Consider the following 71,239-nt stretch of genomic DNA (forward strand, 5'->3'; position numbering starts at 1 on the left):
TTTTGTGCATATTTAAAAAAGACAGAAATATTTCACATTTTATTTTTTACATAGCTGCTCAGAATCTGCTGAAAAAAATTAAATATATTGTCAAAAGCAGTCACATTTTGTGTAAATCTAGTTTAACAGAATATCAGATCAGCCTCAAACAACACGTGCAGTCATATAATGTTAACTTCTTGTTGTGTCATTAAATCCTACAGATTTCCAGAAGCATGTCAGAGGACATGACCTCAGAGTCCTCTGTGGCAGCGAGCTACAGCCCCACTGAAGAGTCAGTTACCTTAAACCTTTAGCTGAGGGGACTCTGGAGGTTGGGCCAGTGGGTTTAAAAGGTCACTGCTGGAGGTCAAAGTTTATACAACATTTTCCTAAAGGAGGAGTGAATCAAAAACACAGTGGAGGAAAGACAGGCTGACCCTTGTCTCATTGTGCAGGCCAGAGGAGGAGGGAGAGGGGCTTTCCATGGCACTGCAGGCTGAATACAATACCATCTTTGAGTACAAGACAGATTGCTTCTGGTGGACGACAGAACAGCGTCGCAGTCTACCTCTGTGGCTGCTTTGTGGGCTCACTGAACAACAAATGTTGAGCCATTTACCTGTCCGTGCTGAGCTGCAGTAAGTCTATCACGTCCTTTAACTCCAACACGGAAGAATTAGGCCGTATCCTTAAATATGCCAATACTCCTCGGCATCATCAGCTGTACTACAAATTGTTTATTTTCATATCAGCCCCTGGTGATTTGAGAGCTTAGAGTTGAAGGCTGGCTGGAGTTAAAAGGGGACGGTAAGTGCTGCCTGAAATGAATACGAAAAGCAGCTGGGTTTATCTTCACTCACTCTGTGACATGTGCTGCTAAGAGAAAACAGGTGACCGAGGAATGCGTGCTGAAACCCAAACGTAATACTGGAGCTCAAATGATTTGTCGCCACTTAGGCAGATCTGCATTTTTAAAGGCATATTTAATGCACTTCTATCTTTCTGTGTGATAAATGTCTCTGTCGGTCTCTCTTGTCTTGTCTGTCCACTTGTTGGTGGTTCATTTACTGTCACTCTGCATGAGACTGACATTATAATGCTTAAATTGTAGATGTTAAAAGAAGAAAACAGACCGGCACAGGGACACAAAGACACACACAGTGAAGCGTATTTGAATGCCACTCTAGATAAAAATATGGCCCACATGATATGACAGAGAGGCAGAAACACACACACACAATAGACAAGAAAGTAATAGAGTTAGGTGTAGATTTCCAGGGTAAGTATATGATCTTCATGCCTGAGCTCTTCAGACACACCAGTTGGATATATTTAGAGTCCCTAGCTGGTGTATCCATGCTACAAGGCAGACCACAATCATCCAAAAACACTAGAAGGGCCAGCGCTGGTCTGAGATCAGTCAAGAGGAGAGTGTGTCGACATGTACGGGACACCACGGGACTCCAGAGGTCAGGGCCACTCATATCACAAGTATCTAATTCAGAGGTTTTAAATGCAAAATCACCTCCTTTTTCAAGAGACTGTTAAGTTTTAACACAGCAGCTTTAATGGCTGATGATTAAGAGAAATACTTTTAATGCATATTTCTGAAGGTGTAAGGTCTTAAAGAGGCAGATTCAGATGAATACAAAATCCAACTAATCAGCTAATGAATAATGATGTGTTAGTATAAATTAAGCTACGCTGCAGTAAAGTGGTTAAACTTAGCTCCACCTTTACCGGCTGCAACATTAATGTACATATTAATGCGTCAGTAATTATACTACAAATAACAAAATGTTTATTAATCTGAAATGGGCCATTCTGCATAATGAGTACTCCTATTTTTAACAGTTCAAGTATGTTACGATGCCAATACTTCTATACTTTTACTGAAGTAAAAGTAACTTATGACAGAGTATCTTTACATTGTGGTAATGCTACTTTAACTTTAAGGTCTTAGTATTTCTTCTGCCACTGTTTGCATAGTCTGTCTGGCTTCTCCTCTCTGAAGCATCCTCTCCCACTTTCCTTGTTGAGTAAATGCAGTGGCATGATGACATATTTTTATACTTAAAGGTGATTATTAGCCAACGTTTTTTCCTAAACCAATAATGGTGCTGTGTCTTAACTCTGCTCAGGTTTTCCCATCGTGTGTTGCAGTGAAATATTGCAGTTTGACTTACACCAGTGTGGCAAAGCAGCACCATCTAGTGGTAAAATGCCGAACATGTCATCCGAATGGGCGATGAACCATTGCTTCCGCGCGCTCACGGCTGTATCCTGCGCGTGCACAGAAGCTACAAGTGTCCCTACTTCATTTATAACGTCTGTGCTTCTGTAGCATGTCTTTAAATTGAGGGATTATATTTGTGAGACTGGGTCGGAGGGGACATTGGTTGGTTTTTCACTGGAAGTCCCGCCTCACATTTAAAGCAAATCAATGAATTGCGCCCCCTGGCGGGTGGCTGCAGCTTTATCTTTACAGCCGCTTACAGTACTCTGCACAATGCTGTGGGACCGCTGTCAGTGTGATGTTATTGACCTCCAGTCCAGTGCCATCCAAGTGTTTTTAAAATAGCCTACCTGACTTGCACTATAAAATCAACATGATGAATTCTGCTGAAACACAACTGTACACAGAATATGGCTGCAGGTTACAACAGGAAGAAGCTATGTTTAGTAACTAACGTGTATAAAAAAAATCTGTTAATATGACAAAGGGACAAAGAGGCAAAGATTAATGCAATATACTCAGATGGTTTGGCTTGAATAAATTAAAAGTGGTGTACATTATCTAAACAAACAAAATACAAAATACATCTGAATGAATCTGTGAATCTGAGCAAAAGTCCTCAGTTCATATAAATATGTATTGTTATTTTGTCTGTCTTTCCAAAGACTGGACAAACATACAAATTTTAAGTTATGGAGTGAAATCACAACATAACAACAGTAACAAACTTCCAAAACAGTTAAAAAATAAGTGGAAAGTTGTCACCACCGTGGTATCAGTGCATTAATGCAATAAAGATAATAAAGTTAGGTCCAGGTCAACGGTAGGAGGGACACAGTGGTGCCTTTGAGCAGCATATCACCTCTCTGGCCAGCTCACATGTCCAAACGTAAAGTGACCAGTTAATTAGTCAATTAACCAGCAACTGTTTTGATCATTTAAGCCATTTTTCATGTAAAAAGATTTCATGGTTCCAGTTTCACAATTGTGAGGATTTGCTTATTTTTAATAATATTGAGGTTTGGACTGTTTGTTGGGAAACACAAACACTGTAAATGTGTTGTTGTTTTTTGTATTGGGTACTTTTACTTTTTCCATTTTCTTGATTATACTGACATATTTTAACTTAGCTGGCATTTTAATTGCAGTACTATTACTTGAGTGCTTTTGTAGCGTTAGTCATTTTACTTACGTAAAGGATCTCTCTTATCAGCTTTGTGGCTTTAGCTGTAAAGTCATAACCATGCCTGAATTATAACCAAAGCCCCCTGTCTGCCGGGCGGGCGAAGTACTCGTGCTCCAATCAACTCTCCCCGGCGCAGTCATGTGCCTCCTGATGGCCAATAGGAAGCCGCAGATTAAACAGTTTGCCGCACCCAAGTGGGGATGATGGTGGATGGGCGGGGCGACGCAGGGACGAACGCAGAGAGATAAACCCGCTCTGAAAGCACCAGGGTCGGGGACAAAATAAGTGAAACCCGCCGTCCCGCTTTCACCGACAGCTGTTTTTATTGCACCACTCCATCAAAGAGGGTAAGAGCTGAAATAATCGACATATTTTGCAGTTGAGGGCAGCGTGTGTCCGGCGAGCCATGTGTTTTTTGTAATGTTTGCTCCATGTTTCGCTGTGTTTTGCTAATATGTTGCTCGGCGGAGTCTGCGGAGAGGTGGCGGTGCGCGTTTCCACACCGTAAAAAAACGACTATTGTTGTGTTTCATTGTGATGAAATCCGCTCGCTTCCGCTCAGAAGGTGTCCTGTGTTGAACCGCAGCCCAGGGCCACACACTCCGTGTCCGCTGGGGTTTGCCTGGAGTGTCGCTAGCCTGGTTCGTCAGCAGGCCTGAGGTTGTGTTATTTTGCGCCTCACACGCGCGCAGTTCCTGTTAGTGTTTAATATGGACTCCTGTGCTGCTCAGGACCACCGTGTTTCCTCATGTATCGCAGTGTTTCTGCACCGGGTCGCTTTGTTTATTGTCTGGGCGTGTTTTGAAGCAGAGGAAATGGAACTGTGTGCAGTTGTGTGGTGATGGAGCAGCTTCCTGTCGGTCAGATGGCACAATGTCCTGCATGATAAGAACCGAGCACATCACCTTTCATCCTACCTTTTAACAGTGTGAGAGGAAACACCTTTCCACACTGGATCAGATTGAGTACTTGATTAATCCCGACAGGAAACTGTTGTTGAAGCACAAATAAACCAAAAACTGCAATGGATTTAAGATCTGAACCACACTCTTAACTCCAAATCTACAGTACAAAATCACAGCGAGTGCATGGTAGTACTCATTAGTAGTGCAAAAATGAAAAATGCAATAAAGCTGTATCATGGTGTTTAGTTGTGCCAATTTAATTGATCAGCAATTTGGCACAAAAGCAATCTTTATATGTGCAATTCATCATCATGCATCAAGGAAAAAGATCCAACTAGTTGCTGCTTCAGGCTTCTCAGATGTGAGGAATTATAAATTTATTATCCTTTCCTCCTGTTAACAGTTTGACAAAGTAGCCTTCCACTCTAGGAACTTGTAATGGTCCTTATCCTCTATTTTCTGACACTTTATAGACTTAAACTTCAGTAAAATGCTGAAATAATTGACAGATTTATTAATAATGAATGTTAGCTGCAGCCATAGCAGCTTTAGTAAGAGAGTCTGGAGGATTTAGAGTTTGATTTTCAGGCCCAAACTGTATTTGCTGTGTCTGTCTTCTTTTTAAAGTCCTCTGTAAAGTCCCTTCCCCCTCGTCCTGGATGAGGATTAGCAAAGCCAACCTGCCAAGATAAATTGTCTGTGAGTGTGTGAGTGTGTGTTAAGGGATGGTAACTCCCTGGATTTGGTCATTCTGTTAGAATGAGTGAAATTCCCAAAGGAGGGAGTTTAGCTCTGTCAGTCTGGCTCTGTGTTGCCACCCTCCACACACACACACACACACACACACACATGCTACACTACTACGCACACACTCTGGAGATACTGAGTGTTTGTCTTACTCCCACTCCCCACGCCCACACCCTTCACTGCACTGCAGCTGAAAATGTGTTCCTCATTTCAAGTCCACTCTCTCTATTTCACTCCTTCCTTCCTTCCTCCCCATGTGTGATCACTTAGCAGGGTTTCAAGAGACCTTTTTTTTTCATTTAGACACGTGAAAAACGGCCACTCTTGAACTTAAATTCACACCACAGAGGTCACACCGGATCGTGTCAGTGTATGCGTGGGTCGAATACTTACCCAGCAGAATGCCACACAGATGCACACATGATAGCGACGCCAGAGGCGCAGGGGGTGTGTGTGTGCTGTTTCAGAGAGCGATCTTCCTCTGTCCCATATGACATGCGACATCCAGATAAAGCCGGAGCCACTGTGCTCACATGCTAACACAACACAGTGTCAGGTCTGGCCTTGGTAGCCAGCTGCAGATGATACCCCTCCCATGCCTGTCGTTCCACCGAAGGCTTCGCCTGATGAGGTGTTTTTGTTCTCCCTTAAATAAAACTTGGACATGTCTCCTGGCTCTTATTGACCCAACAATCATTTAATTTTAGGGTGGGAAATGTTTGAACATTTTGGAAAAAGTGACATTACTTGTCAATGCAGTGACCCCACTTAGAGGCTGCAGAAACAAGCTGTCAACACAACATTGACGTAGCATCACCTTTTTACATGTTGTCTTTTATTTGGAGTCATGTTTCTGGTCACCTGGTAAATTTAAATCCAATGTTGGCTCTCTTTTAGCGCTGTTTTTGCTCTCTATCATTTCCTGATCGACATTCGTGGCCCTTCAGCTGCTAAATGCTCCGCTGTGTTTACCAGCTAACTTCTAGCCTTGTATCTGCTGATTTGTCCCGAGCAGCCAAAGTACAGCAGGGTTTTTTTGGAGAGCAGCTGCAAATTCAGCAAACAATTCTCACGAGATTCGTCATTACGATCGACCCCTCACATTTTTTTTACATGGTAGTTTGATGAATGGTTATTGCAGGAATATAAGTTACATTTCCTGTAACTTTCTCTTTTGCTTTGTGCTTCTAACTCAGGGTGGTGTAATTACATAGTGGAAAATGGATAAAGACTTACTGTAATGTAAGATAATGTAGAGAGTGAGTGGGTGATAAAGCGATGTCCTCCCAGCATCCTAACATGGGCACAGTGACTCATTAACCTATGAAATTACCCGATTCTAAACTGGATATCTTTGGGTTTTGGGATTGTTAGTTTGACAAGACGAGCACTTTAAGATATGTTTTGTCCTTCAAACGATTTATCATTTACCTTTGTCACATCCTTACCATGCTTGCTAAGTAAGTCTTTCTTGTTGGATTTAGTATGTGCCAAAATGTGTGTTTAAGTACTCCTACTTTTTTTGGATGCAGCATGGTTCGATGTTCATACTCAGAACAACGTTGAGGGGGACGCAGAAGACCACACATGAGGCCGGGGCTGACACCCTCTGGTCAGCTGGTCGATTGGTTGGTCGATACGCTCTTGTCCCACCTAATTCACATTGGTTGAACAATTGCTGGAATTACTGTCATAAGGAGAAAAGTGCTGCTCTTGCTCATCCGAGCAGCTCCGGTCTGCACATGTGTTCAGCGTTGATATGCTACGGGCCGAATACTGAGTGAGACTGCAGGCATATATCTTTTTCTAATATGAGCTCCAGACAATGGAAATGCTGTATTTGTTGATGTCTGGTTCAGCTGATTTGTGCATTTGCATACTCAGACAAAGCTCCTCCAGGTAGTGTCTAAATAAGTGTAGGATTGCTGTGCATGTCAGAGCCAAAGTAGCACGTTTTTAGTCAATCTGCTGATGACATGCACTTTTTTCTCCATCGAGCAGTCGATTTGTTGACGAGTAGGTTGAGCTTCAGTCAGCCTAGATCCTCTTTGGTTGGCTACAGGCCCACTTGGGGCACTGCTAAAATGACACCCAGTGCATTCCTACAGGTCATAGTAGTTAGGGTCTGTAACACACACACACACACACACACACACACACACTAAAGAGCAGTTGCTAGTGGATTCTTTGTCACCAGTAATGACAGGCATCCAGCTCAGAGATATAAAGAGCCATGTCTGAGTGCTTCTGTCAAATGTCTGAAAACTGCTTGAAATGCAAACTGTACACACACACACGCTCACACATTGAAACTGTTACAGAAAGAGATTTTGATGCCATCTTTTTTTTTTTTTTATTATTAACACCATAATGATTTTTTTCACTGCCGGTTGCTTGATTGGCATCTTTTTGGAACAAACTAAATGGATCTTTTTTCCAGATGGCTTTCCTTTCTCAGAGAGCTTAGTCATGCTGAAAAGATGTTTTCAGTGCCAGCTTCCGTCTCTCTAAAGAGAGTTATGATAAAGATTGAAATATGTACAATGTACGTCCAGCGCTCTAAAGCTAACAAAGAGCCAGCCGCCGTGGGAGAGCAGAGAGCCTGGTGCTCCTCTTCGTGTCCTATCTGTATGTTTTTTCCCTTCCCATCACCGGCTCATAGCATCCTCTGTGGAGAATGGAAACATCTGCAGATTGGTGTCATAGCAAGTTCAAAACATCAGTTTGAGTCCGTCATCTCGAGAAAATTCGATAGGTTGTTAAACGCAACAGCGTCCTGTTCATTTTCCTTTCCAAGAACAGATGTACATCGTCCAAGCACAGAAGGTTTTGGGTTCAGCCTAAGAGGAGCTTTTCTACCATCTGAGCAGTATGATGGTACAAACTGTAAAATGATCTGCTGTCAGATATTTTGCCATGCTATTAGTGCTGAGGTAACCGTCCCTTCATGTCTCTTGGTGCATTGGGCCATGGTGGGCAATGCTGCTAATCAGATAGCAGGACGGCTCGATGGCAATATTAGATTTTTATGAGCACTTTTGACGATGTATACCAGCCAGTTTAGTCTTGTTTTTATACATAAATGGCGTCTTAATTGATTTACCAGAAAATGCTCTGTTGCTGCTGTCTGGCCAAAACCTCTTATCTCTGTATTTCATCTTTTTATTCCTCTAAATTAATGACATTGGTGAGCCTTCGTGTCTGTGTGGGTTTTACAAATATTTAAACCATGAAAATATTAAAAATAGCTCATAACTACATCTCATAACTCCACTGGAGCCTCAAACTGTCAGCAAAACCGCACAGCTCCACCCTGCCTCCATCTCGAATGAGGACCTGAAGTGAAACAGCGACAAAGTGATTTAATAGGCGGCAGTATTGAGCCAGAATTATTGGAGGCGTGAGTGCATCGCATTACATTATCATCAGTGTATAGGTTACAATTGATGGTTAAAACATGTATCTAAATCGCTGGTTTGCAGATAAACATGATTAATAAACAATACAAGTGTACGAAATGGGGATGCACATAATCAGCTGATTGAAATTGACATGAAGGATGTTCTCTGTCAGGCTGCTCCAGGCCTTTTCAGTTAAGACAGAAGTTTCTTGTAAATGCAGCCTTTGGTCCAAATAAAGAGATTTAACTTTCTGTCTGAAGCCACCGAGTTTACAATAATGAGCATATTTAGTATAGCTGTGATTTGTAGTATCCTCTGGGAGGTATTAGAGCGGCTCCAGTCTTTCTATCCTTAGGCTGCTGTTTCCTTCGCTGACTTCAGTAACGTTAGCAAGTCTGAAACGCCTGATTGTTGCAGCGACAAATCAAAATGTCTCATTTCTCCTCAGAAGCAGGTGGGATATACTTTACTGTATGAGTGTGATGCTTGATTCATCATCACAACATTTCCCTGTTGCTTGGAGACCAGAAAACCCTTGAATGCATACAGTCAAAGGGTTTTCCACATCCACTGTGAAATGGAGGCAGAAACAGCAGCTTTTGGTGCTCATAAGCTGCTGAAGGTTCTGTGTATCGGTGGCTCTCAGCACATAAGAGAAGATAACTCATGACGCTTGCAGGCTGCGTTCACTCAGTCGTTGTGTCTCCTGTATGCAAATTTAGGAAGTTAGGTAATCTGTGATTGCAATATGCAACTCTTTTTGCACGTTCACCCCACAGCCAGCCTGTTTAAATAGGAGATTTTTAAACGTATTTTATTCTTTGGCTAATTTGGAGAGGCTTAACCCTCTTATGCCCTCTTTTCTCTGCACCTGCAGGGCTGTGAGTGGCAGGCAGACCAGATAATACGGCTCCAGTCAGAGGACAGGGTACTTTCCAATACAGATTATTGGATGGGTGCGGTTGAGGAAGTGAGGGCGAACCTGCCTTTAGGGAGACAGGCCATCACAAGATGTTTCTCTTGTACCAGTACTGCATGTTTGAATGTTCAGTCTCATTCTGTCACTCCTAACGAAGGTTCAGGTGGAAGTGATGTGCGCTTTCTAGTTGTCATGACTTGTCCCGACTCCACCCTTCACTGATGCTCAGTGACGGGTGTTTCTGGTGCACGGTGACATTTCCAAACAGAGTGGCGTCTCTTAAAAACAAGTTTCCCTGCACATCATCCCATGTGTTACGATCATAACCAGCTCGTGTAATCCTGTCCGACTGTTTTCAGCTTGGGGAACTGCACGTACGCTTCTGAATGTGAAACGCGTAACACGAGTTTGAAGGTGTGCGCCTTGTGACACACACCGGCCTGCAGCGTGATGTTGGCCTACAGCTGTTCTTACATAACAGCAATCTTTAAAGGCTGTCCCGTGTTTCCATGGTAATGTATTTGGTTTCCATAGCGATTGCACTCATAGCAGGAGCGGAGGCTAGCTGAGCCCCTGCACCTCCATATCTGAGGAGAGAAGAGAGGCAGGGGGCCGGCGAGGCGGGGGCGCCTGTGGTTGTGAGATGACAACATTGTGTATAGACAGAGAAAGCTTCCTGTATCTACCGCCATTGTTATTGCTGCACTGTCCAGCAGAAATAAACAACTTCAGCATGTGGACGTTTGTTGTGGAATTAAAAAAGATGCTCTTGAGACGTTCATGCTGGAATGGCATCTAATTGCACAGCTGGAGTGATTCAGTTAACATTCATGGCAGGGCGACAGGATGTGAGTTTAGTCAAACAAATCCTCCTTGAGATGGAAGTGGAAGTGGCCTGATTTAACTCCATTACTAATATTTGTTAATGTATTCCATTTTGTTTACCCTGACATTAAGGTGATGAAGCTGGCACTGAGCAGAAATCGCTGCACCACTCTCTGCATATCATTTAACATCCTCCTCCTTGCTTTTGCTCTTATCTTTCTCCGTGCTGCAGCTTTCACAGATACTTATGGTTCTTTCACCCGGTATTTGCAGGTGTTAGATTTCGTGGTAGCCGCGCTGCAGTGCTGGACTCCATCTGGACTGATGGCAGCCTCGAGACGCTCAAAAGGGTCATATTACAGCAGTGCTTTGGGTCATTGGGAGCAAGTTTAGCATTAATATAGAGCCTGTATATAAAATACCAGTTTTATCAAACATTGGATGACTGTTTTTTCTCTGTAAAATGTCCACAGCTAAAGGGCCATGCGGCCTTTTGGTGTTTATTATAACAGCATTGGATACGTTAGTGAAAATGCTGACCACTCATCCGCATCAAAACGCCAAGTTTCGGCTCTTTTCCAGGGTGATGATGACATGCGTTTAAGTTCCTGCTTATAAATATCGTCTGATACCTGATAACTCTAAACCTGCTGCATCGTCATCTCGTAAATGATATTAGAGTCAGTCGTCTATTTTTAGCAGATTTACCCACGTTTAAAAAAAAACAAAAAAAACTGCATATTTGTGCTAATCTTGGTGTAAACATGGTGTCACATTGACTTCTGAATGAGTATATTCTCTGCTGTAAACACGAAAGGTCAGTCTGAAGGACATCATGAATGTTTAATCCTGTTGGGTTTTGTCACTTTATGTCCGTCGTCCCGCTGTCAGCAGACGTGTTTCATTTGTCTTTTTGCCGCGAGCAGCAAACACCAACATGAACAGCAGACAGCGAAGGCAGCACAAACAAGTCAGACCAAAGGGAATGAGATCAGACCAGCAGTCTAGAAGCATTAAGACCAGCTTCTGTAAACTTTAGCGACTTTAGTGTTGTCACTTATTTTACTTTGAAGTGTACCAGCCTCGTCTGTATCTCTCAGTATAAACCAGTTCAGTGTGACTTTTTAAGAAATTTTGAACCGTTTATCACACTGTTGCTGCTAACTCTGCAGCATCAAACCAATCAAAAGCTGATTTTTGCAGCACGTGGAAACACATTTGCATTAATAGCAGGCCATGGACACGCTCTTTCTCACTAATGAGAGTATTTGGCACCGGCGCTAATTGCTGATGTCCTTATTCTTCTGTCAATAACTGATGTCCTCATCACACCAGTGAGGCAGAGCAGAGTTTTCCTCGCTGGACGTTTGCAGAGTCAGTAGGCAGCTTGCGTTTCTCACGTTCGCTCTTTCATAGCTGCAGTTTAAGGCGGTATTTATGATTAACAGAAAACAGCAGAGAGGACAGACCAAAGAGAAGAATGTGAGAGGATTCAGTTTCAGGAAATCACGGACGAATGCCGTTACAAAGTCATGGGTATCACCCCAACCCGCCTCCTCTCTGGGCACAGTTTGGAGTTTCTTCACACGTGGACGGCGTAAGAGTCGTTTATTTGAATTTTTGTCTCAATAAATAATGTTGGAGGTGTTGATAATTAAATCCAGAATAAACATTTGATAGAATATGCAAATTATAGTTGCTATGTATTGAATTTAGTTAAGAACAGAGGCTGACTTGCTGACATTTGTTGTAAAATGAATAGATTAACACTGCGGATTTATATAATTTCAAAGAAAACAGCATGTTAAATTTGTTGTTACACTTCCAAAACACGGAGAATAACCAAACCAAACTGTCAGTAGAGCCAAGTTCAGTTAAAGCTAGCTAGCTATCTGAGATAGCCACGGCTAGTCTTTACTAAAGCTAAATTTACCTACTTTTGTCCCTAGCTGTTAGCTTTAATTTAAATATATCAATGACAATGATCTTAGCAGTTTAGTTTATTCCACACAGACAAGATGATCCTTTAAACTGCTTATAGTGAATACAAACAGCCGAACCTGTCATGCTAATCAATAACTAGCCTCGCTTAACCAAAGTAGCAGTAACTACCGTCTCAGCTTTAGACTGGAGTTCACTCATTAAATGTATGAAATTGTAAATTAATTATGTTGATGTAAAGGAAATTATTAATTGTATTGTGTTTTTCCTTCATAACTCAATTTTTAGTGCACTTTATAGGTCTTGTATGTGGTTATTTTTCTCATCTGCGCCTTTCTCTCTACAATGTCGTAATTTAATTTCCCTTCATTTTATGTGTTTATGAGGTAAAAATGGACAAAACTGTGTTTGACTAGTATTTGCCAAGCGGCATGAAAACACAAAGAAACCTTGATTGGAGCAGGTGACCTGAGACTTTGTGAAAGTGCTGCTTTGATGTGGTGGAAAAGCTCAGAAGAGCAATAAAAGTGGGCAGAAACAGAGAGAGGCTCTGTCAGCGCTCAGTGTGATACTGGATGCTTTGGGTTTGGTCTGCAGTTGTCATGGTCGTTTTGGCTGAACATTTGTATTGATGCGGACTAATGGGCTGCATCACTTTCTGCCAGAGCAACCCCCCCATTAACCATGCATGCTTGCACACACATTTCCCTACGCTCATAAGTCTGCCTGTGTCCTTCAGAGCCAGAGCTTAAGTAGTCTGTGCTGTGACAGACAGGCGGAGACTGTGTATCCTCGCACACACCCAGCCAGCTGGATGGACATGGATCTATCAGAAATCTGTCTCAATATTCTATTTATGTCTCCAGTCCTGCCCTGTTGTTGTCAATCGAAGGGGACACGTATAGATTACGCTTGAGCAAGATGATGGTTATTGATCCCCAAGCATGCAGGACACTAATAGTTATATCCACAACATGCATTAGAAATTCCAGAGTGATGATGCGGAGATCAATGAAAACCCCTCGCAGCTGGGAAGAGTGGTCCCGTTATCTTGACAGGAAGTAGGGGAGAGTGTTGTCTGTGACTGGCTTTCTGGTCTAATGTGATGCTCGTTCCCTCATGTAGAACTTTTACGTGCATCTGTCAGCATCTTGTGGTCTCATACTCTCATAAATAATTCATAAAATATATACGGGCTTCCTCAGCCATTTATGATTTTATATAAAAAGCTTAAAGCAGACAGTATACAAAGTTCAATTAAAGATGCAGGGTTTCTGTTAGCTGGTGGTTACTGTTTTATTAAACTGGGAAAATCTGTTGAGGTCAGACATATTTAAATCGAGGCTGAATTAGGTGCGTTTTACGATTCTAAAATGACTGTTTCTTTAAATGGAGTCTGGTGGCTTTGGCATTGGCGATATGGCGGCTATTTCTGGTTAAACGAAAAGGATCTTACTCGTTAACAAAAAGGGCTTCTTTCCATTTCTGTTGTCAGACACTTAGAATAACAATCTGAGCCATAAAACAATCACTTTGTGTGGACGCACACACAGTGTTGATGGTGCACAAACTCCTGAAGGGATTGTATTTCGGCCCTTACCATGGCTGCAGCCCTCTCGCTCAATACTGAGCCAATTTCAACAATTGTTGTTTCCATCAGTCACTTAGACAGAAAAACACGGGAAAATAGTGTCCGAATACAAATAATGTTTGACCAGAATTTCTCCCATTTGACCAGGACACGGAAATCTGCCAGAACACGAGGAGCGCCAACCCTTATAGACAGATTGTATTATGTAACATGTCTGTGACATGTGAACATCATATTTTATATCATTTATATTTTCAGTACTTCATATTGCATAATGTTTTTGCGCTCATGTAACCCATCATATTTCTCTGGAGGATGGAGGTGTACGCCACATACGCTAAAACACACCACAAAAGCTCCCATAAAACAAGCATCTAGCTAAGTAGCTGAGCACTCAAAGCATCCTTTCAGAGGAAAATTTGCAGCACAAAAGTTGCAGAGGTCACGCTGAGGTTAAGATAGCTTTCGTTTCCTGCAGCAGAAGCTGGCCACATTTAACCAGCTGACTGTTTGCAAACAAAGAAAGAGTGAATGATGGATGAAAGGATGTTTTGCTTTAGGAGCAGGTGAATGAGGAAGTGACGCCTGTTCATTTTTATCTCATAGAAACAGTTCAAAAGTTATCTCTGTCACACCCTCTACAGGAGGCAGGCCCAGGATGAACGGCGAGTCAGGTGCCGGGGTGGTGACGGCCCCCCCTCCCACCACAGCCCCCCACAAGGAGCGGTACTTCGACCGGGTGGATGAGAGCAGCCCGGAGTACCAGAGGGAGAGAAACATGGCACCCGACCTGCGGCAGGATTTCAACATGATGGAGCAGAGGAAGAGGGTCTCCATGATACTCCAGAGCCCGGTCAGTGGGACAGACGCATTCAGACATTCATTTACTCAAACCCGACATTCTCTGCACATTAACTGACCAAATACGGTGCTCACAGTGGATAAATGCACACTGCCTCAACCAGCATTTTGAAATATGAATAGACCCTTGTAGTGTAAAGGCAGCAGCCTTCTCAACATCACATGTTGTGTCCAGTTTATTCCCGATCAACAGTGCGCCTGTGACCAGCTGAATGCCAGAGAACAGCACTTTTTAAAGGCCTATTGTATGTATGCAAAGCTCTGACGTATTCCAGTCCTGAAAAAAGGCCTGGAGTGGTTGTATGAGGTACTTAATTTGAGTTCAGGTTCACGAGCTTTTGCCTTTTTATGACCTTTCTGTGTCTCAGCTTTATCTAGTACTCAATTACACTCAGCTGCCAGTTTATTAGGTACACCTAGCTAAAACTAATGCAGCCTAATACAACAGTCCTGTTGTTGTTTCTGTTCTTTAGCCTGCCCTCATTGATGGAAAGGGGTGCACAAAATAATAGAAACACCTGTCAGCATAACACAACAGTTCAACAGCAGGACTGTTGTGTTAGACTGCCTTAGTTTTGCCCAGGTGTACTTCACAAACTGGTGGCTGAGCGTACGTTTGGCTCATGTGTGTATCTGTATTGTTCAACAGTACACTTAATGTTCAACTTAATGTAACCTAAGCATACTTTGGTGCAAACACCTTTCTTGTCAGGTTTAGATCTGATCTGCCCAAACCTTTTCTGTGTATCTTTTATCTGTTTGTGCCCTTTTCTGCTGCGTTTTCGGCTCTTTGTGTCCTTATTTCTTTGTTTCTTGCGCTTACATTTCTTTGTGTTTCTGTGTTGATGACCGGCAGGCATTCTGCGATGAGCTGGAGACAATGATCCAGGATCAGCTGAAGAAGGGAAAGACGCCCACTAGCCTGTTGGCTCTGCAGCAGATCGCAGACTTCATGACCACCAGCATGCCTTCCATGTATCCCGCTGCACCACAAGGAGGCATGGCGGCGCTGAACATGAGTAAGAGAAGAGAATGAGTGTGTTAATTTCTCCACCAAGAGTCCAGTTCAGTTTCAGTAGGCAGACTCTGTCTAATTGTTATTGTCTGTAAGTGAGACTTTTGGCAGAGAATCAGAATCTGTACAGTGAGCTGGATTTTCCATTTTCGCTATTATGTCTCTTTTCCCTCACTTTTATTATTTTCCAACCTGTTGACCCCTGTCTGACCCTTTCTTTCTCTCTTTCAGGTTTGGGTATGGTGACTCCAGTGAACGATCTGCGTGGCTCAGACTCTATTTCCTACGACAAAGGCGAGAAGCTGCTTCGCTGCAAGCTGGCTGCCTTTTATCGGCTGGCTGATTTGTTCGGCTGGTCGGAGCTCATCTACAACCACCTCACAGTAAGATGGGCTTCATTCTTTAACATACTTGGAGACCATGTTGACTGAATTTGTCATTCAGCTGTTCAGTACAGCTGTTCACAGTGAAGCTTTTAGTAAATCTAATTTTCATTTCATGATTTCCTGATTGATTCGTTATCGGCTTTAAGAAAACCGACAGGCTTTTATTAATCAATTGGTTCACCTCAGTTCAAGCCAGCTGCCAGGTAACACTGTGATCTAATGAGACTGTCCTCTTGTCTTTCAGGTCAGGGTGAACTCAGACCACGAGCGCTTCCTACTTGTCCCTTTTGGGCTCCTGTTCAGTGAAGTCACTGCCTCCAGTCTGGTGAGAGTCTGTGCTGATCTCTGTCTGAACTGCATGTCTTTTCTTTGTTCACTTCTCATGTGATAAAATATGTTTTAACAGGTGTGTATTTGATGAACTTCTCGTTGTCTGCATCATATTTGAAGCTGAAGTCATTAAACGTATTGCTTTGTTAATAACCCCTCCTTGTCTGCTCTGCTCTCCAGGTGAAGATAAACCTTCAGGGTGAGGTAGTGGACCGGGGCAGCACCAATCTCGGGGTCAACCAGGCCGGCTTCACCCTCCACTCCGCCATCTACGCCTCACGGCCCGATGTCAAGTGTATCGTACATGTACACACAGCTGCAGGTGCTGCGGTAAGTGACAGTGCATAGAAAGTAATAGCCAATACAAACAAAGACATGGACACATTGTAGTGTTACGTCTTACATATGTGGCCTTGTTTGTTTTCAGGTGTCAGCCATGAAGTGTGGCCTGTTGCCCATCTCACCTGAGGCACTGTCCCTGGGTGAGGTGACCTATCATGACTACCACGGCATACTGGTGGATCAGGAAGAGTGTGCTCTCATTCAGAAGAACCTCGGGCCCAGCAGCAAGGTAACGGCAGAGTTTCGTTCGCATTATATGAGAAAGCACTTTTTTATGTGGTTGTTCTTTGCTAAGTTTTCGTTTGTCCTCCATCCAGGTGTTGATCCTGAGGAACCATGGTTTGGTGTCTGTCGGCGAAACAGTGGAGGAAGCTTTCTATTACATCCACAATCTGGTCACTGCCTGTGAGATCCAGGTAAGACGCACACTGAGCTCTGTACAGGACATTTGGGCTGTTGTATTTGGCACCATATGTTTGTCTGCATTTTTCATAACAATTGTCTTGTCCCCTGTCTCTCCACACTTTTATATATGTTCATCTTCCTCCATGTTGACGTCTGTGTGTCTGTGTGTGTCCACATTTTATTTTCCCTCTCTATTCTGGATCCTGTCTGTGGTTTGTCTGTCTGTCTGTACCCTCCCCCCACCCCACTTTCTTTCAGGTGCGAACACTGGCCAGCGCTGGAGGGCCTGATAACCTCGTGATGCTGGACCCAGGGAAATACAAGGCGCGCCCACGGGTCCCGGAGCCAGCTGGCGACGGGTCCTCTACACACCCCAAGTGGCAAGTCGGGGAGCAGGAGTTTGAGGCTCTCATGAGAATGCTCGACAACTTGGTAAGTGCAAAGAAAAGGGGAGCGGTAATCCATAAACATAATAAAACTTAGTCATAGCGCGTAGTCCAGCTTCAAACAACCGTTAGCTGACCCCTGTTGTTGCTGTTGTCTTCCTGTCTTCCAGGGCTACAGGACGGGCTACCCTTACCGCTGCCCGGCATTGCGAGACAAAGCTAAAAAGTACAGCGACGTGGAGATCGCTTCCTCTGCCCACGGTGGTTACTCATACGGCGAGGACAGTGACTCAGGCGCTCGCTCCCCGCTGAAGCACAGCTTCCAGCGCGGCCAGCGCGACAAGACCCGCTGGCTTAATGCCGGCGGCCGGCCCGACGAGCCCTACGAGGACGGGCCCGACGGCAGCAGCCCCAAGTCGAAGCCTAAGGTGTGGACGAACATAACACACGATCACGTCAAACCCTTGCTGCAGTCTCTCTCGTCTGGTGTCTGCGTGCCAAGCTGTATAACCAACTGCTTGGTCTGTGCCTACCTTATTGTTCATAGTATAGATTTTACAGCTACCTTGTTGGTGGAAACGGGTAGGTGGTCGGCATCCTGAGGTTCTGGGGACAGTGAGGAGTGAAAGTACACTACAGAGCTCTGTTTGACTTATCTTGAGCCTTTTTATTTAACTGAAGTCAGTATTGTCCTGCTTCTCACTACTTTTAGGCTTTTATTAGGCTCACTCGCTGTAATTTCAGATGTCCTATTAACCCACCTTTCAAGTGCAGTTAACTCTGCTCTGATAATTACTCTGTAGCACAGCTGTGATTATTTGTTGACCCTCCTTTGCTCTTTTCCCCCTTCTGGCCTCCTAATGCTTCACGATGCCAGGCCAGCTGCCCACAGCATGCCCCACTGCATGTGTAGTAGTGAAATGCATTGTTGGTGTTGATGTTTTTCCCAGAGGAGCGAGCAGCAGGGGTGTGGCATGAGTCCTCAAGTGGGCAGGTGAATGTGGCGAGACACGGCGACGTTGCTGCTAACCACACTATCGCTCGCCGCCCGGTAGCTCACGCTCTTAGTTCTGTCTTTGCATCTTGAGTTTAGCTTAGCTGCTCAAACATGATTGAGGGCGGAGGATAAAGAAAGTGCAGATTTGTGGGTAAATCAGCGAAAATGTTGTAAGTGTGAGTTTGCTTTGTTGGCTGCTCACAAAGCAGATTTATCAGATTTACGTTGCCTGCATAAATGAGGGAGGTGGCATGTCTCTGACTGAGGATCCAGAATTATACCAGATACGTTACAAACATTTGATAAGTCAAAATTTCCTTGGCAAGAGAGTTATGCAGCCTGCTTTTCTAATTCTTATTACACTTTCAACTGCTCCTAGTTACATGCTTCTGTTTCCTCTATTATTTGTATTCTCTCTAGTTTCTGGTTTCAGTTTACTCTGAACACCTCAAGGCCTGCATGAGTGGATTTGTATGGGGGAAAAAAAACAACAACAGAGGGAAAAAAAATTGATGAATTTGACCTGACTCTTAAATCAATTATCTCCTGTTGGGAAAGTAGGAAATGTTGTGTTGTGAGACTCTTTCTCAGTGAGTATATCGTGTTTACATGTTCATCTCATACTCAACCAACCCAACCCAGCTACTTCCATCCAGAAAACCCCTCCTCATCTAGCCCCTGGTTTGGCAGCTAACCAGCCAAGCTTAAAGAAAACGCAGGAATGAAGTCATGAGCTTATGCTTTCCACTGCGAATTACATGCCCAGTTTACGGTTAAACAGAATATTTTGCATGACAGCTGAAGATTTGGTTTGTATATTCACCCGCTGCTCATTCAAGTGCAAGAAATGGGAACAGACTTTTTTTCCTTCAATCATGCTGGGCATTACCAGGTTTACAAAAACACTGAAAAGTAAATGGGGGTATTTTTTTTTTATCACATTAAGAGCAAAATAGCAGTTAAGACAATAAAAGGTTTCATCCTTCGCAGGAAAAATACACTCTTGTTGTGAAAATGGCTGTTTTTTGTCCCGACGTGGGCGAGTGTCCTCGGGTGTGTTTCTCTCTTATCTCTGTCGTCCTTGTTGTTGTGTATCAGCCTGGGAAATGACTTTGGTGATGCCAGCTCACCCCTCACTGCCACTCTCGCTTCGTAAGCCAGACTCATCATCTCAGTCACCCACCCAGCCAGCCATCCCTCACTCTCCCTCACCTCTTGCCACCACCCACTCCTCACCTCTCCCTCCCTTCCCCGTCACCTTTTTTCTCATTCTGTGATGTTTTCGGTTGATCTTCAGTGTGCTCCTTCTGTTTCTTTTTGGTTATAATAGTCCATCAATGATGATGACAAATGGGTTTCAGTAATACAGATGTTAGGCTTAAGTCGCTGCATCTCAAGCCGTCTTCATGCACAAGGTCCTTTAGTCAGTTTCAGCTGAGCATCGCAAACATAGATCAGCTCAGAAGCATTAAAAGGATTTATAACCATGTGAAGGATTTTAAAACAGAGTTTGCTCTCCTAAAGCCTGTCATGCGAGCTTTACTTCTCAGCAGCTTAAAAAAATCATGAAGTCCTTCTCATAACCAGAGTGCTTATGAAACATTTTGCAGCTCCTTTTGTACAAAAAAATAAAAGTAGAGAAGTCAGACGGCATATAAAAGCACACGTTTTAAACATCTGTGAATGTTCAGTGTCAGCTGTGGTTTCTCATCTCACTTTCAGCAGCCTCGTGCAGGTTTATACCAGAGTTTCTTGTGCTTTAGCAGTTTTATCATTGGCTATTATAAATGAATGTAAAAGAAGCTATGCAGCTGTTGTGTACAAAATAGATGTCCATAATCTATGACCTCATTTACACCTGGTATTAGAATGTGATCTGAGTCTGAACGCTTTATCCAGATAAGGAAAAAACTCAGACTGAGTTAGACTGAGATGACATCATCCCACATTACCGGGAAGATCCGATATCGTGGGTTGATAAGTAAGCATCAGAGCGGTAATGATGTAGAACAGCCCCCAACTAAATTTATACAAACATAAATGGATCTTGCACATATTTTCCTGAATGTGCCTCATCATCATTGGTTCACTTTTTACATTCAGACCTTTTTACAGCCATCCAACTTTGTCCTTTTCAGTTCAGCATGACTCTTGTATTGTGAAGCCTGCGTAGTATTTTGTCCAAATCTATTTTGGGTTTTCATGTCATTCGGTATACCTGTTTTCAGTTGTGTTTTTTTAACACTTCACACGGTGTTTACAGTGGACAAAGGAAGACGGACTCCGCCAGGCTGCTGTAGCCAATCAGTTCATCCCAATGAACACAAACCCAAAAGAAGTCCTGGAAATGAGGAATAAGGTATCACATTTTTCTCCTTTTACTCCCGTATGTGACACAGGTGTTGTTTATCCTTCTTTGATGACTTGAAATGTTGTTGTTTGCAGATCCGGGAGCAGAACCTGCAGGACATAAAGACAGCGGGGCCCCAGTCTCAGGTTCTGTGTGCCAGCACCGTGGTGGAACGGTCCTTTAACCAGGTCAGTGGGTGAATATATAAAACCCTCGCTGCCACTGCTCTCCTGACCTGGAGATGAATATATGTGTCACACTGATTAAAAACTGGAGAGTTTGTGTCGCTTTAAAACATCTAAAATTCAAAACATCCCATAATATATTCTCTCCAGGTCTGGAGTCTCCCCTTAAACCAAAATGCTGCGATGCTGCGACGTGTGAATATTGTGCGTGAAGTTGTCCTGGACGCTAAACTGTAATGAAAGAAATTGGTCGCAATCAAAACCCGTCCATTGTAATCTGATCTGACATCAGCTTCTGAAGGAGTAACTTCACCACTAATAGCAACAGAGAGCGAAACATGTCCTCCATGTTGTGTCCCAGAGCTCTGGGGTGACTTTATAACTGTCACATTATTCTTTGACCACAGCGATTGTCAATCTGGCAGGTGAGTAGTGTTTGGGAGAGGTAACTTCACTCTGCTCTCCAAACCTGCCAGCTCAGGTTGTGTCCATCGTCATACATTGTTTTGTTTTACTTCGTGGTTTTTATTTACTTTACCTTCTGTTTTTCGGTAGTTCAGAGTTGAGGCTTTTATCTGTCTCAGCACTTGCCGGCTGGTCATTTTGGTCTCGCAACGTTTAATAAAATCCACATCATAGTCTGCTATACTCATGTTTCACTGCATGCCCTCTTCATCCTCGTCAAGGAAGTAAAAATGGAAATTTGCAGTTTGCATGGTTTTCCTTCTCAAACCAAGGAGCAGGACGTCAGCAAATTGAAACAGAGCTGCTTATTCTTTTTAATCAAGTTTTAGGAGTACCTGAAACTTGACCCAGCATGTTAGTAGTAAGACGAGAGGAGTCCTTGATGTGCTTTTATTTTGTTGAGCCTCAGACTGTATGAACCACATACTGTACAGCACCCCCCTGTGGACAGTTTGTCCCTACAGTGCATGACCACGGCCATTTGTTCTGTCACTGCAATGCTTTTCGCAGCCCCTCATCCCTCCAGAACCACCTCTCCTTGCATGCATTTCCAATGTTTGTGTATGTCTGTGTGGTATGAGTGTATGCAGAGGTGGAAAGTACAAACACAATTAACCCTGCTTTTACCAAGCTCTCACACAGCTTCACAATAAAAGAAAAAACTTTTTACGGTTGACCCTGCTGTTGTGTGTTTTTTTTATTTTATAACCAGCACTTTGAGCCTCTCTTTTGAAAGGCAATCTCTTAAAATTGTAAGCACATCTGCTTGAGTATTACTTGGATGATAGTAATTGTACTGAATAAGACGTTGCAGTTCTCTTTCCACCTTTGTGTGTGTGAAAGGCAGTGTGTCCCTGAATGTCTGCACACATTCATGCCTTCCTGACAGTCTGCTGATTTGAATGTGCTGGTGTTTTAAGAGCTGGGTTGTGCCTCCCCCCTCACTGGGTTTACTATTGCAGGACGCCCCTCTGTCTGACTGTACAGACACTATTGATGGCCTCGATGTGTCCGAGGGGTCCTATAGTCCTGCTAAATCAATTAGAAAGGTACTTACTGCTCCAGTCACAAATGTTGTTCACCTGTACTTCACATCATCCTCCAGTCATTCCTCCGAGCCTGCGGATAGGCACCATGTCTGGGCCTGTTCAGATTAAGTCAATAACAGTGCGAGAATGAGGCCATTTTCTGTCTTATGTTAGTGTGGTCATGTGACCTGCAGTAGTTTTTTCTACACGATTAGGAGCCTGAGAATTTTTTTTTGTGCCAGCTATAATCATTGAGGTGAAGAGTTGATAAGTTTGTCTGGATTGTTGCATGCTGAGGTGGGCAGTAAAGAGGGCAGGTATCAGATCCAGTGATGGTGGCGTTTGCTGCATGTGTCGCACAGAAGTAAGATTTAAAGGAAGTTCAGACTGTTAAGAAAGAATGAGCACATCTATTACTGTTTGTTAGCTTCACCTTGACCACTTCCTGTGTTCCTGGTGATGTGCAACCTCCAGTCTAAAATGTTATGTAAGATAAACTCAATTCATCCTTTCTGACATATACTCAACTGAAAACAGCACAAAGACTATATATTTAATGTTTGACCTCATCAGGGTTGTACTGTTGGCTTTCTCACATCTGTCAGTGCTTTGCCTTTGTGTAGCAGTGTTACTGTGTTAAATGAAATCAGAAAAAAATCCTCCTCTTTCCTGATATTATTAAGTAACCTTCATAAGAGTTGCTTCCTGAATTTTCAAATGGCCTTTTAGCATTAACTTGTGCTCTGAAGATATTCATGTTTTCATCTATGGCTGGTACTTCTGCTCATGCTGCATAATAGTTACGTGTGTAAACTTCCTCTAATCTGATAATCTTGTCCAACTTTTTAATGAGATTTTATGCTTGTTTTCAGTTTATTAAATCCTCCCTGTCTCTCTCTGCCTTCCCTCTGTGTGTCCTGAAGGGGGAGCTAGTGACCGCGTCAAAGGCCATTATCGAAAAGGAGTACCAGCCCAAGGTTATCGTCAGCAAGCAGGGTCCAAACCCCTTCACCAAACTGACCGACCAGGAGCTGGAGGAGTACCGCAAGGAGGTGGAGCAGAAACAGAAAGGGCCTGAAGGTAAAGGTGTCGAGAGGAGAAAAGTGAACAGAAATACTGTACACATCTACCTCTCTGCAGTCATTTCTCTGAAGCTTAACCACAGTGATGAGTCCACATGGCCACAGGTTGAGGTTATTTTCCACTCTGATTTGATAATGATAGATGTACATAACGACTTGTGTAGGCAGCATTTATATCAGTGCAGGTGAGGGCTCAATCACTGCAGTGTTTAAAAATCGCTTTGCACATATGACAGCGACGTCAAGTAAAGAAAAGTACACTGAGAGACACAGTAATGTGGCGTAGATGTGTCCGCACAGCAAGCAGCACACATCAACATAAAGTGAACATCAGTGTTTATGTTTATGTGCAGATATTTTAAATGTACTCATAATGTAATAATAATCATTTTTAAAATGCTTGTAATAAAGGGGGAGAAAACCTTCCTGCAGAGTCATGCAAAAACCAAGTGAACTTCAGACCGGCCAAACTGATGTCTCTCTCCACACACACACACACACACACACACACACACACACACACACACACACACACACACACACACACACACACACACACACACACATGAATTCACAGTGCAGGGACGAGACCATAGTAGGGAGGGATCCGCCTCCAGTGTAACCCATCCAGAGCCTGAAACTGTACCGAGGGGTCAAGCCGGGGTCTCCACACCTCTGCAGTCTGCAGCTGACGCACCCATCTTAGACAAAGCCCCGCCTTCAGCTGCCATGCCCGTCTCTGAGCAGCGCCCACCTTCCCTCGGCGTCTCCAGCGGGGCTGAGATGGCGCGGGGCGGCGCTGACTCTGCGGGCGCGGTTCTAGATGAAGTCTTTGCGGCCGAAGACGTGATTCTTTCGGGTCCAGATTCACCACATAAGGAGTTCCACTGCGCCGTGCTGCGAGCCCTCAGCAAGGAGTCGTCAATGGGAGAGGCGGCTAAGGCAAATCGGGCTGCAGGTACACCAGAAGAAGCGGAGACCTGCCTAAAATCCGGCCTCCCGCTTCCCTCCTCCCCTGCTCAGCCTTGGCCCGTCTCACTACATAATGCTGAATGGGGGTTTTTGGAATCCCTGCCTGCTGTGTCCTCTCCTTTTTCTGGGGGTTCGGAGTCTGCTGCCGTTGTTTTATCATACGTGAGCATCCTCCCTACCCACAGTTCAATCTTCGAAGCCTTTGCTTGATTGCCCCCCCCCCCATCCACCCACCCACCCGTCTCTCTGATGTCTTGTGCAAAGGCATCAGAGTTGTGGCAGATCAGATATCTTTCTGCAGTTTGATTGGACGAGGAGCTGAGCAGAGAGGATGTGAGGAGTGAAAGCAAGCTCTCTGAGGGCGCTCTCTCCTCGAGTCTGAAAGTGCTTTTGCAGTGGAGTGCTGTGCTAACCTTTGAGGAAGCTGTGTCCGAGCTCAGTCATCCAATCAGAGCCTCCCATGCGTGGACATGAATAATGGTGTCCTCCTCCTCTTCCTGCTAACCTGTCCTGGATGTCTCTGTTGGTGTCCACTCTCCCTCTTGTGCTTCTGACTGATTTCCAATGAAACTAATGGTAGTTTTGGTTTGTTTGGGATGTTTGAAGGTTGATTTCAGTGGGGTTGATTTGAAAGCTTTTGCAGTGTCTCCTGATCAAGGCTTCCTCCCCGGTTTGGTTTTTTGTGTTGTCCTCTTTTCTTTGTGTTGCGACGTTGTCGGTGTTGACCTCTTCAGATTCTCTGTGACAAATTGTGCAACTCAATCAAAATTCCAGCCTGTAAATCATTTCATTGCTTATCTTTGCAGTGATTTCTTGATTTGTATTCCGTATTTGTGGTCAGCAGTTTCTTACTGTTTCATCTCTGCTGTTTTTCACTCAGACCCAGAGGAGCTTGTAGAGCCTGAGGAGGAGCCCAAAGGCCAGAAACCCACCACCACGCCCCCCAGCACCCCGGTCAGAGCAGAGGAAGGTAGGTTGGCCTGACACATGCGACACACTTGGCTCGCCTGGCTCAGCATGGGTTTCTCCAGTCCCCTGGCTGGGTTTTTGGACTTTTCTTGGGTCCACAGGGGGAATGCAGAGGCTCCCGGCCGTCCACCTGCCTGTCTGTCTTGGGGTCTGTTCATGTTGTGGTCTTTAATAATACTACTATGGGTGCTGTGCTGTGTTCTCTGTAATAACAGGCCAAGAGGTTTTGATTATTTAATCAGGTTTATGCTATTGGAGATGGGAAAGTAAAGGTGCAGATAAGGCTTGAGTACACAATCTCTAGAGGTAATGTCAGGAAATATTTGAGTAATATATAGATGGATCCCAGAGCAGACGTCTGGTTTTGTTCTTTAATTTTTCTCCTCTTGGTCTTTATTACTATTGGATTACACCTATGTGAACAGTATCATCCATGATGATACCAGAACTGACCCTAAGTAAACCAGGAAGTTATAATCTATTTAAACAATAATCTGCATTATTCCAATTATTATTCCTCCAGTTATTTCTTCTCATAGTGGACAAACAGTTCCAGTCAGTGTGAGGCAGGACGCAGCTTTGTCCGCAGGTGTAATCTAATAAACATGAAATGTTGTTATATAACATATGTCTCTATGTACAGTATCTCCTTTACCTCTTCACTTCCATCCTCCATCTTTTTGGGGTTACTAAGAATGGTTCCAGCCATTCTTTTAAAAGTTTTATTCTGGTGTTTTGTTTTGTTTTTTCTTCTTCTTCTTCTCCTCACATTTTAATTTCTTTTTAATTTAACACGGTGCCTGTGGTTTGATCTGCATAGACATTTGTTTCTACTTGTGCTTTTTCTTCTTTGTGCCTGCGATTACAATCAGGAGATGGAAATACAAAAGAGTACCTGTTGCCATAGTAAGTACGTACTGTTCCACCTCCTCACCACCCTCCTAATTCCCCTCCACCCTCCATGCCTGTGTTTTTTCATTTACCCTTTTTCTGTGCATGGCTTCACTAGCAGAGCTGTTCTGTGGTCTGAACTAACCCGTTCTCCCGGGGTTTGAGGCCGTTCAGTCGGGTTTAACTCTGAATCTCTTTCTTGGCGTTGATGGGGGTTATTTCAGAGCTCCTCCATTTCCTGTAATCGGCTGTGATTCACTGTTTCCAGTTGCCAAGAAATTACAAGAAATTATGCTTTTTCCTTACAGTGTTATTTCAGGTGTGATCCTCACATCTATAATATGCATTAAAGTCCCGTCGACCTGAACGACAGTGACCTGGTCTTAACAAAAAATGGAGGACGTTCCTGAAGTAGACCTCACAGCTCACCTTTTCCGTTAGATAACCTCTTTTCTTCCTGCCAACGATCCACTATCAAATCAACTAAACCTCTCTTGCACATGTGCACATTCTATCAATGTTATGACACTGTGTATTTTTTGTGTTTCATGGAAAAATCAGGTAATGTTTTTCAATGTTGTTTGTCTTGCAGATGAGTCCTTTACCAGGTACATCAGTGCTTTATTTGAGTGTTGCTTTGGAACCAAATCTGCTGCTGTTGGCTTTGCTGAGACTCGCTGTTGGTTTAGCTTGAGGGGCGGTTGAGGTCCAGTGCTTGGCTGTGTGGTGTTGTTTAGTCTCCATTTTATTTGTCCGTGTGTTCGGCCTCACCTCTGCTCTGACAGACGTGAGAGATGGAAAATGAAGACTGGTGTGTGGTGTTTTCTCAGGCCTTGGCAAAGGGCCTCTGTCGCATGTGAGCAATATTCAAAACGAGCAAAGCTGGAGTTGTTTTGCACCTGACCGCACTGTGTGAGCTTCTACCTGAGCTTGAAGCGCAGAGGTTTGGATGCTGTTTGGGCCACTAATCCATGGAGGTGTACTGAAGCAGACGTTCTGGATCTTTTTAACTCTTTTTGCTGGGAGTCATTTTAAAGGGTGGCACTTCAGATAGTTCATAGAAAAGCCTAACTGAATAGTATTATAGTACAGTATTATAAGAAAAATGTGTGAAAGTATGTACATTTCTACAGAAGGCTTTGAGATTGAGGCCTAACCGATGTGTTTGACAAACCTAGCCAACGCTATCAGGGATAAGTCTGCTGAAGTAATGTTAATATCTCCCAATCCAATGATTAGCCGAGCAGAAATGCTAACATCAGCCCACAAAATAGTGTAGTGTTAGTTAGCTAAGTCTATGCTAACTCTTAGCCTTGGTTACTAACGTAGCTAATATGTGAATTAGCCAGGTATGCTAACGTTTGTAGCTTACCGTAGATCACATAAAGACACTGACACTAAATTTGACAAATGTATTTTTGTGCTTTTATGAAAAATATGGACAAAACAAATCACTGTTAGCATGTTGATGATAGCTCTGGTGATTTTAGACCAGATGGGATATCTGGAGGTAGTTTTTATAACTCCCAGCAAAAGGATTAAACGGCCATCAAATGTAATTTTGTACTCACTGGTTAAGACTCCTGTTGATCATTCAAGGCCTAATTTTAACGTATTTATCCTCGAGAGCTGCCCCAGTTTTGAATTAATTCAGCTTTACCCCATCCCCTGACTTGTTATGTGACCTCACTTGTGTGGTTATGTTATTGAAATCTTTGAAAGCTTTGCAGTATTTTTTGTTTTGCAGACTTTCTTTCTTTGTTTGTACACAGGGTGCAAATGAGCCAGGGAACTACGTTCATTAAGATTTCCCTGTATAAATGAAGGTAAAAGACAAATGTTGTGTACCAGCTTGGGCCTGTAGAAATAAGAAAAACTAAAGGATTAAGAGAGCAAAGTCTTATTTGTAGCTGCTAATTCTTAAAGGTTAGAAGTAAAGGCTGTGAGTCCTGACGAGATGCTTTTCTGCTTTTTCTGTTTTCACTGCATCTTGTTTGGCTTTTGGTTTTGGTGTCAGGTGTATTGTTTCATTCAGGTGTTTGTTTGGTGCTCTTTTGGCTTTTAGTGGGAATGTTTCCTGCGGAGGTGTTAAACTTTGTGCTTTAAGGCTCTATTAAACTGAAGAGCACTTGTATTCTTTATATTGCTGAGAGTGAACTGATTTAAATGCATCAATCTCTTAGATGCCATGAACTAAAGACGGTAGGTTGTGTGAACTCATGCAGTGATAAGTGGATGCTTTTTAAGCAGAAAATCGAGTTGATGTAACGGCTCATCCAGTGGTCGATTTGTTGTAGCCTCAGTGGTTGGAAGCTCAGCGGCGCAGATCCATCAGTTTGTCCTCTGTGATCAATAACTCTCCCCATCCTCCTCCCTCCAGAGTCCTTGCCTGAACAGACCTTTAAGGACGAGAGCGACGCGGCCACCCTGAGACAGACCCTTCCAGATTTAACACCCGACGACCCCTCCGACGCCCCAGCACTTCCTGCCGAGGACCCCGCCTCTGCCCCTGCCGCCGCAGATGCAGCTGAGGTGGAGGAACCCGCTGACGCTGGCGACCAGGAGGGCGAAGAGTCTCCCAGCAAATCGCCCTCCAAAAAGAAAAAGAAGTTCCGCACTCCTTCCTTCCTAAAGAAAAACAAAAAAAAGACAGAGTCCTAGACTGGAGAACGTCGGATCGGTCCTCGCGGCTCGCCTCTGCCTCCTTTCATTTCCGCTTTTTGTCTGCTTTCATTGCACCCTTCGAGCAAGCCACAGTTACACACAGTTATGCTTTTTGTTGTTTTGATATCATTTGTCGCTGGCTTATTAACCTATTTTTCCTCGTTAGTGCGTGCCAATTTTGTATACAGTGTAAAAATGATTGACTGCATAAGGGTTTTTAATTATTAGAGGCTTTCGGTTGTGAGTGAGTGATGCATTCTGTCTTGTCCACTCCATCTGGCCTTTTAATGCATGTCTATTACTGCAGGCCCACACACTTGATGTGAACTTTTAAGGGTTTGTCGCCCTCATTTTTTTTTAAAGAGTATTACTAAACTGTTGTAACCACTAGAATGTATTGGGATTGTATCAAAAATATGTCAAAGTGTCTTTTAGAAACAGCGAACGTAGGAAGAGAAGCTTGTACCCTCTCAATTCGCTGGTGGCAAATTCTGACAGTGAGAACTACAAATTGCATAGTGCTAATTTTACCTCTGAAGCTGTGCACTGATGTAACTACATGTTAGCCAGCCAGGAGAACTACAGCTGGAAAATGCACACAAAGTCCATGTTAATGTCTCCATAATCCAATATTTTGATTAAATCAACCACATACAGGCTGAATCACATCTGGGTGTTTGCTGACTTTTTTTTTTAACTCAAGCATTTGTCACAGCCTTAACTTCCAGGTGTGTAGTGCTTCATGCCTTCATATGACGTGGACGTTAAGTTCATCCACAGTGCTGCAAACCTGCAGACGATACTGATTGAACCTGGTGATGTTGAGCTTGGTTCACAATGAAAGCGTGAGCCATCCCAGGAAGTGTCAGCGAGCGCTGTGCTTGCTGATTATTCCATGGGTTGGTAATGTTTCTGCTCTTGGCTGCAAGATTTTATTATGAAGGAATGTGCAAAAGCAAGTACTCAGTTTACGTTTTTCCATTTATTGGAGTTATTTGAGCCTGGCTTTGTATTGCATTTGCCCCTTGATTTCTCTCTGTCTCTGCGAAAGTCAGAAACAGGCAGAAAAGCTACATATTGTGTGAGTCTACGTATTTCATTTTGTTCTCCATTTTCTTCTTTCTTTTAACTTTTGAGCTTTTTCTCACAAAGTAGATTGAGCCATGATTGCTTGCTGTGAGAGAGCACTGTGAACCTCCTCTTTTACAAACCACTGTCTGGGAACTCGTACCACACAACGCATTTAGATTTGAATCATACATGTAGATACAGTTGTTACAGAACATGGAAACAACGATGTCACTGTTACGAAGCTGCATGATCAATCGTATTTCAGAACCCTCAGACCTTCCCGCGTAAATCTCTGAGCAAACAGACTTTGCCGTCGAACAAGTGTGTGTTTCCAGTTGCAGTAAAGATGATGTACACTGGAGAAGCAGTTCTATTTTTTACGTCACTGATGTGTAATCAATGGTGTGATGGCAAATGAGCTGTGTTTAAGGTTGAGGGGGGCATTAATACCAAGGCAATCTCCACGCATTGCTTCCTGACTTGTGTTTATTCATCCTGTTTTAGTGGAGGGTTAGTCATCAGTCTATCGAATCACGGTGAACCAAAAGGCAAAACGAGCAGGAAGCTTCACCTAATCTGAGATGCTTGACAAACTTTTGGCCTTTGTTCACCTTTAAATACAAGCACAGAATGTCTAACTCATGAAGGACTGCATGTGTAGAGTGCTTAGAGTGTGTACTGCCCTTTAACTGACTGTAACTACCCCCTTTTATTTGAATTCTAGTTTATTTTAGCTTTAGTGTGCTGATAACGATACTAGAGTCCTTGTAGTCGAGGTTTTCATATGATTCTTTTTTCTTTTTTTTGAATCTCACAGCTCTGCTGATTTATATTCTCTGTCTGATCTCCTTTCAATTTAAATGTGTCTCATCATTATACATCTACAGACTAAATACTTCCACCTATCTTTTCTCATGGTTCTGCCTCTTTTACAACCATGAATAAAAAACACTACCATGAAAGTCAGTACTGTGTGATTGTGGTCATTTACATTTATAAGGAGTGTACATACTGTTTATACATGCCAGCCAAGATGAGCCCTTCTGCAGATGCACAGGACTGAAATGAATATTCCAGTAGGCCGAGAGATGGGTTCAGATGGGGTGGAGGAAATACTTGCTCTTTTACTTGAATAAAAGTAGCAATATCACAATGTAGAAATGCTATGCTGCTAAGTAAAGGTCCTGTATTCAAAACTTATTTAAGTAAAGTGCAAAAGTATCAGTATCAAAACATACTTAAACTACCAAAAGTAAAATTACTCATTTTGTTTAATGGTTCATTTCACAATTATATGTGTATTGTAGTTTTGGTTAGTAATAAATAACATTAGCATGTTATTCGGTTTCATTTTGTATTATTTAAGCGTCTATCCGCTAGAGGCGCTGGAGAGGAACGTCCCACCGGAAGTTGTTGTTTTGAACTTTGACCTCAGACTACTGCACGCTGGACATGGAAACTCAGTGAAACAACGTGGATAGTAGAAGATTAAAGTATTATTTATTGAATTCAGTATTAACAGAGCGTTATTCTCTCATGCTTTTTTCCGCCTGGATTCAATAACGCGTGGCTCTCAAACGCGACTAAAAGGTAAACTCCGTCGCAGCGATAATGTTTGTTTACAAACTCTTGACGGCTCATAGTGAAGCTAGCAAGCTTTAAAGTAGCTAGTTTTTAATGTTAATGTCACGTAATCGTAGTTTTCATTACATTTGAAATGTCTGCTTTGATGAGTCCATTACAGTCAAAGATACTTATCAGTGTTGACCTGAAAATACCCTTGAAGCTAACTGTTAGCTAATGTTAGCTTATGTTAGCCAGAGTACTTGAGATGCAACTTAACTGATCCAGGTGGGATATTTGCACCAAAAGAGTATGTATTCAATGGGCATGTAATTCATTCGGTGTGTTAAATAGTCTGATGAATAGAGTCAGTGATGGTAGTTCATCAGTCCACTGCTCTGTCACAGATGGGGAAGGCACCTAAGAAGAGGAGCCTTGCTGACAAGGTCCGCAAAACCAAGACCTCTACTGAGATCAAAAACAACCCTTTTGAGGTGAAAATCAACAGGAAGAAATTTGATGTTCTGGGGAGAAAAAGCAAGCATGATGTGGGTCTGCCTGGAGTGTCTCGATCCAAAGCCAATAGTAAGGTAAGAGAACATTTCACGCTGTTACGCTCGACCTTCGCCATTCTAACTTCACGTACACAGCCAGAACAATTCTGCTGCCTTCAATTTACAAATTCCTTTAATGGAGTTTCATGAATGAACTTACTCGGTGTGTCGACAGTGATTGTTTGACAGATGACTGGGCTCAATCGGTGAGTGTGAAATAAAGAGGTTATTAATACATGGGAGCATATTAGATGAACAAATTTCAAGTAACATCTTTCATAGTTTTATTTCACCTGTTGCAGAGTTCATACATGAAGCAACGTAAAATATTTGTTAGTTCAAGAGATTGTGAACACAATCAAGTTGCAACTGGAAGTGTAAAATGTCAATGTGTGAAAAATCTTTTCAGTCCAGTCCAAATAAAGAAGAGGAAGGCAGACACTGAATAAAAGATTTTGCCGTAGATAGATAAACTGTCCTTCTGTCACACTGTATCTGGCAGCCACGGGTCACAGCTCTTCATCCATTTAACACTGTCTGTGCTGTGAAGCCTGGTGCTCACAGGCTCTGCAGGAGACACTGAGAGCTTTGTAAGGACAGAGACAAGCATGAACAGAACTAAGGACAAACTGAGGATGACAGCAGAATAGTTTACTACTTTAGGTTTACTTGTAATTTATTATTTTGTCTTCTATATATTTATACATGTTAGGTTTTTGCTGCTTATCAGATTCATTGATCACTGAAGCAGCTTTGACTCAAACTCAAAGGGAACAAATTTGTTACTCTAATAATGAATAAATGTTTTTGTAGTGTGTTGGAGTTTTCTGTGTGTGTGTGTGTGTGTGTGTGTGTGTGTGTGTGTGTGTGTGTGTGTGTGTGCGCGTGCGTGAGGGAGTGGGAGTGAACAGAAAACAAATCCAAATTTCTTGATTGTTGATCTCTAGAGAAAAGAAACCCTCCTGAAGGAATACAAACTGAAGAACAAGTCCAACAAACTAATTGACCGACGCTTTGGAGAGTATGATACCAACATGGCACCAGAAGACAAAATCCTACAGAGGTTCGCGATGGAGAGACAGGTCAGTGATGTAATATATATATATATATTATGGCATGCCGTTCAGGAAATTAATCTTTGAATATATTGAATGAAACTGTGAATATATTGAATGAATCCTTGAATATATTGACTGAAACTTTGAATATATTGAATGAAACTTGAATATTTTAAATGAAGCTTGAATATATTGAATGAAGCTTGACTGACGTCAACAAGGCACTGTCGCCATCTTGCAATTAGTATCGTGTAATGTGTGGATACTGCTGCAGCAAGAGGTGACATGAGTCAGTCAGCACGGGACCTCGTTGCTGCAATTTTATGCAACGAGGACATGATAAACTCATTAGCAAATGCGTGCCAAAATCCGGATATCCGTAGGCCTACCCAACACCGGACAACCACTTCTGATGAAGAAGTTCGGTCACTTTTTAATCGTGGCAGACCTCCAACAGGCCAGGCAACTTATTTAAACATTACTTACCTCGGCCTTCCTCTCTGAGATGCAGAATGTGTGCCCATGCCATGCGCTTGTACATCAACCTCCAGCTGGGATGTTATGTCCACCAACATCTCCCTTAGAGACTCGTAAATTCCTTCCAGAATGACGCATAATGTTCTTTCAGCAATGTTTTGTTGAACATTATTACCCATAAGCACTATGAATGCTGCAACAATGGAGATATGATCCTCAAGGTGACGTGATATAGTTTCCAAACTGTTAGTGTCATTTGGAGTACAACCAGTTGCAAAAAAGTTTTCCAGTTCATGAAAGTATTGGAATATTTCAACTGTTGCCATTTTGCAAAAGAAGGCAGCGTTCAGAAGGCTGTCACTTTGATGAAAAGGACACAACTAGGTTTTTTATTTCATTCAGCGATTCATTCAATATATTCAAGGATTCATTCAATATATTCACAGTTTCATTCAATATATTCAAAGATTAATTTCCTGAACGGCATGCCATAATATATATATATATATATATATGTGTGTGTGTGTGTGTATATATATATTTGTATTAAATGTAAGGACACAGTGGACATCAGGAACTGACATGCAAGTTACAAACTTTGCTTTATCTCTCAGCGCGTCCACGAAAAGAAGGACGTGTACAACCTGAACGAGGAGGAGGAGCTGACTCATTACGGCCAGTCGCTGGCTGAGATGGAGAAGTTCAATGACATTGTGAATAGCGATGATGAATCAGAAGAAAAGGGTCTTTTATCAGGTGAGTATCATTTCTGTTCAAACACCAAATGAACAGAAAGGTAGTCTGTTATAAACTGATGTGGCACCTTGAGCCGGTTTCCTCGTCGCCTCATGAAACTCGGTCGGTCAGTTTTTTCCTTCCTCCTTTATTGTCAGTGCCTGAAATATTGAGTATCAGCTGTTCTTTTTGTGCATGTGTTCCAGTAATTAATGATTACGAGATGACAAAACTAAAAAAGAAAGGAAAAAGTTAGAAACATCAAATTATCAAAACACAATGCCCATGCTTTTTAGGTGGGGTTTTATCATTCCCAGCCCTCATCAGTCACGCTACAGATGACAGAGCTGGTGCGTAACAGTGACACTGCTCTTTCTCATCCAGCCGAGCTGACCGCCTCCCACTTCGGAGGAGGAGGAGGAGGGGGCCTCCTCAAAAAGAAAACCTCAGGGGATCAGCAGGAGGAAGACGGAAGCCAGAGGGCGAAATCCAGGCAGGAGCTCATTGAAGAGCTCATCCAGAAGTCCAAGCAGGAGAAGGTGAGCCAGTGACACGATCCTGTTGATTGAAGGCCGTCTCGACATGTGGAATTGTGTTTAGTTTTTAGTTGTGTTTAGTAATTTGTGTTTCCTCAGTGCCACAGAGCTCGATTGTCATCCAAAAAACCATTAAAAAGCACCAGTGAGCCACACTCCAGCTCTGAATGACACGTTCCTTCATTGCTATTAACACGGCTATTGTAGTTTATTTTGAGCCAATACCACATAGTACATCCTGCAGCCGTAAATCCTCACCAGTGCACCAAATCCACAGCTGAAAATAGTCCACAACAATAGCTTTTCAGAGATTTATGTCTTCAGTAGAAACATATGGGCCTCTTTCTGCAGACCGGCAGGGGATGTCGTAAAGTGCTGACACATATTTTTGTTTTTGGTCTTTTCATGGTTTGTTATAATAAAAAATGTAGTAAGAGAAAAACTAAATATTACCAGCCGCTTGATGATTAACTTCTTAGTGTGTCTTCAGCGGGAGCGACAGGTGCAGAAGGAGGAGGCGCAGGAGCTGACCGAGAAGCTGGATCAAGAGTGGAAGAACATCCAGGCTCTGATGGTGAAGAAGACGCCCAAAGCTGAACGTGACAACACGGCGGAGGAGAAGCCCAAGGTAAGGTCGCACCAACGATCAGCCGAACGTGCGCTTTCGTTCGTCGGTGGCAGAGCCTGATGTTTCTGTGTTCTCCTCTGCTTCCTCTGTGCGGTCCAGGTAGAGGAGTACGACATGATGGTCAGAGAGCTGGGCTTCGAGATGAAGGCTCAGCCCTCGGAGAAGATGAAAACCCAGGAGGAGCTCGCCCGGGAGGCGAAGGAGAAGCTGCAGAAACTCGAGGTACAGTATGTTCACAGTGAACGTTTTTATCTCAGTTTTTTTTAACTTATCTTAATGCTCTGTGTGATAGATGATTGATTGTTCTCTCTCCAGGCCGACCGTCTGAGGAGGATGATGGGAGATGAAGCTGGGGACAGTGGACAGAGTCAGGTCCACATGTCTGCTGATGACCTCAATGATGGCTTCATCCTGGACAAAGAGGACAAGAAGACTCTGTCCTACCAGGTAAGAGAGACGAGTTTATTTCTGGAATATTCTGCATTATATTTGTTGATTTATGTGTTAATGCAGAACGTGTTTAACTCGCATTTTGGTCATGTGTCCAGGACGGAAAATGGAACATTGGAGAGGAGTCTGAGGAAGATGAGGATGAAGATGAAGAAGAAGAAGAAAAGGAGGAGGAGGAAGAGGATGATAAGGAGGAGGAGGGGGAGGAGGAAGAAGAAGAAGAGCAGGAGGGCAGCAGTGAAGAGGAAGAAGAAGATGGTCACTCAGACCTGGAGTCCGAGCAGGAAAGTGAGGATGAGGAGAGAAAACAGGAGGATGAAGAGACAAGTGACGAACCCAAAAACAGTCTGACTAAAGAAGAGATGAAGGCTCAGCAGGAGGCAGCGAAAGCAGAGCTCCCGTATACATTCACTGGTAACGACACCAACAACACGTGACCTTAATCTGACTTTAAAATGAAAATACTTTTACCTTTAATCTGTTTTTAGGGCTGCAGCTAATGATTGTTGTCATTAGCTGTTTGATCTATAAAATGAAGAGTGAAGAACCAGAAAGTATTCACATTTAAGAAGCTGGAATCCTAGAATCAATCAAACCAATTAATCAATCATCAAAATACTGTTCATTTAATATCTAATCAGTTAACGGTTGTCTGTTTTACTTACATTCTGTGTTTCTCCCTCTCGCAGCTCCAGAGAGCTACAGCGACCTGAGAGGTTTGCTCCAGGGCCACACCCCCGACAACCAGCGCCTCATTGTGGCCAGGACTCAGAAATGCAACCATCCCAGTTTGGCTGTCGGCAACAAGCTCAAGCTGCAGGTATGAACATGGAGTAGCCTCTGTAGTTCTGTGAATTACTGCTAAACCTCAGTCTCTGTGGCCAGTTTGAGGTTGCATCCAGTCAACTGAGAATGTGATCTGTTTGCCTCAGAAACTGTTTGGCTTCCTGTTGGAGTACATTGGAGAACTGGCCACCAGGAGTCCGCCTGAACTCACCACTGTAGATAAACTCATACCGTGAGTTCAAAAAGTGGCTTTCTCTCTCATGTTTACCTCCCGATTCAAACGTTTAGTCCTGGAAACTGGTCTGCTCTGTCTGTCTCTGCAGAGAGTTGTACACTTTGTGCCAGATGTTTCCGGAAGCAGCCTGTACGGCCATGCAGAGCATCCTTGGAGACGCAGGTCATAGCGTGGAGGAGGCGCTTGAGGTCAAAGGGCACGTTGCTTTCCCTGCACTAGACATGGTATGGGATCATTTTGCCAGAAACAAACTATGCCCTTGATCTCGGTATCAAATGAGATTATTGTTGCTCGTTCTTTCTTCTCTGTATCATAAATTCAGCTGCGTTGTTGTTATGTTTGTGTTTGTGTTTGAAGCTCATCTACCTGAAGGTGGCGGCACTGCTGTTTCCTGCCTCTGACTTCAGACACCCTGTTACCACTCCGGCGCTGCTTTACATCAGCCAAGCTCTCTCCAAGGTACGCGCAGTGGTGTGCTTGTTATCCTCTGTGTTGTTAGAGGGGTTTCGACTGTTCTTGCCTGCCAGGTTTGTGCGTTTGTGGGACCTGTGATGGGGCTTCACCATCGCTCATTCTGTTTGAATGCGGCGCTCACCCTCTCATTAGTCGTCTCGTCTTTGTGCGTGTTTTCTTTCCATGTTTGCACCTCAAACAATTTTTCAATTATTCATTAGAAGCTTTTCAGATCTCAACAGCTTTATGAAGTTGCGCTGTTGTTTTCTTTCCAGCGCTGCAGCTGAAGCTCTGTGTTTACATGACAGTTTTCTGGAGGAATGAATTCAACACTGATGCCGTAGTTACACCTGTGTGTGTTTTTGTCCTTGGTTTGTTGGTCCTTAGTGTCCAGTGAGGTCGTTACAGGACGTGACGTCAGGTTTAGTGCTGTGCTGTCTGGCAGTGGAGTACGTTTCTTTTTCAAAGCGCTTCCTGCCAGAGCTCGTCAACTTCCTGTCTGGAACGCTGCACCTGGCCGTGCAGGACAAGACGTCTTTAGGTAGCTGCACACTCACGTTTCACGGCTAATTTCCACAAGTCTGCCCTGCATGTTTTTGTGCCGGCATTCGTAAGGCGAAACCGAGCCGACAGAGTTTGGCTTTGTGTTGCAGGTTACACTGTGGTGCCGCCCTTTAGGGCGTCAGGGAAGCTGAGCGATCTGCTGGTGCTGTCGGACTCTGAGTCCTGCAAGAGCTGGAGCAAGAAAAGCCTTCCGCTGTCATCAACACAACACCTGGACCTCAAAAATGACCTGGACAGAGATCACCACAGGTAGGAGGAGATTCACATGGATGATCATTTACTCGTTCATTCAGAAGCTCAACACCACTCTAATATCTTTACATTAGAAGTGAGGCTAAAGCCAGGAGATGCTTAGCTTAGCTTAGCTTGGTTTAGCTTAGCTCAGCCCTTTATAACTCTGTTATACTGCACAAAAGACTTATGAGCCCTCCCCGCTTTTAGCCATGATTATGCTGCTTCCACAGAGTTGCAGGACTCATATTGCAGAGGAAATGTGGCGGGACTAAAACCTGCTTGGTGTTCGGAGGGTCACAAGTCTGTCATAACTCAAAATGTAACTGATAGTTTAACTCGACTTCAGCTCAGCAAGCAGACACTGTCCAGAGAAACAAAAAAGAAATGCTTTGAAATGCAGAATGAGGAGTGTGGATTTTATCCTGCATCTCTAACGTTAGGAAGCGACGTCCTCACAGCCTGTATGGACATGAGGTAAGATTAGACTAATGCGTCCTTGAATGTAATGCGGGGATGTGAGTAATGTTTTGAGAAAGGCTTAAAATATGCGAACCTATCCAGGCTTGTCAGAAGGATTTGATGACGGGAGCATCGCTGTAGTTTCTTTATTACCTTCTCACTCTTCCAAGATGATTTCAAAATTTAAGCCAAACTGGGTGACCCCAGACGTATCGCACAGCTCTGCATATACAGCTGACCCCCAGAGACGTGGCGTTCAGAAGCAGCAGATCTCTCAATAGCTTAATTGGCCCTTAAGAACTGAGTCTGTAACACCAGCATGTGATAATACCAGCAGTGAACACTTGCCTGGTGACAATTATAGGCCCAGCGGGAAGAGAGGGAGGGAGATAAAGAGCGAGAAACGCTTTTGTCTTCACACAGCTTCTCGTGTTCAGTTTGGACCAGAATATGGCCAAAAAATGAAACGGCAAGACGAAGAGGTGAAGTGAGACTCATTAACTACCTTTATAGATGTAGAGGAAAGACGAGCTTGTTTACTGTGAAGACAAAATGAAAGCAGAGAAACGGAGAGCTCTCCTTTTAACAGTGACTTTTTCATAAAAACTGTCATGAAGAACGAACATGTGACGATGGCGTGCATTGACGACGCACGCATATGAACGCCGAAGACGAGCCATCATTCTGTGTTTACCTGTGCGGACTGCGAGCTCAGAGCTGATGCATCCGCTTGTGTGATTCTGATGAGTCGCCAGCGTGGTTTCACACAGCAGCTGGTGTGTGGGCACGCTGCAAAGCTTGCAAACAGGCTTCGGCCGACCATGAGTGCGCGCAGTTTGTGAGAATATACATTTTTATTTGTACTCAACTAAAATTATTGCTCACAACGTGCCATAAGCCGCTCTGACTCAGACTCGAATGTGGTTGTGTTGGAAATTTCATTGGTGGTCATGCTTGTAAAAGAGGGAAAAGTAAACCTGTGAGTCACAAAGAATAAACGCAACATCCCCAATTTAATCATGTAATTTTTTAATACTGGTTACGAAGATTAGAAATTAAAAATGAGTCAGCATTTTTCGTCTTAAATCATGAACCACATACATTCATTTATGTGTTGTATTCTGGAGATGAAGCTGAAAAATTAAAGGATAAAATAAAATCATTTCAGGTGATATAGATAGTTACGGACCCCAAATACCTCATCATTAATAACGTTTGGAAGACCTTGCCCAGAGGTCTGATCCGGTCCAGTCTCCTCGAACAGCAGCGCTGCACGTGACTCCTGCTCCTCACACCTGAGCGCGCCATCATATTCAAATTTCTGCATTTCTTCAGGCCTCACAGTGACACGTGGACACCAGCAGCTGTGCACCAAAGGTCTAATTGTCGCTGTTTAATTACTTCCACTGTGATGCAGCCTATCTGTGGGGAAGGACAGGAAATGTGTAAAGATGAACACATGCATGCAGACACAGATACAGTAGAAGGAGCCTCAGTTTCCACTTTCAAAGTCTAATTCATTTGTACCCATCTCATGATGTTCTGGCCTTCAGAGCAACACAATCATGTCATGGATTCTGCAAGAAGGATGCATGTGCAGCAAAATGATTGTGGCCAACTTGACAGTCTTGCTGTGAACTACATCCAATCAGGTTGATATCTGTAGCTGGGCAGGCCGCTGACGCAGGACTTGCTCATCAAAACTCACTGTTCCCTTTGTCATCAGGATGTTTTTAGCCATGCTGGCGTCATGGCTGTCGGCATGTTAATCAGGCCGCCACTTCAGTCCAAGTATTAGATGGACTGTTGTGCTGTTACAGACATTCATGATCCCCAGAGGATGAATCCTAATGACTTTGATTGATCAGGGCAAGGTTTTTGATAATAGTAAAATAGATAGAATGAAGATGAAAGTAAAGATATGAGTAATAATAATGCATAATGTATACATATGGTGCATGAAATAAAACCACTGAATATGAAATGTACATAAAATAAAAGCAAAATACCACACTCTAAAAGAAGTGCAGCAGTTTCAGGCCTGTATCAGGAAGTCACCGCTCATTAAAAGCTAAAATTAAAAATACTGCTCGACTAATCCAAAGATGTTCGTCCATGTTTATGCATTTTTCTGAAGGTTGATGTGTCTGTCGACTTGCCTGGACCTGGTGAAGCGGTGCTGCCTGCTCTACAAAGACCTCATTTCCTTCACATGCATCTTCCAGCCAATCAGAACGCTGCTCTCCAAACACCTGTCAGCCCAAACGTTACCAGAGCTTTTACAGGTCGGTGCCAGACAGCGAGGTCTCTCTCTGTCAGAGTGTTTTCAGTTTCTCCGTAACGATGGTGTCTATTGTTTTGTCGTAGGAGCTTCACAGTGAGATCCTGGAGACCATCAGCAGCGCTCCCGTCACTCACAGTCGGCTGGTTTTAGAGAAGAAGAAGCCTATTCCTCTGAAGCTGCTCACGCCAAAGATCGTTGAAGTGTAAGTAAAATGAATGCCATCCAGAATCTGAGATAAATGCTGCATGTGCACCTGTTTGAAATATCTCATCGGCTTCTTTACCGTTTGTCAGGTTGGACTACGGAAAGAAGCGCGGCAGCAACAGAGAGGAGAGGGAGAAGGAGCGACTGAAGCACAAGTACAAGAAGGAGTTCAAGGGCGCTCTGAGGGAGATCAGGAAGGACTCGCGCTTCCTGGCCAGAGAGAAGCTCAACGAGGTCATGAACAGGTGGGGGTGACACGCAGCATCAGAGCAAAGCGTTTCCCTGAAACCGTTCTCTCAGCAAAAGCCGCCAACTTTTTACTCCTTCTGTGCTTTCAGAGACGCAGAGAGGAAGAGGAAGGTGAAGGAGCTCTTTGGCAGTTTGGCCACTCAGGAGGGAGAGTGGAAGGCCCTGAAGAGGAGGAAGAGGAAGTGAAGCACCGAATCTCAGCCTTCATCGCCTCTCATCACCTGTTCCCTGTCAAACGGACATCTCCAGCGGCGGAGGTTGAAATCTGTGGAACTGTGAACTCTGTGCATCATTTTTTATTCATGAGGATAAAGTCAACTTCCCTGTTGCAACACATATTTTATATTGTTGGAGAAATAGCTGTCGAGTTGTCAGATATTCTCGTGTGTGGGCGTTCGACGATCGGATGCTGGTGTTGGAAGTGTCAGTCAACGCTGGCATGAATATTTGGTTTACCTTTTTTCCACCATCACTATTACGGCCTTAAATACAGGAAAATAAATGACAGTGTTCTCTTATTTTCCATCAACAGTGCATGTGTGTTTTACACTAAATATCAGTAACATAAGGTCAGGCATATTCCCACCACCGTGAATATGTGAAGTGATTTAAAAGTCAAATGCTTTATTAAAGAGTCGTTTTACACACGTATGACGGTCAGCTCTATACATAAAGCTCATGGGTTGCTCAGTGGGCATCTTCAGGGGCAGTGAACCCACAGCCACACCGGGGTGTTGGACGATAGCAGGAAAGATGGTGATGGGCGTAAGTTTTGTCTGGCATTGTTATATATTTTTCTTATTGTCGCATCACAATGAATGAGGCTAAGCTAGTCCCTATAGCAGATGGACGCAGTTGTTTTTAATCAAAAGTTACACAGGTGAAAGGAAAGAGGGTCAAAAATCTAAAATGAAAAACCTAAATCACTAAAAAACAAAAATTTGTAATAGTAATTTAACTGTTTTCTGCCAGAGGGAAATTTTCCCATCTGCCTCAGCTGGCTCGCCTGTACAGGAGATAGCAATCATGTAATGAAACACTCCACATACATCGCTGTGGAGCAAAACAATTACCACATTAAATCTAGAAAGTAATTATTTACAGAGCTACAATCTGAAAATCCAAGATGGACGTCAGAATGAATTCGTTAAGGTGATAATACAAAATACATTTAAATGCATAGAAATGACTGCTGTTGGGGTGATTATTAGCCTCAGATCAGTGCTGTACATGCTAGTGAGTATAGTGCTAATACAACATTTCCATATTGAGCCAGTGCAAACTGTGTGGCTCCTTTGGATCATTTTTGGAGGTCTGTGGTGCAGAGGGATGAGTTGCATCGGGCTTTGGCTGCTACCAACAACACTTGTCAGTAGAATTAATTCATTGTTTTGCTCATCACCACCACAATCATCCTTTAATGTGGTTATCATAAGAAAAACTCTTTAAATATTCAGGTTCTGGTTTCGGGTTAATCCCTCTGTGTCTGTGGTTCCCTGTGGCTGCAGAGACAGATAAACAGCACTAAATTCTGTCTTATTGCACAACACTGATCCCAAAGCTTCACTCAGAACTAAAATAGCAGCACTTTAGACTTACAGGTGTCTGCAGCCTGGAGCGACATTTAGACACCTGCAACAGAACAAGATGGTATGAGGGCTGCTGTTCATCTCATGATGGCCTGGACTGCACTCACTGCTGATATTTAGCTTTTTGCACGTCAGTATCTTAAAACCATCTCACCTGTTCAGCCTCTGTGGCGCGTCGTCTCCTCCCCCTCCTGAGGTTCCCTGTAGGTGGCACTCTCTGCATCCAGCTTCAGCCTGATGTGCAACAGGTCCTGGTGGTCCCGCACGTGCTCACCTTCTCCACGTGGGCCGTTCTCATGTCCTCCAGCTGCTGCTTTGTTGCTGCGTTGCACGCTCTCGGACGTCGGTGTGATTCTGCAGGTTTGTCACATGGTTTTAGTTGCATCAGGATTTTTTTTTTTACATACTTGCAAATTATGAATAATGAAATAAGCAAAAATCCAAAAAAACCCTAACATTGTGTTGTTGTTGCAGCGCCTGTTTCTGCACAGGGTGTGCCCGGGGGTATTGTCCGTGATGGACAGTAACAACAGGAGTCAGCAGCCACTTCGAGTCTGCGGGGATGTTCCAGGAACCAGCAGTTGACAGGTATATGGACAATAACAAGAGAGGAAGTCCAAGGCCTCTCTGCAGGATTCATTAGTAAGAAACGGAGGTGAAGAGTGGCGAATGAAATGACTCACTCTGTTTTCTTGGGAGTACTCATCTTTCTGTAAACTGTGATTCAAGCATCACAGAGTCCATGTTTACATGCGTAAGAGAGGTAGCTGTAAACCTGTTTTTGGCTGAAGGGATTGTTTAACCCGAGTAAAGGCAGTTTATTTCTTTTTGTGTACACATGAGTCCTGCACTGCAGCTGTAGATGGATACGCAGAGAGCAACATACTGCAGCACAGGTGGCAAGATGCCGGCCGAATAGAATTGGGACGTCGTTCAGCGAAAAGTCTGTTGATGCATTCGGTGGTCTTGGTGTTAATGGAGCAGAACTGTCTCTCAGAGGAAAGATGCTGGGGGAGTTGTTTGCAAGGATGCACCTTTGTAAGTGCATGTCTGTCTCCTCTTTCTTTCTTAACACACACTATGGAGCCTGCTGCTGGACAGCTGGGTACAGCACATAGCCAAGGCCAACATACTTTATCATAATAACATACCGGTGTTACGGTCTGGACTATTGCTCCCTTTAAACCAGAGGCTGAAGACATATTTTCCTCTGAGGAAAGTTGGTGTCTGCGGCTCGCTCTGTCTCAGAGCCACATCCCCACAATTAGAGGTAAATACTTGATAAGACACAATCTAACGAGGGCAACATTCATCAGCAACAGGTGAAGATACAAAACGTTCACCATAAATAATCCGATTTGTAATTATTAATATTTTTTTTATATTATATTATTTCTACTAGTGGATAAGAAAGACATTGACATTACATCCCAGCCACTGAGCATGGTGTCATCCTAATAAGCACCTATATTTTTACTTGTACTGATTTAGATGACTAGAAAAGTGAATGTTTGCCTTTTCTAATTTAATAATTCATCACAGGGACTTTTTTTCCATATGGACTGCCATAAAGTTAGATTTACATATTTTTTTTTAATATAAAGCAGGTCTACATGTAACATAAATACTGTGAAAGTATCAAAACGCTCAATCCACTGAGAAATGCTGCTCTGGCCTGTGAGAGCTGACCAATCAGAGCAGACTGGCCTTTTCAAGAGAGGGCTCTTAAAGAGACAGGTGCAAAAATGGTGCGTTTCAGACAGAGGGTGAAGAGAGGCGCTGCAGCAATGACCAGTTTGAGAAAAATAATGTGTTTTTTTGAACATTAAAGCGTGTAAATATTTTCTAGCAGACCTACAGATGAGGCTAATGTGGGGCAGAACATGCAGATAAATGAACAAAACATCCGCTCACTTTTTGCATATTTTATTCAACACTGAACTCCAAATAAATTTATATCACAGCGGTTAAGCTGAGTAGTTTGACATGCTCTTGGTTCTCAAAACTCCATTCAATATGAGACATATTCATTATAGCAGAGATAACTTAAAAAATACAATATGAATGCACAAATAGCTCAGCACTTTATAGTCCACCGCAGGAAACAGTGACAGTTTACAGACAAAAATATATCATTATGCTTCCATTTCAAACAGATCACTGTAAATTGTTCATTTATATAGAGACACTTAGGTGTTTGAAGTGGTGGATTGTGGTATATTTCCATATTTGAGTTACTGACATAGCCACACAGTTAGACAGACAATGTATACACACACACACACACACACACACACACACACACACACACAGTGACCAGGTGGCACTCTCAGTGGTAGGGACTCATTGTAAATGGTGGCTGGTCACCGATAACACACACCTGAGGCTCCTTCCACACCTGATACACACTACATACACACACTAAAACATACAACGTCTCTCTTTTCTCTACAACATTTACACATATACTGCTGTACAGACACATGTAACGACACAAACACGCACGCACACACAGACACGCACACACGTTGGGCACAGACTCCGTAAAAGGACCAAAAACGAGGCACAACGGGACTTGGCAGAGCGACATGGAATGTTTTTCGGTCATTGATCTTTGATTGTGAGGCTCTCTGTCAGTTTAGTCGTCGGTGTCGTCCTGCGGGAGAAGAGGAGAATTTACCGTCAGCATTAAGAGATCAGATTTGAAATGCAGCTTCATATTATTGACTGTAGGGTCTCACCTCTATAGCATCAGCAGGGTCAGTATCAACCGGTGACTCTGCCATGTTCTGTACTGCTGAGGCGTCATCACCCTGGAGAACGACAAGAAAGAAACCATGTTACTTTCCTTTGATTTGATTTGATAATTGCATGATCTTGTGGGAGTTGCTGCATGTTTTAATGTGAGAAGAGAGTGAAAGAATTTGCGGTGATGTGCTCAATGTGTGCTCAAACACAGGCGCTTAGTGGGACGAGGAGGGCGCGGACGGGCAGATGCTGTGGTCTTAGGTGTCTGTGTTTGTGCACATATTGAACATATTAAATTCATTTCGCTCTGCTTCTTTCCTCTTTGTGATATCACTGACCCGATTGGGAAGCCTTTGTCCACTGTGTTTTTTTTTTTTTTTGTGGACAGAAAAAATAGACTCACATAGAGCTGGAACGATGAGTCATTTCGGCTGAGCCGATCCAAAGAAGATGAATCGACAAATATTTAAATAATCAAATCATTTTGGTGATTTTTTTATTTGCTGGTTCCAGCTTCTCAGTTTCAGCTGTTAATGCTTTTCTTTGTCATGCATGATAGTGAACTAAATATTTGGGGGTTTTGAACTGAACAATGTCACCTTGGACTATAGAAAATTCTTTAGTATTTATTGAAATTTTCTGCAGATGAATCGATAATAAAAATAATCAGTTATCATTCTGCAATATTATATAGGGCTGTGCAACACCACATATTTAACCATGTTGTACTACAGTATGCACTTATGCCAGCGTATACTGTACATTTAAATATCACTTATTCTTGCATTGCACTTGAATTACACAGTTTTCCTATGGTATGATTCATTCATGCTTCACGACCAGCTGACTAGTGATGTCCAATCATATTCAGGTGTTCTGAGCAGCCACTGTAACTTCACAACACACAAGAATTGATGCTCATGTCTGATTCACTTAGAGACGCTTGCATGGTGGTGTTGATCATTTATATGATGATTAGACAGTTAGATCTGATGGAAAAGACTCTGCTGTTTGAGGAAGCTTTCAGTGAATCCAGGACTCTGCTCAGAGCGCTAATCCCCCAAGACAAAATGACTGCTCGCTGCTTAATAAGCATCAGAAGCCCCAAAACAACAAAGCCACTGCGATCCACCATCCCGAGTCTATACAACAAGCGTGCTGCAATTTCCTTTGAATGTGAGTGAAGCTCCTCTCATCTGAAATGAGCTCAGACAACATCCTGACGCTCAGATGAACATGTGGCAGGATACAAAGAGGGAAATATTCTTTCATTATAATATTAATACTGATAATTTCTGCCAAAATTAACTGTCTGACCATTTGTTAAAAATGGTCAGTTCTTGACAAAATACTACAAAATGGTAAAACTGTGATTTTAGTGAAGTTGTATTAGATTTTGTTCTCAATTTCAAGCTAATCTTTCTTGAACACGTCCCCTATCATTATCTCTGCATCCTTGCATATGGAGGACTGAGCCTCATGTCACCAGCCTTGTGTGGGAGCGCAACGTTGACATCAAATAAAAAAGACGCTCAAAGAAGAAGAGGAACTTCTGCACACTAGAACACGTAGTTTCATTTCATTACTGTCTCTGTATTGTCCATCATTTGCTTGTTGGCAAATGTCCAAGAACAACATTTTGTTTACATTCAAGGGACAAAGCCCTCTAGTGGCATAAAAAGAGTTTATAAAAAGAATATGCTGCTGTTATAAAGCCACAAAGTGCATCCAAACAGGTAAACAAAGCGTCAAACTTTGTCATGAGAATCGATCGTTCGCCTTCTGTTTCCAGTCAACGTTGGGTTCCTTTGATTGTGACCACCATCCTTCTCTGACCTTCACCATGTGTTTATTATTATAAACCACTTTTTGGAGGTTGCAGTTTTAACCCTAAAGTCGTTTCTGTGTCCGAACCAAAGCTTAGCCAAAGCCGTGTAAGATCTGAAGAAGGTGCTGATGCACCTCTACGCGTCGCTCTGAAAGGCAGTAACAAACGATGCATTTTGTCTTTTAAACGAGGCATGAAGTGCTAATTAAGAAGGGGGAGGGAGGTGTGACGTCTCTCCTGTCTGGCTGAGAGGGGGCCTTGATTACACCGTGCCATTGAACTGACCTTCCCTAATGGGGAGCGGTCACAGTGCGCCGATGTGTGTGCGTGGATGTGCGCGTGTGTGACGCGCTCGCCGGCGGCCGACATAACCTTAAACCAGTTATTGCACCTTCTCCTCCTGCTGTTGCATTTGACACCACCCATCAAGCCTCCATCTGTTCACCCAGCAAACACACACACACACACACACACACACACACACACACACACACACACACACACACTTGAACTTCATTACGCCAATAAACACCGCTTTGTCCTTTTACAGATGAAACTTTGGCCAAAAGTTAAAGATTTGTTCACTTTTTCAGGACAAATCAAACCTGAAATATCTTTGTAAGCCGTAATCTTCAGAAGCAGAATCAAAGCAATGATTCACCGACAATCTCTGCATTATTTCGAAGCAATTTTCAAGCAGAAATCGCTTCCTAGGGACCTGAAATACAGCAGCCTCTTTTATTGCTCATCGCTGCAAAGATCTGAGCAATAAGACGTGTTTGTTGAGACCATTTTCTATTTCCTGTCATGCATCCTCCTCAGCTCCCACCACTCTACCTTCCACTGTCTCATTGTCATTTTCCTCTTCCTCCACCTTTGTGTGTCTCCTCATATGAGTCACCAGCAGCTGATGAATTGGTGAAACAACCAGATGAGGAGATTAATCAGACTCATCCCACCATCCTCTGTTTGCTGGTGGTGTGTGTGTGTGTGTGTGTGTGTCAGACCCAGGAGACAATATTTGATGGGCTCTCTCAACCTGGCATCAATTTTTAAATGAAATCAATATTAATGACGTTTAATGGCGGTGCCGCCTGGGAATGATGGCTAAATGAGGACAATCTGCTGCTGTCTGCATGTCAATCTCTCGCTGGGAATATCAGGATTTATTTATTTATTGATCTATCTGTGTGTTTATTCAGGCAGTCAGTCCACTCTGCGTCTGTCTGTCCATCTGTCCGTCTGCTTCTGCCTGCCAGTTTGGCTTGTCAGGGTCCGTCATAATGAAGCTGATCGCATTCCAGGTGGAGCTCCATCGGTGTTTTATCCCTCAGGGTGAATTAGCGAGCTAGCTGCCTTAATAACACAACTGCTAAAGAAGATGAAAGGATTCAGCTGGGGGTTTGTGGGAAGCGTCTTTAGATAATGACATCAAATGCACGGGATGAAAGGACTGGACTTTAAAATTTAGATTTCCTTCAGAAAAAAACTGCTGACAGGCGTTTTGTTCAGGTGTCAGCTGCTACCACTGGCTCGAAGATTTCTTTGGTATCTTTTTATGGGAAACTTTGCACCGATCGCAGCCAATTAAAGCCGAGCTGAATGTGTGTGGATGTGTGTGCGTGCTGTTGGTGTCAGAAGTGTTGTTTTGGATTCCCCCGTGTTTCATCGCTAATTAAGGGACAGGAGATCAAGCATCACATCAACAAATATTCAACCAAGTGTTCTGCGCTGCCCAGGGAAATATCTGATTGGCTTATCATTTCCTGCTACTCACAGCAATGTTATGAGAAATAGAGGTAATAAAGGGCAAATTTAGCCCTCCCTTCAGAATTATATCCAATTTTAACACCTTATTAATCCAGATATTAACCACAGGGAAGTGTAACTGACACGGTCTGACAATGAAAGAACAGTGATAGCATTGTTTTCAGTGTAAGAGAGTAGAGCAGGAATATGAGGGCCGTCTGTTCGTCCTGTAAAGTTTGTCTTGTTGGAAGGAACAGTTTCTTTGTGAAAAGGGTGAAAGTGAGTCACACATTCACTTAAAAAATTACTTAAGACGTGACCTCAGTGTCTAAATGACTGTATCTGCGAAATCCTCCATGAAAAGCTGTCAGAATCCTTCCTGGAGAGAAGGTGGAGGTAAAACAGCAAAAAGGAGAACAACAAAAACACAGAAAGGGGAAAGGAAAATCGTTTTTCATCATATTTGACTTGAGAAGCGGCAGTAAATTGTTTTCTACAGTAAACTGCCTCCTCCTCCTCGTCCTGTGGACAAACGACGGCCAGACTGACTGATGAACAACGCAGGAAAGCTAACAATGTGTAACGGCTTTCATTCCAGAGAAGAAAGACACACAGCAGACATGAGAAGTGGTGACAAATGACTCAAGGTCAGGAGGCCATTTTGACAGAGGGAAGAGTTATAGCTGGCAGCCGCTGTCGTGAAATGGAGGGATCTGCTGCTGCAAAACACCACTTCTACAGGTGTGTTTGACAGCACGTCAGTGTGGTCAATGCATTTCAAACTGACTCAACTCAAACCTGAATTCTTCTCACTTCCCACAACAATGATATTCCAGCTGTTGTCCATATTTTTAAAAAATTCAAGAGGATAAAACCGTTGATTTTTTAGGAAGTGTTTCCAATGGCAGCGGTTGCCTAACGTTTGAGGAACAGCATTGCTAGGATGTCAACCAGCGAGTTGCGCCATAGAGCGCTATTGATGTGAAGATGTCGAGATGTCAACAAGCCCATGTAGCATTAAAAATGTAACGTCTGTCTCCTTACAACATCCAACATTTGGCTAGCTGTCTCTTTTCCACCTGTGATTCAAATCACGGCATGGAGTAACGTACGGAGTCATTACGTAACATACGAAATGCAGTGGCTAGCTTCAGCATGCCAGCTGGTCAGCTGCTGGTCAGCTGCCTTGAAACTGATATGAAATTATGAATCCTAAATCCCTAAATTTGGACCCAAAAGTTCCAACCTTTATCCATTCCCACGGCGTCAAACACCGACGCTTCAGCGTCTGTATGAGACACACTGGGCTTTAAACTCCAACGTGAACCCATTTGCGTCAATATTAGACGCTCAGAGCAAGGTGATGTAGTATATAGAGCAAGAAAGTCCACACAGGGGGGACAGTGGGGTGGATGGACGGGTCAAACAAAGACACGACTTTCAGCCAGAAGACTGGGGTTCATGTCCTGTGACAATCCAACATCCTTTTCCAAACCTAACCAAGTAGTTTTGGTGCCTAAACCTGAGCGAAAACGGCGGTTTTCTCTGGAAACGGTTGAAAATGCAACCACTGCAGGACACTGTAGGGGGCGCTATCGTTGGAAAAAAAATGAAGCTTACATCATTTTGGCCCTATTAAAACAAACACCAATGACATATATACTGATTTCTTTAAACAAAAAAGTATTTTTCTTACTTGTTTGGCTGGATCCTTCTTGACCAATCCAGTGGCAGCGACAATATTGCCTGCGCCCTCCACAGTTTTCTGGGCCACAGCGGTAACTCCAGTAACCACAGCTCCACCCACTTGAGACACTCCAGTCACAGTTTTACCTGCAACTGTAGGGACGAAGGAAGAAGAGAGGGGGAGGAGGAGGGTGTGTTTCTCTAAAGAGCCTCAGTACCTTTGAGGATTAGCATGTGGAAAAACACATAGGCCATGACACAGATCTCACCATACTGGATTTCAAGCTTCCATAGTCATCAGAAGGAAATGTAATTTGAGTGGCGCTGCCCTTTAGCGACTTGTCTCCAGTTGTGAGTGACAGGAAATACAAAATTACTATTACTACTACACTGGTGACAGATGTTTACTAGCTTCAACCTGATGGAGGCGCTAAAGGAGCAAAAATAAGGTCACCAAAATCCAAGAATTATGTTTGAATATGTGGTGGATGCATGCATGAAGGTGAGGATTGTCACATGTTTGTACTGAATGTATTGAATTGAACAAAGGTGTGTTTTTGTAAGAGAAGCATTGTGATCTTTATCATTATTTTGCTGCTTACTTCCTGCTTTTGCAATCGTGTTTTCAAATGTGGTGGAAGCTACTGTTTGCATTACTGTACCTGAGGTCTGTTGGGTAAAAGAGCTTTTAAAGACCAGGAGCGTCCTATACAGAATTATTTAAAACCGGAGCCTCAGAAACAGCTGATGCATTTTCCTCTCATAACCCTTACGGCCTGCACCCAGTTTCACACAGCCCTTTGCTGTCTGAACAATGCGTTGTTGTGTAATTTGCACGTCTGATTTTAGATGTCTTTCATTTATGTAAACTCGTTATGTAACCACTCTGAAGAGGTATGTTGTAAATAAGATTTTTAAATTCAGCGAGGGCACCTACTTAAGGCCAAACGTGTCAGTCAATATAGACATTCAAGGTATATAATCAATGCATCTGCAGGTCTGCTTCGCATGTGACTGAGTCCTAGACTGTTAAACATAATGATAAAGGAAATGCACGTTGCTGCAGGACATCAGCTCTGCCTATGTGGACCTCCTGAAAGCAGATTATCAGATCATAGGTCTAATGTAAGCCGCTTGACCCCACTGAGAAAAAGACATCGTCCCTCATTCAGTGACTTTAATAAGACCGTCTGCCATCGTATATTTCTCTTATAATCCCGGCTTTCAACACACCAAGTCCCCTTTGCAACAGTACAGCCGTGTCCCTGGATGCCTATAGCAGCCAGCGTTCCTTGGCTTCTCTACTTGTTATGTATGAGAAATGGCAAGACCTTGCCCAGGGGGAGTTAGGCAGGCTGCGCCGAGTAAGGCGGTGAAACATGACACTTACTCACCTGCAGAGTTACAGGACAGGTAGAGCTTTGTGTTGAAGATCTACCCAAGTAAAAATGTTGCTCTGATGTTACTGACATGGGCTGGAAATCTACACATTATTTATTTATTTATTTTAATCTAAGCCTGAGTTAATATAAGGCGTTACCTGTTGTGACTCCATCCTTTGTTTTGGTACCTGAAAGCAAAGGCAGGTAAAGCTCAGTTAGTCCAAATATGAACACAATAGACTTCAGTAGCCCATAAATGATCAAAATGCTCATTCACACTCACATGTCGAATAATCTCTTGTGAAAAATACTGATAATAATGAACCAACAACGTTTTAAATCTATCTGCTTCATTTTTATAGTAACATGATCATCAGTGAAATTAATTTCCAGCACCCACCGACAAACATAACCCCATCTTTCGTCATCTCGGCCGCTCCAGTCACTCCCTGCTTGGTTTTCTCCGCCGCTGCCGCGACCCCCTCCTTGGCTTTACAGAGCCCCTTCATTATCGTGTCCATGGCTGCTTGATTGGCTCCCAAATTACACGCACACACAGCTGCGAGGATGTCAAAACAGGCGCAATGAGAGGGCACTCCCCGGATTGAAGCGCACGGTATTAAAACGTGTGACAAGAGCCACACAAACAAAAAAAAAAAAGCGATGCCACCGCCCTGCTTCCTCTCTGTCAGGTTTGTTAAGACACAATCACCGTCTGAGATTTGTGCTCCGAGGATGCTGAAAATCCCACCTGTAGGATTAGGTTACAGCCCAACTGAGAAACCATGAATGGGTTCACTATTCGTTAGAATAAGAGAGCAAACAGACCTAATGTTGCACAGCAATAGCAGGAAATCAAATAATGCAGAGTCTGATTGTCTGAAATAGAGGATTTCTTTGTATATTTAGGAGAAAGAGAAGTCGAAATGAAAGAGATGTGTGTTCACGCACCTGTTCAACTTCCTCCAAGGCGACAATGTGGTGAGTCTTCCGGGATGAGAGCGGAGGTTTCCCTGAAAAGCAGCAGAACCGGTTTATTGTTTCCCAACTGCAACTACTCTAAAGACGACGTGTGCGGTGTCTTCCAGACAGACAGACGGACACAGACAGAAGGACACAGACAGAGAGACGCTCCACAGGTTGGACAGACGCCTCCTACGCCTCGGTGATGGAGAAGAGGGATTAAAGCCCGTGATGCTGATGCGAGAGAGGAGAGGAGATGCTCCGCTGTCTGTCTGTTTGTAACGCGCGCGCGCGCGCGCACACACACACACACACACACACACACACACACACACACACACACACACACACACACACACACACACAGATTACGTAGCTCTATCCGTACGTGGGTTGCCCACAGCGTGTAGGTGCAGCAGCTCTTTAAAACCATCAGTCGGCTGAATGCATCTGCGGCCGAACTGCCAATTAGAGGCAGTTTAATCATGCAAGATAACACTACCAGCCTGATCAGCGTTACCACGTGAGTAAGACTTTAACTCAGCTGCACAGCAGGTCCGGCCTGATTTTCCTTGCATTGTGAATGTAAGGGCCAGGTTGGGTTTTGGCTTACAGTAGACCAGACCGTGTCACTTTGAATTTTACAGCTTTTACATTAATGCTGATCAACTTTTTGATTAAAAAATCCTCCACTTTTCTCATCTAGTCGTGTCATATTTGAGGCACAAGGCACGTTTTATGAAGAATTATGAGCCGTGACTAATGGCTTTAATAATGGCACATTGATTAGTAGTGCTGTATAGATCACTTAATGAGAGCAGGTTTTGGGTTGCCAGGTTGTGGAAAGTCCCTTTAAGTTATCTATCTATCTATCTATCTATCTATCTATCTATCTATCTATCTATCTATCTATCTATCTATCTATCTATCTATCTATCTATCTATCTATCTATCTATCTAGGAAAACTCCACCATGCACCTTTAAGCAATAGAAATCACACACACACACACACACACACACACACACACACACACACACACACACACACACACACACACACACACACACACTGAGAAATCAAGCCCATAGCTGTAAATGTTAATAAGTCATTGATAAAGGGTTTTAATGCATTACCAACATTATTAAAGGATAAACACCTTCCAGTGGGATTGTTCACATCCTGGAAACCTCTAATTTGTTCTTACTAATGGCTTATAACTAACCTATAAAGCATTACTGAATTATTTATCAAGCATTAATAACACTATAGCTACAACTCATTAACCTTTCATAAAAGATGCCTTGCTAGAAGGTGGTACCCATCATTAAATGTACCATCACTGGGTGATACATGAGTCAAGCTTAGCCGTGACCCACCTCTCCTCATCCTGGCTGCCTTTCTCTCCACGTCGTGAAGTCGTGTTCTTGCCATGTCTCATTTTCATGATGTCTGTCCTCCTGTGTTCAACAGTCGATATGGGGTAATTTGGTTGACACTGATGTGTAACACAGCTTTAATGATCCACACTGTATGTAGAAAGCGGAGAGTAACAGAGCAGGATTTTACTGAAATTCATCATCCGTGGTGGTGGAAGGATGGGGAAGGCAAGTTTATCTGTCCAACAAAATTCAAAGTGCTTTGTGTAATGCTTTGAAAACATAGAAACAATAACACAGCAGCATGCTTTACAATGTGTCTTCAGATAAATGAGACTCCTGTTCAGCATTTGTATAAGACACACATAACAGCCAGAAACAGGATGAAAATAAACAAATAAATATCATTCTTCCTCTTCTTCTTCTTCTTACACCATGACGCATTATACTTCGCTTTAAATGAATAACCTCTATCAGTGCACTTACATGCAGTATCATTTTCTAGGATAAATATCAGTCTACAGTAAGCATTGTATTTTTCACGTGCTCAACAAAAATAAGATATAAGAAAGCTGTCTGGCATTTCTCTTCTTCTGCACACCCACTTTAAGCTGCCCATAGGACAGATCACCTGAATCTTATAACATGATGTGAAGGCTGTTTACGTAGAAAACAAGAAGAAAGCTTACTGATAACATGGGCTGAAGCTGCATGATCACACTGGTTGAACATGCCAAATACTAAATACTACACAAACAGCATAAAAGGGCTGAGTTTATGCAGGAGAAGAGCCTTGGACTCGCCACCGCCAAGAATGGCTGCAGCACTTGACCGAACTGCCATGAGTTTGTTATGAGAGCGAGAGACAAATGTGCTTTGTTCAGATCCTGCAGTGGTTAGTTACTCTATTCAGTCATTTTCCACATATTGTAAGTTCTACTGTATATCCAACCCTGTTGCCAGACAACAATGTCATAGGATCAAGTTTTCTTACATCCACTGCCAAAGTTTCTTACTTTACATAAGATCTGTACATGGCAATGAAACTCATCTATGTTTCGATGTTTTTGCCAGCATGCTTTGATTAAAATGGCGCAGACATAACTCTGCACCTTTGCTTTCATTTCATATGCAAGGATGACAATGCAAATATTCCCTACCTGTATCTCAACCCAGCCCAGCTTGAGCTCACCATGAAGTTTGCTCATCAAACACACAACCCTCCCGCTTGTTGTTTGAGCTGCTGTGTGCTACACAATGGCAAGTGGCAATGTGGAGTAATTCAGCTACACGTTTGGACTGTAACTGTAAATTGTTCAGTGTGGAATTACCCAAAATGAACATGACTCCCAGGATACAGGACTGGAAGAACTGCGTTCACAGTGCGAGCTTTTTGGGTGATGTGTCACTCCTTTCAAGTTCTGGGTGGTGCCAGAGGTTCCAGTGTCATCCTTGCATCAGTTCACAGTTTGAACAGAAAAGTGCTGCATTTGTGTCAATTTGGAAGCACCTTATTTCATCATTTTTGAGCATTTCTAGTCTTTAATAGTAGAGAAAAATCATGGGTTTACTCCAGCAGGCGTTGAAATAGACATAAGGAATGTGGATGTTTTGAAAAGGGTGTTGTCATCTTGTCAGATTCTTTCCGGATAGACCTGCTGCTCAGGAAAACAGAATCACATCAGGTTGGAAACAGAGGAAATCTGACAGGTGGCTGACTGACCGTGGCAGAGAAACCTTCATGCAGCTCTGTATCAAAGCTTTTTGGCCGCTCTGGCAGCGTGGCTTTAGGGATGACAGTGTTAGCTGGTCGTCCGGATCGCCACTTTGGTCCAGACTGAAATATTGCATGGATGGTTTTCCACACTCATTCATGGTGCCCAGAGGAATCCCAATGGCTCTGATGATCCATCAGTTTGATATACTTTACAACAGCCTTACACTAGCATGGCTGTAAACTCTTTAAATGACAGTCAATTATCTTTCTAAATCAATAGCTCACTGTAGCTAAAATATTCTGTCCTGTCTGATAGAGAATTCCTGTTATTTTCAGTTTAGTTTAAGTGAATTCCTGTCGTATCTCACTCTCTATCCCCTTTGTTCGGCTATTTTCCTTAACTGGACGGATGGCAGTGGAGAGGCTTTTGTAGGAATCTGGCACATACCTTAACCACTGGGCAAACAGGGCCTTTTAACAGCAAAATATTTGCAGCAATTCCCCTGGTTAACGCTAAGTGGTTTGCTCATGCGGTTTGCTGTGGTGCCATTATGTGTCAGATACCACAAAGCCTATTCAGTTCGTTTGAAAGAGGCTGGCAACAATAAATGCTGTCCAATGAGCAGATATGACTTATTATATGGGAGTTTAGTGGAGAGTCTATAACTTACAGAACTACAGGCTTCCAGGATGTTACCCGTTGAACTCAGCACTGAAGCTGGCATCTCCTTCTCGAGAAACCAGATGGCCCCAACACTTTCCTTCCACTACCGTTCTGTAAGTTTCTAGTAATCTCCTCTCCCCACTCAGAGCCCCAGTCCCTGCCAAAGTCTGTTGCTATGTTTTCTGCGTGTGATTCATCATCCGCCATGTATATCCTCAGCATTTTTTGGCAATCTGGACAGTAGTTGCCCAGATTTTGGTGGGACGAACAGGTAAACCTTGACTGACTGAGTGACATCGCTCTTTTGGAGATCAATACATGCAGTAACGAGAGGGATATGAAAGCAATACGAAGACTGTTGACAAGGTGTGCAGTGTAGGTGGCACCATGCAAGGAAATTCATGTTGAGGTACAAAACTGCAGGCAAATATTAATTTCTAGGAAGACAGCAGTAGTTACAGTGTCAGTGATTGCACTTTTAACACGACAACATGCTCACTAATTTTAAGATGTTTTGGATTAGACAGTAAGATTAACATATTTATCATATTATGTTACATTTGGTGAAACTATGGAAAAATGACTAGATGGTAGATGTACTGGACATGCACTGTGGTGCACTTTATAAGTAGGCCTATTTTAAGTATGCAAAGCATTTATTGATTTTTTTGTAGCTTGGTATGTTGCACTGTTGCTGATATGTTTAATATATATTATAACACCTATATGATGCGCTTAAGAATGAAACCTGGGCCAAACAATAACCTGAGTCATTATCTGATTATCTGAGAGAAAATCATTAATCAGTTAAATAGGCAGATTAACTAACCTCTATGTTTAAACACAACCTACATACATTTTTCACCCTGCTGTTTCATGAAGATACATGTTATGTATCACAGAGATGAGTCCTGATTCACCGTGCTGTCAATCACATGCCAGAGAGCAGAGCCATTATGGCCCCATGTCATTTATCACTAGCTACAGGGGACAAGCCAGGCTCATTACTGTCTGTGCTGGTGAGCCCCCGGCTCAGTGCGATGCAGAGGCAGCACAGCAGCACACAGGCTCAATTAAAGGACCTGATGGATTGCACACCAACGGCAATGTAACATAGAGTTTTATTCATACTAATGTGTGTAGAAATCCTGTAATCCTCTCTTGGCCTGGTGTTCAAATCGCACATGCAGGACAATTTATTCTGGTCATTTCTGTGTATTTGTGCTCATATTGTTTCTACTGGTGGTAATGGGAGAGAGGGTTCACTCTGTTTATTTGATTTTTATTGATTAAATCTTGTGAGGCAGCATGAGATGAAACCACAAATTATTGAATGTTTCCGTGTTACTTTGTTGAAATGATTTCTGTTGTCTTTCAGTCTAATTTGAGCATGCAGACAAGAGGACAGAGAAGAGACGGACAAATAACATCTGGAAATGGCTTGAAAAAGATCAGATGTCTTTAAAATCAGATATAGGGTTCCACTTTAGTAATTAAAGGATTGCTGTGGTATATAGATTTAAAATGACCATAACTCACATCACACACACACACACACACACACACACACACACACACACACACACACACACACACACACACACACACATAGCCTAGTAGACGCTACAATAAGCTATTTGTTGTTATACAATGGAACAGTTGGTGTCTACATTTTATATTTGAAGAATTTGTTTGTTTATTTGACTAATTTATCTTAAGTAACAATTATAACCATTAACTTTTTAGCTGACAATTTTAACAATTTCTCCATTAGCTAATGATAGCAGCCATGTATTGCCTACTTTAAGCTAATGATTTTAATTGTTTATTCATTATTTTTACATAATTTCAACATTCAACAATTTTACTGTTAGCTAACGATTTTACTCATTATTTATTCATTACTTAACTTACAATTCTGTCACTTTTACTTTTAGCATATTATTTAAGCTAACATTTTAATCATTTATTCATTAGTCCACTTTTAGCTAACAATTTTAACCATTTACATTTAGCTAGGCCTAACAATTTTAACCATATATCAGTTACTTTTTGTGAATGATTTCAACCATTTATCTATTACTTGACTTACAATTTAATCTATTTTACTTTTAGCTTATCTTATAAACATTTATCCATTACTTTTAGCTAACTATTAGTGATCTATCCCTTAGGCCTATTACAACAAAGCTAACAATTTAGCTATTACTTTTTCAGCCATTTACTTTTTTGCTCATGATTTTAACCATTAATAATTTGATTACTTTAAGATAACATTTTTACAACTTAATCATTATCCTAATTTTAGCTGAGTGAATGATTTCAGCCATTCTTAATTACATTTAGCTAACGACTTTAACCATTTATGCATTAGGCCTGTTCTAACAGTTTTACCAATTTAACCATTGCTTTTTAAACCATTTTCTATTTTGCTAATGATTTTAAGCACTTAATGATGCATATTAACTGTATTTAAGAAAGCCCTCCATAGATTATACATGTTGGTTTTTACATTTTGCATTGATCAGAGGCATTACTTAAAATAATGGGATGGGGGGTTTTTTTTGTTTGTTTTTTTCCCATTTTTAGGTCAGAGGGGGCAGGAGTGCCAGTAAGGCCATGTAATTTATTTCACTGTCAGCTGGACTCGAGTATAGCTTGTTAGAGTAGGCTCATTTTCTCCAACATGCTCCAACACCATAAATCATTTTGATGACAAAAATAATTGTTTTTCTTACTAGAATCATTGAACAGTGGTCGAAGATAGACGGAAACAGTAGATCACATTCACTGGCCAGCTGAGAGTTTCTTTCATCAGTGATGTCAATCAATAATGAGCTATCCATAAAAACACGCTGCTGGTTGTAGCCACAATGAGCTCATTTCAAAAATCAGCTGAAAGTTTGAATTGTTGAAAAGTCCTACTTCAGTTTCATTCAAAAGACAAAGTAATTGTAAATGGCAGAGAGTGACATTCATTTACTTTTTCCCTTTGTATTTAAATCTCTCTCAATGGCCACCCACATGAATTATCACTGAGGCAGATGAGTCATAGAAATTCAGTTTTTACGGAAAATTCAGAATGACTTGAAGCAACAGGCTTTTCTGTCCTTTACGCGTCTATAATACTGTTTGTAGATTTGGGCTTTGAGATCTTCTGTTTCTCGTGTGACAGCTGAACACAGCAGCTATCAGGACACTGCAGTGTGTGCGGGAGGAGAGGAAAACAGGCTGGTGCTGCACCGTAACCAGCGAGGCATAAAGAGGCTTATATGGATAAAGACACATCAAAACCTCAGTAAGACTGTGCAGCTCTGTCACCAGTGGTCACACAGTAATTGGTATGTCTGTATCTATCAGTTTTTTGTGTTTTACTCACACAGTGGAGACATAAATCTGTTTACATAAGTCCCCATAAGGTAAATTATTACATTTTAGGGTGAAGACTTGGGTTAAGGTTAGGATTAGGTTTAGGGTTAGGCAGGTTGAGGCTATGGTTATGGTTATGTCCTAAAAAGTAAACTTTATAAATATAATAAACTTTATTTGTAGGGCACCTTTCATACAAGAATAGCAGCTCAAAGTGCTTTACAACAAAGAATCACCCACCAAGTGCTTCACATTAAAAAATACAATAAAAAGAGGATAAAGAGAATGCATGAGATGTTACGATAAAGTTAAAAAATAGAGTCCGTAGAATCCATAAAATCAAGAACATTTCAACACAGCAGTGCAGCAGTGCATACGTTTGATGCAACGCGTAAACGTTTCAGGCCTGTATCAGGAAAGTCATGACTAGTTATTGGCTGTTGCTGGGAATTTCCAACAAACCAGCAAAGTGATGAAAAAGGGATGGAAACATGACTGTGTTTGTGTGTGTTAATGTGTATTAATCACAGCCTGTTGACATAAATACGTTTACACAGTCATATTGCTTTCCTTATGGGGACAAAACAAGTCCCTATAATGTAAATCATTATATTTTATGGTGAAGACTTAGGTTAAGGTCAGGGTTAGGCAACGTGTGGTTATAGTTATGGTTTGGGTAAGCCTCCAGGTAATCAATGTAAGTCTATGTAATGTCCCCAAAGGTGATGATAATGTGACTGTGTGTGCATGTGTTTGCGTATGGGTTTAGGTGTGTGGGAGTGTGCATGGAGATCCAGACCGGACTAGCGCTGATGAAATAAAAGCAAAGAACTTCACATTGAAACTGTGATTATACATCAAGTCTGGCCTCATTAAAGATGGACTGACTGAGATCTAAAGGTCCAAAAAGACTGAGGGACTCAGATGTGAAAATTATTCAGATAATACAATAAAACAAAAGATAGAACTAGTTTAGTTTATTAAAATAGGAATAATGATACCACTATCTACTGCTACTAATGATGATGTCAGTAATAATGACAAAATTTCAGGCACGTGTAGCGCTTACCTTTGCTCGTTTAGGTGTGAAGTGTTTCCTGTGAATGTGTTTCATGTGGTGCAGTGCCACCTGCTGTAGGATGTATGCTATAACCATCTGAACCCACTGACCTGGTTGAGAGAAAAAACTGATATTAAAAACCATTAATCACTCAGGTACAGAAAGATGTAACTCTGGCTGCATTTGAATTGCCTGAGAAGTCACACTGTAAGCTGATTTATGACGGCCTCGGAGAGGTAAAGGGAGCCTCGAGAGTACATTTCAGACAAGTCCAGAGCTTTCTCAAGTCTTTTAGAAATCGATGAATCCGCTGAACATGCTTGTCATTCCTGTATCACTCTGTTTTCTCTGGATCTCCGAGCAGTGGCCCTGTAGATGTATCAACACCAGGAACATCGGGGTGATGAATCCTTCAAATATTTGTTATCTTTTTGTGATGAATTCTCAAGGATTTTAGACTGCCAAGAAGAACACGAAGAAAAAATCAACAGCTGCTCAGCAAATATTTTCTCTGGCTTCATATTTAGAGCTCAGGTGCCCGTCAGGCGAATCCTGAGCTGCTGCGAAACAAAAACATCATGTCAGTCGTATCATCAGATTACACTCTGAAATTAAGGAAGCGCTTACACATAAACGCTCTGCTATGTTTGCATTTTCCTGTATAATTGAGTCTCTTTCTTAAGGCATCTTCATTCAGCTCTATGTAAACTGTCACTTTATCTGCTGCTACTTAGCTCCTATTGTCAAAATTAAATAGATAAATAAATAAATCCCTCATCTGGTGGTTCTGTTTGTTTAAGATTAAACATTTTAGGCTTTTTCCTTCAGTTTTGTCTATCTGGTGGCCCGTCCGTCCCAGTGATGTCTCACAGACTCTCCCTCTCTCTGCCTTTGCCTGGACATCGTCCATGCTTTGAATCATCAGACGGTTGGCAGACTACGGAGGAGAGTTCACTGGTTTGTTAGTCACTCTTTGGGCGTTGGTAGATGTTCCAATTTGAAAGTGGGTGCAGCAGTGAGGTGAAAAGATGATCATCTGGATTGCCTCTGGGCTTTTGTTTAAGTGAAAGGCTCCTAAATACACCCAGAGTATGTACGTCTGATCACCATGAAAAGGGGGTTTTGCTAATTTCAGGTTTTGACAAATGCAGCCGTGTATTTGTTGCCCTCTGTTGCATTGAAATACAGCTTTGTGCCTCATTTTGCATTTATTAACTCGACTGCCTGAAAGCACCTTTACTCAGGCTTTTGACAGCAAAATTTTCACACTTTGAATAAAATTCTTTAAGTACAAACTATAGACAAAGTTATGAACTCCATTTTTCCTAAACTTTAACCTTAAAAATGCTTAGAATATAATGTATTTCTCTTTTCTTCTGAAATAGGAACAAACCAATAGGAACCAGTAAGTATTTTATAGGTAGCCGACTCCCACAACCACCACACTATAAAACACAGGCTGTTTTATAAAGCGTGCTGTCTTTCCTTATCTGAATCAAGAGTGAGGATATGAGAAATTGTTCTAATTTTGAGCTCCATGCTGTAGTTAAAGATGTCTTGACTTGCTATTCTAAATGTAATTTCTTAATATATTTCCTGAGTCATGCAGGATTCAATCATTTGGTTTCCTAACTTTCCACGACTATAGGATCGTTTTTAGGGAGTGACTCCAGTGACTAAGTTAATTACACTGGTGGGGTGATACCTCGCAGATCAACCCTTTTCACACAGCACCTCTTCCAATCAGGTATTCCCCCTCCCAGCTAACAATGGTTTCAGACATTCTGGTTTTACGAGTGAAAATCTCCATGCATTTACTCTCTGATCCAGATGGTATCGCTTTACCAGTTTTACTGTTACCATTCCCAGGAAAAGCCCTGACGTTTCCCACCTGGACCTTCTCACAGCCTCACAGTCTTTGCTGGCTCTGTACACTGTAAGGTGTAGGATGCCTGCGTTTTATGGCTTTGACCCACTTTCTCCTTTGAGGTGAAACTGAAATCTGTTAAACTGAAAGTCTTACATAAAATGCATAAAACTTTGACCAAACTGTCCGCCTGCATGGAGAAACAGTCACTAGATGGCACTATAAGACACTAAAACAGCAGACAGTGTCACATATCTGTAATGTCCCACTACATTTGTAGACTTCACAGGGATCCGGCAAACATTTGTGACCATTGTTTGACTTGCACTTTCATTTGATGACTTTAACTGACATTATTATTGAGAGCAGACAATGATGATGCATGTAACAGCAGAATAATGTTACATTCTGATTGCGAAATACCAATATAGACAGCACAAATAAAGAAGGAAAATGCATATATATATATATAAATATGAAAGTATATGAGAGCAGGAGATGGTGTCATGAAAGTGGAATATTTCTTTAAGAGATCTTGGGAGAGATGAGTGAATTGTGCAGCTGTGATGTTGACACAACAGATTGTTGTCCACAATCACCCTGAGATTGTTAACAGTCAGGGCAGGTGGTGTGGTCATTGAGTCGTATCTGGCAGGCATTTAACTGGAAATGATTAATGTCCACATCTCAACACGAGCAATTGAGAAAAGCAAATATAATAGATATGCGATGAAATGAATGAGACTTGGCAGAGAGAGAAAAGGGGGAGAAGGAGTCACAGCGGAGGAGAAGCTATATGATGAACACAGAAATCTCCATCATCTAGACCTCAGACCTCAGATCAGTAGGGGTGAAAATCTGCTGGTTCACAGCTGAGGCTCTTAAATAGGCAATCATACGTGTGTGGAAAACACAAATGGGCCTCATGATCAAATGAACAGGGAGATTTTATCCTTTTTACAGAAAGCCATGATGTACGGTCAGCAGCATTCACTGACGTCAACACACTGTGATCTCAGTTCTTCCTCCTGTTCAAATTAGTGGCACTAGTAACGTACGTAAAGTAATATTAATAAACTGTTACCTTGGTCGAAAGAGAAAAAAAGAAAAAAAAAAAATCAGCAATCAGGCTTTTTCTCTAAATTACTCCACATTTGGGAAATAAACATTCTGTTTAATGATCATTTTAAATATTCTTGTTTACCACTGAGGGCGTTATCCAGTTTCTTGAAATGATTACATAACAGTACATTTAGTGAAAGCTTCAGCGGTGTCGTGACGGTTGGCAACATGAAAACATCTTTCTATCCAGGGAACTCCTTGATGAGAAGTGAGAGTGCGATGGGATGTACGATAAAGCTTCGTCACGTGACTATGTTTAGTCCTTCCTCAGCGAGGGCCGTCGACATCTGATAAGACTGTTTGAGAGGTCGCATCAGGCGTGGGGTACATGCTGGTAGCAATTTAGTGCATCTGTTGAAATCTAAACACAAACTAGAAGAACTTGCAAAACCTCTGGGTGACTCATCCGAACACTCACCTGGAAAAACTGCTGAGGGTCAGATTGACGCGATAGCTTCGACTCAGGATTGCGTTTAATCTAATCTGATGTGTTCTGTCACTCCAAAAATGAAAGCACGAAATGCTTTGTGATGCTAATTTTCACTGCTGAGATATTACCTCTGTGTCAATGGACTGCCATCCATCGCTCAGTTCCAGACTGAACTATCTCAGCAACTAGTCTGTTGGATGGATTGCTATGATGTTTTGTACAGGGATGTACAGACATACACGATGTAAGACGTTGACTTTGGTGATCTCCTGACCTTTCCTCCAGTGCCACCAGAAGGAAAAAGTTCTCATTTACCCTGAAATATCTTAACATATACTGCATGGATTGACACAACAGACGTTCATGGTCCTCTGACCCTTCTTCAGCGCCACAATGAGACCAAAATTTTGTTTTGTTTATGACAAAATTCCTGCAAAACCAATGGCATTCCAGCAGCTGCACTTTGTGTTTTATGCTAAAAAGCCAAAGCATATTAACACTGTCATTGTTAGAATTACATGCTGATGTTAGCGTTTAGCTCAAAGCACAACCTAACAGAAACGCTAGCATGGCTGTAGACGCTACGACTTGTTGTAGTGACGACCTCACAGAGAATTGTTACTGGTGTGTCTGCTGGATATGCAAATTGACAACTACATGCTAAAACGTGTGTAGCCTATACAAGCTGATGTTGTGTTCATGCATGCGGCCACAAAAATCAATCAAAACAGTTTTAAGGAGTGTGAAGCAGCTAAAGAGCCAGATATTTCCCTCAGGAGGTGGTGGAGACCAAAATCAGAGCTAGAAGGAGAAACAAATATTTGCAAGGTAGCCAGACACACAACAACGTCAAATGAAGGGATGTTAGATGTGCAAATAAACAAGTGTTTGCTAACATGTTAGCCATTCTAACTTCATGAGGCCATAGCCAATACGTCAGTGTTAAGCTTCTCCTTCAGCAAGTGTTTCTGGGTTTGCGTGTGCCATTAACTTACTTAAATAGAATGAAAAATAAACCTAACTTTTCCTCAAATACATTAAACCTTTAGTACGTTAAGTTCTCCACTAAACGAGCATGTGAGTGTGCAACCGCTCAAGAGGCTCCAACACAATCTGGACGCTCAGTGACTAATAATCCATATGTTTCAGCTGTCTGCACGGCTGATAAGAGGACACAGCAGACTGTCTTGATTCATGACGATAATTCACTCGCACACTCTGACGATCAAATATGTTTTTCTTCTCTCAGTCCACAATGATAGGTTCAAAGGGAAGTCGTGGCGTTTCAGAGGGAAGGAGAGCAGCTTGATGGATGGTTGACTGTACAGTATATACAGCTAGAATCGCAATGTTGTTGTTTGGCGGAGCTCAGCAACGTGGATCAAGAGGACAACCTCGAAGACTTAATTAGTAAAGGATGTCTTCTTCAAAACATTTCCATTAAAGACGAACACAAAGAAAAAGAGGATAAATGAAGGAGAGTTCAAGTTCAAGTTAATGTTTGGGTAAAAAGTCCTCGAAAACATTTAGAAATTTCCTGAAATCCAAAAGCATGTGAAGATTCCATCAACTCTCGGTATGCGAGGAGGGAAAAATCAGCTTTTTCCTGGGTTGACCAAATGAATTACCCTCACCTGGAGTTTTGTTTGGCTGCCAAACGCTTCACGAGGCTCACTCACAAACTTGAACAGGACAGCGCATTCACCAGATGTTCATTAACCACCGTGGCAACCTGCTGCAGGTCGTTTATCTGTGAAATCGACAAGACACTCGGTTTCAGTTACAATTGAAACCAAATGAAACCTTTTTAAGCTCATAAGCACGTCGGGCCTATCACCACACACACACGCACAAACACACACATACACACATTTTCCTGTGGAACTGGATCTGGGTAGTGCTAGAGGAAAGCCTACATGGTTCTATGCCATGGATTTGTGGTTTCCAATACAAATCTCTGGCAGGGAAAGAGGCATTTTCACTTTGGCCTGCTGCTCTACAGCATCAGTCACTGTTTCATAACAACATGCTTCACTTGTTTTCTCAACATATCCCAGCAACAGCGAAACCAGGACCGAAGGCAAGACGTATCTAACTCGCAATCTGTGTGATGTAAAACCATTACAAACACCACAGGAGCTTCATTTTAGCCGTAATAATCTAATTTACTGTATTAATTGTTCAACATCTCCGAGATTTGAGCACAAACTGCTGCCAAAAACTCCTTTAGGTTATCACAATATGTGGAACATCTGCCCTGGCCCCAGACTGTATACATTTACGTCGAAAGATGAGGTGCTACAGCCGCTGACACCCAATTCATGATATCATGTAAAGTGTGTGCGGATGTGTTTGTGTGTGTGTGCGCTCGTGTTGCTGTTGGAGGGGATCCAGGCATGCAGATGGCCCTGGTTTGTGTTTGCACTGAACGGCTGCAAGCCTCTTGCCTCCCTGGTGACCATGACAAACCATGTGCGCGCACGCACACACACACGCGCACTCAGGACCACGAGCACTGACTTTTCAAGGGTCGGGTCAGAAAACAATCTGAAGTTTTCCAAAGCACCAATGTGCTGTTGTGATTCTGCGAATTATTCTTTTCCAGACCTGAGGTCATCTTTACGCTTTAGGTGATGAGGCCGACAACTTTGTTTAACAGGATCATTTCAGTTTCTATTCCTCGTTAACCATCAATTGACTGCAGGTATCATGTTGGTGCGTTGTTTATATCTACCGTACACACATACCAGACTGTAATGTTACACCAGTGACGGCCTTTAGGTGTGTCCCTGTCGTATATTTAAAGATTGTGCTCGACTTCTGACAAAAGTTTCAATGGAACAGGTAGAGGTGGGTGCAGTAGGTGTACCTGTTTTCACCTGTACACATTTGCTGGCTGGCAGCCACTACTATAGCAACAACAATAACAACACGGCAGGAAAGCCTTCTGGACTTCCTGGGAGATCCTCTGGTATGCCGGCTCAAGTCTGGGCCAATGTTTATCCACTCAGGAATGTTGCCTGGGCGACCGGAGGCCGTGAAGGGGGAAACCCCTTATCTGCTGACGTTGTCATTCAACAGTTGTCACGGTTCAAAGGCCGCCAAGGTAGAGACGAGAAAAAGAGGCAGATGCACACCTTAAACGTTGGTCTGCATACAGTGTGTCACCATGGAGATGCTGTTTGGGTGGAGCGTACGCTCCACAGGGCATGAATGGCTGCAAAGCTGAGACGGAGAAAGGAGAAAAAGGGCGTCTCTTGGCTTTCAGTCAGAACTGGTAGACTTACACTTTCTAGCAGGAACTCCAAAGACGTGGATTCATGAATGAGCTGCAAACCGAAGGCTTGTTTATGTTTGTGAAAGAAAGGCAGGGTCGGATTTTAAAACCCTGCTCGGATTGAGGAATGTGATTGCGACACTGTTTTCCCTTCGTGGTGTTGCAAGCGTTGTTTAGCGCTTTGCGGATCTGTTGATAACTTCACAGCTGACCTCGGTTTTAAAATGGAGATTTGGTTTATGGTGCAGAGAGATGAGTTTCAGCCTTTATAGGCTTCCAAGAAATGCATCTCAGAGCAATCTAGAATGCTATCAAATACTGAGAAATCATGATAATGATGAAAATCTTTATGATACAACAAAACTGCTTTGTACATTTCAATATTTTTCTATTTGCATATACAAAGGTACAGGAATGTACATGATGTGACATGAATGGATGTATATAATGTCACTGTTTAATCTTTGTGTACAGTATTCTTTGCATGCTGCCACAGTGGTAAAATAACAAGTTTTAGCAGATATAAAAGGTCTCTGTGCTGCTAGATGTATGCTGCATTTCCATCATACTGAGAACAGAAGGTGATGAGAAAATTAAAGGCGTCTAGATGTCAGAATACACGAAATGTCTTTATCCTCACATGCCAGCTGACACAACCTGCACAGATGGTGCAGATTGAGTCAGTGCTTTGATGGCGCTTCACTCAGTCCTTTCAAAAACGATCACAAGCGTCTGAGTCCTCCATTGACCATCTTGGCTCGACGGATCACAAACATGAAGGTTTGTCTTCGCATTAAGAGCAATCCTGCACAGCGTGTGGGAATTCTCAAAAAAACAAGCTTATTCATTTGGCTTTTCTTCTACATCTGAGAAATTTCACGATGGGAATTTCCAGGCAAGTGTGCACCAAGGCCACATTTTTGATCTGAGGATAATGGGGCCAAAGCAGCATTGTTATGCCTCAGATTAGCAAGAAAACTTTGCACTTCAGCATGCTGATTCATGCTCATATAATTAAACCCAAAACAATCTTTTAAGTTGTTTTTCTCCCAGAGAAATTATGCTCTGCCTTTACTGAAATCTGTCTCTCTTTTTGCCCACAGATCCGTTGTTGACACGGAGGCAGTACGACCGAGGAGTGTGCTGATAAGCTCTGAACGACTCCTCTGTTCTCCATCGTCTTATAAAATAATAAAAAATCTTTAATGCTTGTGTTTCACTCTGTAACATCATCTTACTTCCTCCTACGTGCCAAATGGAGCATTAGACAGGCATCATACACCACTATGTGTTCATTAAAAAACACTACCGCTGCCAGGTTTAATAATTTAATGCTCTGTTCTCAAATCGAATCAAATGTTATATCAGCTGGACTCTGTCAGACTCGCTGAGTGAACTTGCATCAGCCTAAAAGAAGACCAGAGGATGAGAAGTACTTGATTTCATTATTTGGTTATACAACTGCTGTTTTCATTACCAAAACTAGCATATTTCTTCTATCAGTGCATCAAAAATAAACTCCCACTTGATGAAGCCTTTTCGGTGATTGCTGAGATGCTTAAAAGCCAGACATTTAGTTACTGGATCACCTTTCATGTCATGTTTCTTGGGGCTCTTCTCAGCACGTCATTCTTTATTATTTACAAGGAGAACAAAAGCAACATTATTGCAAAGAAGCAGCAGCAAAAATAAAATGAAAACTATCAGAAAGATTCCAGAAACAGCGATAATTAAACTAATATCTGTGCGAGATTCATCAGTTTAAGTGACTTTCTGAAAGAAAACTTTTGATCTGTGTGATGTCGGTGGGGAGCAGACTGGAGGCAGAAGGCAGAACCTCGTTTTACTGCACTGCCTTAAGCCCTGAAACCCAGCAGAACAGCACACCAGCACAAACAGAGCGGTGGCTTATCACAGCTGCAGGGGTGAGATATTTTGCAGAGTATGAACGATGAGTCATCTATCTCCGAACATAAATTTCATGGTTTTTCGCTGATGTGATCTCTGATTTGCATGCAGCAGTTGTGATGATTTAATTGTCTTCCTTGATTTATTTTTGCTTTTCCGACTGGACTAAATTCTCTTATTTGTAGAGCACGCACACACTGCTGTGCTCTGTATTGTTTCCCTGAAGGGATGTGTAAACATTTACTTATGAATCATTAGTGATGATAAACCTAAGCTAAGCTAAACCATTGATCAATATTACACCATGTCTTCCTATGGAGTCCTCAGGAAGATACCTCTGTTGGACAGCCAAATACATCAAGTGACCTTTCCTTTGATAAACAACATTTAAGTATGCAAAGGCACTTAATCAATTTGGATAATGTTAATATATGCGTTGAAATATTGATTAGGGATGATCTACCTCCTATGAGGAGAAGCTCGTTAAAAAACATAATCCCCTGAGCATCCAGCCAGCAGAAAGAGATCAGACGGGGGTGTTTATGCTGAGGTTGACCTGCTGAATTAAAGATCAACAAAAATCAAGTTTACCCTTAAATGAGCATCAATGATTTATGCATAAATCCCACATTTAAAAACAAGGATTTATTTAATACATTCATTTCTAAATGGACTCCGGCGTCTCTCAGAGGTGACTGTGACTGAAAATCTTTTTCTGTTGTTGCTGTAAACCCAACGACTCGTATCACCAGATGTATTGGTAACACTGCTTTTCTACAGCTGACAAAAACTAAATGATCAAGATCATTTTCAGTTTGGGGAATTGGGGGATTTTTTGAAGACGTGTGCTGATAAAAACACGCCCCCTCACCGACTCCTTGATGGAAGCAGCAGACAGTTT

The 71,239-nt window shown here is 42.6% G+C and overlaps 3 protein-coding genes across 22 annotated transcripts; 2 read left to right on the plus strand and 1 right to left on the minus strand.

The window, feature by feature from the left end:
- The first annotated feature begins 3,600 nt into the window (after positions 1-3,600).
- Positions 3,601-31,098, plus strand: add1 (adducin 1 (alpha)). 20 transcript variants are annotated; one of them, XR_011603435.1, is made up of 20 exons: positions 11,630-11,798; positions 14,378-14,586; positions 15,451-15,613; positions 15,841-15,992; positions 16,240-16,320; positions 16,506-16,655; positions 16,753-16,896; positions 16,985-17,083; positions 17,331-17,504; positions 17,629-17,979; positions 20,719-20,814; positions 20,901-20,993; positions 22,418-22,504; positions 23,407-23,563; positions 24,143-24,523; positions 25,418-25,507; positions 26,379-26,412; positions 26,990-27,340; positions 28,170-28,223; positions 28,778-28,897. XR_011603435.1 is itself a non-coding variant. In XM_070989721.1 (18 exons), coding segments are annotated over exons 1-18 (2,622 nt in total). In that variant the 5' UTR covers positions 11,630-11,638; the 3' UTR covers positions 26,991-27,788. The 20 variants fall into 20 exon arrangements, 18 of the variants coding, with proteins under 18 accessions (XP_070845834.1, XP_070845827.1, XP_070845829.1 ...); XR_011603436.1 differs by having other exon boundaries at positions 26,990-27,005; XM_070989721.1 differs by lacking the exons at positions 28,170-28,223; positions 28,778-28,897 and having other exon boundaries at positions 26,990-27,788.
- Positions 31,099-31,544: 446 nt separating this feature from the next.
- nop14 (NOP14 nucleolar protein homolog (yeast)) lies at positions 31,545-42,249 on the plus strand. Its single transcript, XM_070988838.1, has 19 exons — positions 31,545-31,722; positions 32,103-32,285; positions 33,197-33,331; positions 34,399-34,540; positions 34,904-35,058; positions 35,546-35,683; positions 35,783-35,905; positions 35,999-36,130; positions 36,232-36,547; positions 36,823-36,953; positions 37,066-37,151; positions 37,243-37,378; positions 37,512-37,613; positions 37,995-38,148; positions 38,261-38,420; positions 41,002-41,149; positions 41,232-41,350; positions 41,442-41,597; positions 41,691-42,249. Exons 2-19 carry the CDS (start codon positions 32,103-32,105, stop codon positions 41,785-41,787), a joined length of 2,613 nt encoding a protein of 870 aa, XP_070844939.1. The 5' UTR covers positions 31,545-31,722; the 3' UTR covers positions 41,788-42,249.
- Positions 42,250-45,099: 2,850 nt separating this feature from the next.
- On the minus strand, positions 45,100-54,016 carry LOC139348963 (alpha-synuclein-like). Its single transcript, XM_070989404.1, has 6 exons — positions 53,535-54,016; positions 52,984-53,142; positions 52,742-52,771; positions 51,212-51,354; positions 45,932-46,003; positions 45,100-45,846 (listed from the first exon to the last, which is right to left on the minus strand). The coding sequence occupies exons 2-6, from the start codon at positions 53,102-53,104 to the stop codon at positions 45,829-45,831; spliced, it is 384 nt and encodes a 127-aa protein (XP_070845505.1). The 5' UTR covers positions 53,105-53,142; positions 53,535-54,016; the 3' UTR covers positions 45,100-45,828.
- Positions 54,017-71,239: the final 17,223 nt, after the last annotated feature.

Source organism: Chaetodon trifascialis, chromosome 20 (assembly GCF_039877785.1).
Source record: "Chaetodon trifascialis isolate fChaTrf1 chromosome 20, fChaTrf1.hap1, whole genome shotgun sequence".
Classification (NCBI taxonomy): domain Eukaryota; kingdom Metazoa; phylum Chordata; class Actinopteri; order Chaetodontiformes; family Chaetodontidae; genus Chaetodon; species Chaetodon trifascialis.

What these genes read in the sequence shown, in the direction of transcription:
- add1 (XM_070989715.1), top strand. Translation starts at nt 14,392, where the DNA reads ATGAACGGCGAGTCAGGTGCCGGGGTGGTGACGGCCCCCCCTCCCACC. An exon ending in TGAGAATGCTCGACAACTTG is followed by an intron (nt 17,505 to 17,628) that starts GTAAGTGCAAAG and finishes CCTGTCTTCCAG; the next exon opens with GGCTACAGGACGGGCTACCC. An exon ending in GCTGTATAACCAACTGCTTG is followed by an intron (nt 17,980 to 20,718) that starts GTCTGTGCCTAC and finishes CGGTGTTTACAG; the next exon opens with TGGACAAAGGAAGACGGACT.
- nop14 (XM_070988838.1), top strand. Translation starts at nt 32,103, where the DNA reads ATGGGGAAGGCACCTAAGAAGAGGAGCCTTGCTGACAAGGTCCGCAAA. An exon ending in AGAAGACTCTGTCCTACCAG is followed by an intron (nt 36,131 to 36,231) that starts GTAAGAGAGACG and finishes TCATGTGTCCAG; the next exon opens with GACGGAAAATGGAACATTGG. An exon ending in CGTTACCAGAGCTTTTACAG is followed by an intron (nt 41,150 to 41,231) that starts GTCGGTGCCAGA and finishes GTTTTGTCGTAG; the next exon opens with GAGCTTCACAGTGAGATCCT.
- LOC139348963 (XM_070989404.1), bottom strand. Translation starts at nt 53,104, where the DNA reads ATGGACACGATAATGAAGGGGCTCTGTAAAGCCAAGGAGGGGGTCGCG. An exon ending in AGATGGGGTTATGTTTGTCG is followed by an intron (nt 52,772 to 52,983) that starts GTGGGTGCTGGA and finishes CTTTGCTTTCAG; the next exon opens with GTACCAAAACAAAGGATGGA. An exon ending in AGAAGGATCCAGCCAAACAA is followed by an intron (nt 46,004 to 51,211) that starts GTAAGAAAAATA and finishes GTCGTTCTCCAG; the next exon opens with GGTGATGACGCCTCAGCAGT.